Source organism: Sylvia atricapilla, chromosome 6 (assembly GCF_009819655.1).
Source record: "Sylvia atricapilla isolate bSylAtr1 chromosome 6, bSylAtr1.pri, whole genome shotgun sequence".
Taxonomy (NCBI): domain Eukaryota; kingdom Metazoa; phylum Chordata; class Aves; order Passeriformes; family Sylviidae; genus Sylvia; species Sylvia atricapilla.
Window position 1 is genome coordinate 53,593,809 of NC_089145.1, and position 72,089 is coordinate 53,665,897.

Below are 72,089 nucleotides of genomic sequence, written 5' to 3' on the forward strand. Positions count from 1 at the left end.
AAATTTTAACTCTAATTGCATTACAGCTTTATTAATTTCCCAATGTTTCCGGCATGGTTTTATTGGCATACTTTTGCAAGTCATTAATTGTGCATTCTGCCACTCTACTTTTAATGACATTGTAATTTATTCCAAGACTGCTAGAGAAATGAACTGTATAGTTTTCATTAAATGGCTTGAAAAAAAGTAATAAACACACAAATAAATACTTGCTAATAAACAGATTATTTACAAATATTTCAAAACACTGGAAATATCTCTTGAGACAACAACAAAAGAAAAAGGCAAAATACAAGCGGAAGTTTGAAGTCCAAAATTATTTTATGGGCAAAATAAAACATCATAAATCTTTTCAGAGCTTTCCATCAAATTATTTTTCTCTTACTTTAAGACAATAGTACCAATGGAAACCTGAAATTCTATTTGTTTTGAACTATTTGTTCATAGTACTTCTTGGCCTTATAAATACAAACAAACCCTTGAAAATCTTTCATGAATACCTCTAGGTGTTATTCCTTTCTCATAGCATCTGAAATATAAAAGATCAGTGATAGTAATCACTGATAGTAGTTTTCAGTGGTGCATGGAATAAGCCAGGAAAACATAATAAAGTTTGTCTCAAGACCCAGTAAGAACAAAAAAAAAAAAAAAAAAAAAGCTAAAAATACTCAAAAGAAACCTTTCAGGCTTCAATGAAGGCAAACTGAGGAGTTGGACTGGGAGAAACACATTGAACTGAACAAATACAGTCAAGCATCTTCACGCCACCATTTAACTGTAATGGAAAGGGTAGGACAAAATTAAAGAACTTGAAATGTTTAAGGGATTTAAAGTGAAAGTTTACCTACCTAAGACTTTCAGCTTGAATACTGTGTTATTAATTATTTTATTTAGCTATACTCCCTCCTTCTCTTTTTTCCTTCCTTCCATCCTTCCTTTATTCTTTTCTTCTTTTCTCTGATATGGCATTGATCTGGAATAGATCCTCTTGTTTCAAAGTGTCTCTTCACAATATCAGTCTGAATAAAAACAAACTCGACAGCACCATAGCCATTCTGGGGGCTAAGCAAATTCAGCATAAGAAAAGTGACTATACATGTCAGCAAATTTCCCAGAGTCAGTGTAGCAAAGTAATTTTGTGATTATTGCCTTCTCTGGATCCATTTAGCCCCCAGAAGGTCTTCAAACACCTTTAGAGAAAACAAAATGCAAGTCCCAGGCTTTTAAATGAGAGAGGCATTTTTGATCAGTGGAGAAAGAAAGTATGGTGAGATCTAATAAATCCATGACATCTATTTTGTCTTGATTAGACAGTTCTTTTGTAATCTCCCTATATATTTAAAACAAAAAAACCAACCAAACAAAGAAAAAAAAAAAAAAAAAACCATGTCCTTGAAGTCTACAATTTGCATAAAGCTCTAGAATCATGGAATCTTCCAAATATCTAGATTCTGTTTGAATTTGGCATTGGATTGTACTGGTCTGTAGGCTCGCTATTGTTACACATTTACATGTTTATGTTAATATTGCGTGTTCTTTCTATAACTATTGTTTTCACAGGCACAACCTGATACAGAAATTTTTGGCTCTACCAAGATTTTAGAAACATAGAATTATTTATGTTGGAAAAGACCTCCAAGCTCATTGTGTCCAAACATAAACATAACACAGCCAAGTTAACCACTCAACCATGTGTCTAAGCACCACATCTACATCTTTCAAATGACTGCATGGATGGTGACTCAATCACTTCCCTGGGCAGCATGTTACAATGCCTGACCACCCTTTCAGTGAAGAAATTTCTCCTAATAGTCAATCTAAACCACCCTTGGTGCAACTTGAGCCATTTTCCTGTTTTCCTGTGTATCATTACTTAGAAAAAGAGATTGGCCAGCCACTTTCAGGCAGATATAGAGAATGATAAGGTTTCCCCTGAGACTCCTTTTCTCTAGACTAAACACCCCCAGATCCCTCAGCTGCTCCTCATAAGATTTGTGCTCCAGACCCTTGGCCAGCTTTGTTCCCCTTCTCTGGATGTGCTCCAGAGCCTCAGTGTCCTTGTAGTGAGGGGCCCAGAAGTGGACACAGGATTCAAAGTGAGGCCTCACCCATGCCCAGTTCAGGGGGACAGTCCCTTCCCTAGTCCTGCTGTGTTGCTGATACAAGCCAGGATGCCTGCTGTCCACCTGGGTACACTGTGGACCAGCACCCCTTTTTTTAAAAAGGGATGTATTTCAAAGGAGACTTAGTAGTATGATTCTGGCCTGGAACTTCTTAGGTGACATAATTTCGGCACCATAATGATTTCTCACAAAAATAATTGTCACTGTCTTCAGATAAAAAGTTGGAAGGACTTTTATTTCTTCTGAAGTCTAATATGCTGTGTATTAAATCCATCAGCTTATATGAGCATTTCTATCATTTCTGCCTTCACCTTCATTCCCATTTTAGTGCCTGAGATTTTTTTACAAATGTCCTTCCAAAATCCTGAAGTCTAGCAAAAGTAACATATTATAAAGGGTTTTTTTTTAATACAACACACAATATCATATTATGCCTTTATTTTGTTTACTTCAGGCTTTTTCTTATAGTGTCTGAATTGCTTTCAAGACACTTGATAATGTATTTGAATAAACTTTATTGTCCCTCTTTATTATTTTGTGATCCATCACAAAAACATTAGATTTTTGCTTACTAAGCACCTGTTGAGCAGTAGTCTCTTCTGTCACTTGCATGACTTCTTCACACATCAAAACTTCAAAATCCCTGAATTCTTTCCTGTCAGGCTACATCTCATAATTCCCTTAATACTGTTCTCTTATTTCCATTTCCCTTAAACTTTTTGTCTGTCTTTTTCTTTTGCTTATTGTGACATTGATTCACTTTTCTTTATCTATTATCACCGGTATTATCAACACCATTGCTGTTGTAATATATTCATTTTAACTATTGACTCTTTCTTTGTTTGTTTTTTACATCTCTTTTCATAATCTGCAAAATCCTGCAACTCACTTTGGACGGCACCTACTTCTCACTGGAATGCATTTTATAAGTGCTTGCAAAAGAATGCATTATAAATAAAATGCAACATTATTTATATTCTTTTTCCTAATTTTGTGCAGGCACCAGCTGCTGTTCTTGTGAATAGAGTTATTAGGAAGCTAGAAGTGTCAGAAGACAAAACAGCAAGAAATTTCAATAGGAAGATATTTTTAAATCATCTAAAAGGCCAAGGCACAAAAAAAAACTCAACCAAAAAAACCCACCCAAAATCAAAAACTGAAATAGATTTCTAGCTATTGGAAATAATAGACATTCAAGTCCCTATCTAAATTTTTAGAATTTTGGGGAAGAATTAATTACTCAAAGGAAGCCTGTATTTGATGACTTGTCTAATAACACGCTAAAATAATTTCTAAAGGGGTTATTTTTTACCTCCTATCATTAATTCAGTTGCAGCTGTCTCCCTCCTTTGTAATATTCAAGCTCTAATGCTTTTCCTCTAAATTCTATGTTTATAGGGATGACTTTTGTTTTCAGGAGTATTGTCTCATTTGTGAGAAGAAAAGAGAATATATCCAAGAATCTTCTGTTCATGCATAGCACATCAATCTTTCCTTGTTTTATGGTTCCTACTTGTGCTTCCAGAAAGTAAACCATTACCAGACATTTCCGAATTAAAATATCACTTATGTTTTAAATCATTGCCAAAATGTCTTTCAATCATCAAGTTTTGTCTTCATAAAAGGCTTTCAGGTTTACTGAAAAATTAAAATTTTACAGTATTCATTGAAGTGCTTTGAGAAAGACAATATCCTGAAGGTATAAACCCAATTACATAGTTTCCATGAAATTAGCATAGTTAAAGTTATTTTGCTTCCTGAGGACATAGTTTTTAACATTTCAGAAAAAGAAAAAACATGATACAGTAAAATTTACAATAAAGTAAGAGGAAGGCCAATTTCAGATATTTCTATTCTAGGAAATATCATAGCTGTAGCTAAAATCTGTAATAATTTAAACAGGATCAGATAGAATTATTGATTGTTCCAAATATGAATTTAACTGCTTTTTCATAAGTAGTTTTTACTTCCTTAGAACAAATTGATCTGTGCATTAGCTAGAAAGTAGAACATGATAGTGCATTTTTCCAATGGAATATTTTCTAGGAATTAGGAAAAACAAAACACTAGGACAAATCTATCATAAGAGATCAAAAAAACTGTTCTGATCTAAATAAACGCTCATTAAGGTCTCCAAAATTCAAACATATATCCAGACTAATGTAATTCTCTTTCATATGGTTTTTTCATTCATATCTGGAAGGCCAGTAATTGGAATACTATTGGAAAGCAAGTGATGGAAAAGACTTAGAAAGGAAAAAATTTCAGAAAACAATACCAAGCTAAACTTATATCTGATGAATTTTTGATAAGTGTCAAAAATCAGCTTCTCTTTCAAAGTATAGGAAAGAATGCATTATGTGGAAAATTAATAACTATTCTTTCAGGTAACTAGAGAACAGTGTGATCCCATTTGAACACCCATAGACTAAACATAGGCTAAACAACCCAAATTAATTTGATTTCTCCTCATAAGACAAGTTTTCTACAATGCTCACAGACTTTCCTGCCCTTCTCTGGACGTAAGAATACATGAAAGTTTTTACAGAAATGCAAAATAAACCCCGAAGATTCAGCTGGATGATAAGAACTTAATATCTTTTGAAGAAAAATAAATACAAGAGCTGAAAACAAGTCATATACTTCATTTATATTTTAGACATAGAAAAAGATAATAGCTTAATATAAACTTCATATACGTGCAATGCAAATTCCAGTATCTAGTCTAGCCTATCTTGTTTTCTAATAAATTTAATGGGTGAATTAGGTTTTTCAGGATTAATTTGATAAATGTTTTCTGAAGTATTTTTTTTAAGATGAAACACATTATGGCTAGATCCAATTATAGCTCCTGTGGTAGCTGATTATGATTATTGTATGAGACAGTACACCTGACCATTGTCCAAATAGCTTTAGGAATGGATCATTACCATAGTAATCTTTGTGTAGGAATATCTCCATTCTTCGCAATAAATCTGTAAAATCTATTATATGCACATATGTTAAGTATATCAGTTCAAAATTAGACTACAGATATTTTCTGAGGATGTATGGAGAGGATGGTATCAGTCACCAAGCTTTTGGAAAAAAGGTGTAGAAATTCTCTGTGTAAAGAACAATTTTTGTTTCTTATATGTCTTCAACAAAAACTTCAGATTTGGACCTGAAATACATCTAAATGCAGAGTTTTTGCAAAGTCTGATTTTGGGTTAATTTTATGAGTTTTACAGGTTAACACAAACTAACTATTCATGCACTAAAATGGATAATTTCTGATTTATTTTTCTGTAAAAGGGAAAAAAAAGCAAGAAAAATCATGACTTGTTTAGAATCTCTGAAAAACTCAAGAGGAATGAAAGGAATTTTGTGAGGGTTTTTTTTCCAGAAGTTAAACTTGAGGCAGAACAGATAATGTTTCATTTTTTTCCTAAAAAATTGTGACATTTTAATAATTATGATAACATGCTGATCATGACTCATTGTAAGGGTTTTCTTTGTGTGCTAGAGCTCTTTCTTTCCTCACAGTTTATAAGGCCATTAATCAGCTCTTGAGCCGCTGCTTTTAAGTTCAGTCCATTTTAGAATAATACATCATGTAATTTAAAAGAACATGATGGATACAGGTATGTAAATGAGTAGCCTGGACATTGTACATTAGGATAGAAATTATTGCCTCCAGGAGGCAATTTTAAACAAAAATGTGATCAAATCTAGACATCATAGGAAAGGAGAAAAATCCTCAACTTTTCTATATGGTATTTAAACTCCAGATCTACAGATCAACCAATTGATCCAAGACCAGCACACAACCATAGAGTACATCAAATTTACTCTTTTTTTCATAAACATATCTGTTCTATTTCTATTAAGTATTATCTTCATTTTTTAAAGTGCTTAGTAATTTTTTAGGGGAAAACATTCTGCAATAAAATTTGGACCCCTGTTGAATCATAGGGTGGATACAACTCATTTATGATGCAAAGGTTCTCAAACAAATTTGATGACCTACTTAAATGTAAACTTTAATGGCAATGTTTAAATCAAACTCTATCTCAAAATACCTGCAGAAGCAGCAGGAAATCAAGTGCAATGTTTTATAACAGATAATAGAAAAATACAGAAGTTTATAATTTAGGAAGCCGGGGGAGAAACTCCTTTGTTACTCCTTTGCCCTACTCTAAAGAACACTATCCTCTCCTTCATGCAGACTTATCTAGATCCACATTTAAGCTGTCTTCCCTGTTAGAAGACGGTTTCAAAATCACATTTTTCTTATAGCTAAAAATTTTCAAATAATTTTTCACTCTGAAATGATTTTTATGTGATTTAGTTGCCTTCGCTATACATGTACACAAAATAAGCAGGTAGTTTAGTCACTATATTCTTTGGGGCAATAAAAAGTCAGACACATCTGCCTACTCCAAAATCCTTGAAAGTCTTTTCACAGTTGTATTTTTGATGCTGAAGGAGAGGCATGCAGAACAAATTTTCAAGGTAACATGCATGTTTCAACTGCGTGGTATTTTCATAACCATCTCATATGCTTTGTTTCACTGGCAGCCAGACGCTAAGATAACAAGCTATCCCTTTTTCTGTGAGAATATTAAGGATAATAATGTGTCCTTTTTGTAGGAATAGATGACTCCTGCTGCAGCAAATGTTGCCAAAATAGCAGACAATACATAGAGATTATTATTAATTTTGCCATATGATTGTCATATTCAGAAAAAAATCCTCAGAGGTACTTTATTACCTTTCTGTAGTTCACTTGGATGAGTACTTCACTAATCATGCATCACAAATTATTATTGGCAGTGTGATGCCCAATTTTGCAAAGTTAATTTATGCAATATTATATTTGCATTTGTAGTGCTGTTCTGGTTCTCTCTTTTCTCTCAAAGAATGATCTTTTGAAATTAAGATTTAGTAACACCAAAACACCTTGCTCATCATGAAATAATTTTCCAAATTATTTAGTGGCAATTACTGTCTTTATAATGGGTTTTCTTCAAAATGGACAGGCGAAACACATTTCAAAGTATGAGCGTGAGTCTCAGAACATATTAATATATATATTTCTCTGAAAGTTCTGCATTTTAAACTCCATGAGTATCACTAGAGTAACAAATCAATCAGCTGATAACTTGACCAGTTAAAATTATCTTCCTTAGAGAAAAGGTGTCTAAAAGTTCAATCAACTGAATGTATGTTTTGTTAGATTGAAGATTAGTAACTCAAGGAAAGTATGGCAGGTTTTACATCCTGCTATTTGCTTTGGATTAATGTCAGGAACTGTTGGTAGTAAGATGTACAGCTATTCTGTGGTAGATACAGCTTTGTAACATCACTGTCAAATTAACATTACAGATCTTCTGAGCCACCAATTCTTAGGGACAAATATCAGTCAATAAGCAAAGAGTTAGTTGGAATTGGGAGTGTTTGGAGTTTAAATTTCATCCTGAAAGTTAGGTTGTAGATTATCAAAAACCATACAGACCAAAAAAAAGCAGTTATTTTTGTTGGGGGTTTTGCTGCAGCTCTGCTTTTCCAGAGGCATACTGGTTTGTCATCCCCAAGTTTTTCTCAACATAGCGGAAAGAAGAAAAGTGGGGATCACCCCAGCCACTCTCAGGTATGGACTCAGATTTCAGAGACAACATATGCTCAAGAGGGCGAATCAAATCAGACAACTTCCTTGGAGTCAAGGAAAAAGAACAGAAATAAAAGTTAAATACTCCCCTTGAGGGCATAGAAGAACAATGTGCTCTGAGGGCTGGTGAAAAGAACGAAAACAATAAATGTTTTAACTCTGAGGGGAGTTTAGATTTAATAGATTTGAAACACTGAAATCTTGTGACACTCTAAAAGTGAAATATGACAAAAGTTTTCTCACTGGGCATACACTTCTCAAAGGTCACCTGAAGGTGAGCTCTTGACACTCAATCGTCTGCTTTTTTTGTCATGCAGTAGGGGGAACAAAGAAAATAAAATTTTTCAGTGATGCAGAAGGTAAACTACTTAGTAATCAAAGTATGCTAAAATGTTCACTGAGAGAATGCTGAAAAAAAGGAAAATGTACATGAGTGAGACGTCTTCATAACCCTTGATTCTGAAAAAATACTCCAAAAATAGTATCTTTGAAAGGGGGAAAGGACAGCAAAAATGGGTTCTGATTCATTGCAACAGGAGAGATCTCTGCCCACTACTTGGTTTGTAGTAGTAGAACTAGCTCCATATATTGGGAACATCTAAAGCACATATAAATTCAGTGTAAGAAAAGATTGATCCAGACACACAGAAAGGACAGACAAGTCTTTTTTCTGTCAATCCCATGGTGATATCACTCCCTAGACTGCAACTGCTCAAAAATAAATGAAGTGAAATGTGTCCCTGAAGTTTTACTGGCAATATTAAAATAAAATAAAATAAAATAAAATAAAATAAAATAAAATAAAATAAAATAAAATAATGAAATAGCAAGTTGCTGTAGCTTAAATACAATTATGTAATATAATTATAATAACATATAAAATCTATTATAATTATTTGATAATTACATATAAGTGTGTATAATATATGTAATATTGCAATATATACACAATATGCATGCAAAATATATAAATACATATTATTTACATATAGTTATATGTATTTTATAATATATATAGAATGATGTGTTGTATTATTACCAAAATTATGTTACAAAATATTTTTTTGTAACAAAATGAATATGTCATATGAACCTAAAAATATATTTAAAGAGCTTATATCTTGTTTAGAAAAACAGAAGTATACAATGGAATGCATGTTCCAGTAAAGTGGGTGAGGTTAAAGTATTGCACTAGCAAAAATTTCCAGTGGGCCTAGAAATAATCTAGGAAAAACAAACTACAAAACTTCTTCAGGATACTGTGAAGTAAGGTTAGTGATCCCTGCTAGGCTTACTCAGCTTTAATTTCCACAGAAATGCCACATGCTGCACTTTGGAACACAAGCATTCTTCCCTGAATTAACTGGTTTCTTTGCCCTTCATTTATATTGGCTTAGACTAGTGTGGTTCTTGATAAATTAGAGGTCTGTGCAATCACCAACCATATGAACTTCTTCACCCAGAGGGTGGTTGGGCCCTGGAACAGTTCCCCAGGGAAGTGGCCACAGCACCAAACCTGACAGAGCTCAGGAAGCATTTGGACAATACTGTCAGGAACATGGTGAGATTCTTGAGACTGGTCTTTGCAGAGCCAGGAGTTGGACTCAATGATCCTTTTGAGTCCCTTCCAACTCAGGATATTCTGTGATTCTATAAATATATGACTCCTTTAAAGCTTAATTTTCACTTCAAAGAAGAACAGCTGAAAGAGTCCCCTGTTACAAATATCAGAGTTAATAAAACTGCCTGCCTTATAAATGAATTGTCAGTTTCAAAAAGACCTTTATTATTGTGTGCATTTTGACAGGAACTGACTGCTACCTTGTTCTCACTTCAGTTTCTGATAGTTATAAAAGGAATTTAAATGAAACATGATTGTGGGTACTGTGATAAATATTTATGTTTTAAGTGTATGGATTTGGTTGATTAGTTTTATTTGATTTGGGGTTTTTAATGTTCAAACTGGCTGCTAATATCACTGTTGATTTTTTCTTTTTTGATATGTTATTGGGCACTAGAGTTACTAGTGTCTTGTTACTCTTGATCCACAGCAATAAACCTGAACCTAACAGCAATCAAGAGCAGCCAGAGGAAAAAAAATGGTTCATATTTCAAGCAAATGTAATTGCTGCTAACAGTTGGAAACCAGAAGATACATATATTTCCAAACATTAATTAAAATTAAACAAATTCAAAGATTTCCTTATATTTTGAGGCCATAAGTTTTTTATGGTCTTAAAAAGAATAAATGAAGCAAGTTTTCTATGAATAGTTGCATAAATACTCTTGAAAATCCTTTTTAGTTCATGGGTTTTAATTAGAGCTGTAGTTAACAGAGTACATGGGAACATTTTGCACTAGTATTCTGTTAGATAAGTGGTTTGTTCCAAGTAATAGTTAAAATATTTTAAATCTGAATCCCAAAGAAGATGATTCTCACTTTAAAGTGATTTTTTTTTTTTTTAATTCATTGCCATTGCTTTCTCCACTATGAGAGCCCTTTCTTTTGTCAGGGCTACAAGTGCGGAACTATAGTGAAAATGCAGAAAAGAGGTTGTGCAGCAGCATTTGTGAAGTCTATTTGGTGATTTTAGCACAGTCTTTGTAATGACATACTTACACTGATTGATACAATAGTCTGTGCAAATTTTATCCCTGTATACAAGGTCAGCCATTTGCACTGCAATTAGGGCAACACCAAGAGCTGACCAGAGAGTATGAGACAACCAGAGCTGGCTGACTGTGTGTGCCTGCAAGAGAACTTTTCCAGTATGAGTCAACAACTACTCAAGCAATTTTCTGTCTGCATGTAGTGGTACATCATCCTCCTCCTCAGGCCTGCTCTACTATCTCAGGAGCTCCTGATAAGCCTCAACCAAACCAGCAGAGCAGTGAAGAGCCCCTTCAGGAAGGAAGGAACCATATGAGAGGTTTGTCTCAAAGACTGGTTCTCTGCAACGTCACACACTGCAGGTGCAACTACACAGCTCATATACTGAGCAGCTGTCTTCCCTAGGAAGAGGAAGAAACAGAAAAAAAAAAAAAAAACAAAAAAAAAAAACCAAAAAACTTAATAAAGCCTAATATGATCAGAAATTAAAATTAGAAGTATTTATTAAATACTAAGTTGTAGACAAAATTCCATATACATGAAAGACTCTATTTTAATTGAGCCTTGTTAGATGCAATTGTTCATAAAAATAGATAGATGTTTAAGAGATTCAACTCCTGGCCACATCAAGGGTTTATGGAGCCACCAGATGCTCACAGGATGGTCTCAGTTCATGAGTAACTTCATGAACTCTTTGGGGGTCCGTTTTCTCCAAGGTATTAGAAATTACTATGGAGAGGAACATGGATTGCTATTTTTAACTTGTGGTGGGCTTTGCAAACTAAATACACACACACATACAAAAAAAAGTTTCCATATTTCTTACTATTTTCTTTCTGCTTCTTCCTGACCTTAAGTTTACATATTCATGCCTTAGCTTTTTTCTTTTCTTTCTTTTTTTTCTTTTTCTTCTTTTTTTTCCCCCACTAGCAAATTCATTTATCACTCAGTGCACTGGACCATCATAGAAGTATACAGAATTGTAATGTAAAAAATAACTGGTTAACACTGGACTTCTTACTAACTATAGCAAGCAGCAGAATAATATCAGCAGTTATTTTGTACCATAGTCTTATCAGTGCAAATATATATGGAATATAATATAGAATATTTCTCTCATAATACTAAAGAAAATACTGAAATATTTCATAATATTCACCATTATAGTATTTCATAATACTTTATAATATTTAAATAAATTAAGTAAAAATGAAAGAGAATAAGGATACCAGTATTTAAAAAGTAATACCAATTTCTTTATTAGTGACTTAATTGCTTACAGTAATGACAGATACTCATTTGAAAAAATCAACTCATAGATTATTTTCATACCATGAATGAATATTCAAAAGTGCAATCAGAACACTGCTTGTGTGCCTCTAAATATAATAATGCTTCCCACAGAGGTGGGAATACAATCTTTCAAAATATGCTTGAGGTTTGATTTTTTGCAAATAATACATAAATGGCCTCTCAGTATAGTTCCAACTGAAGGGCCAATTAGCTGCATTTTAGAGATGCTTTCAAGATATTTTAATTTTTGCTAACTTTGTCAAATGTTCTTTTAGCAAAACAGCCTGATTGCAGTTCCAACTAAGGTTGATATAGACGTTCAAGATATTTTTGACAGACATTTTTAAGGCAGAAATCTTCCATATTAATACATTTTTCTTGATGATTTATCACTATAACTAATCACAGATTAATAAGATTAGCCATATACAGATGAACACAAGCATTACTGGTGAGAGGTTTCATTTGGAATCTTATGTACAGCAATCAAAGAAGTGTCTGTTACACAACTAAAAATCTTTAACACGGACAACTGCTTTGATACCCCTCACGATTCCTGGATACCAACACAAGCTTTACTATCTGCAGCCTGTGAATCTCTCTGATTTTCTGTGCCTGATACTGCTCATCCCTTTCTTTCTCCCTTCACAGAGAAGATCTATAAGGATACAACCATCATTAGATACCCTATAATAGGAGTGTACTTTCTTCCTCAGGTCATGTCCAGCAAGAGAAGAATGTTTTTACTGTAAGTCAAGGAAAATCCCAAACTTTCACCTTTTGTCATTCAGCATGAGGAAAAGAAAGAATAATAAATTAAAATATTCATGCTTCAAATATTTATCACAGGGGATAGGAAAGGACTAGGAGTACTTTAAGCAGATTTCTTGAAGCATCATTCTTTAAGCACATAGTCCCTCATATTTCCAGAAATGTGGTAAAGAACCTTGTGCAACCTAAACTTGCCCTGACACAACTTCAGGCTGCTCCCTTGGGTCCTGTCACTGTCACCACAGAGCAGAGATCAGTGTTTGCCCCTTCTCTTCCCCTCACAGAAAATCGTAACTGCAGTGAGCTCTCCCCTAAACCTGCTCTTCTCCAGGCTGAAGAGACCAAGTGACCTCGTGCAGATTCTTCTCAATGCACATCACCATCTTTGTGGCCCTTTTTTGGACACTCTCCAATAGGCTGATGTTTTTTATATTGTGTTGCTCAAAACTACATGCAGTACTTGAGGTGAGGCAGCACGAGTGTGGAGTAGAGTAAGACAATCTCCTCCTTCAACCAGCTAACAATGACATCAGGACATGGTTGGCTGCCAGAGCACACTGTTGACTCGCATTCAGCATTCTTCAGTCTGTAAATACATTCAGGATAACCCCACTCCAGGTACAAAATCTGCCACTTGTCTTTGATAATTGCCAAGACCTTTCATTTTCTTGATATTAGGCTTAGACATTCTGGCAGGCTAGATCATGAACTGTTCAGGTCTTTGCTCTAATGTGGCACTGTTATTCTTGTGAACTATGACAAAATATTCAAGATTCCAACCAGGTCAAAATATTTTTGTTCTGTTTCTCAGGAAGTACTGTAATAGATTTCAATTGTTGTATATAAAATTCCCTATTCGTTTGTGCTGCTTTCTTCCACTTAAATTGAAGTGATTTTGTCTACAGCTTTTATCCTCTTTTTTTTTTAATCAGTTTTTTAAATCAGCTTTTTCTCAGTTAATCCAATACAGCTAAATTATTGATGACTTTATCTTTCTGATTCATCCTCTGAAATAGAGCAGAGAACAGTAGTGTCCAAGTAAATTAATGTGGTCAGGTTAATTTTGAAAGGTTGCAGAGATCTCCCCTTGTCTATTTCAAGAATTAAGACAAAACACTGATTTACATTAAGTGACTGGAGAAAATGCAGAAGAGGCATACAGAAAAGGAAAAACTGGAACATATTGACAAGTTGTACAGTCAGTGCTCAACTGAAAAGTTATTCTCAGACACCTGAAATTCCCACATAAGTTTTATTAAATTATCGCTTCACTTATATTTTTAGATCATTAGGGTTGCAACACACAGTCCCACACCTAAGACACTTTGCCTCCAGTAGTAATGTTGGGTTTTTTAAATTTAACATCTGCTTTTCTTAAGGACTTTCCTCATTTGAAAACTAGACTGACTCAGGATTTCTGTAGGCAGATTATAGAGTACACTTGCCTTCATGACTGTGAACATCCAGGTAATGGCCACATATTTATTTTGTTTAGATGGGACTATTTTCTTTATATATGTCATTTTTAGAAAGGTTAAAAATGGTTCTCTGAAAACAGAGGCAGAACATCTAGCCAGGTAAGTTAGTTGGTGGATGGTATAAAGGATTATAAATCTTCAAGGATCTTCCATCTTGGACTTCTCAGTCTAAGGCCATGGCAGCAAAACAGGGTAAATCTGTAAATCTAAAATATAAATCCCCCCCTGTAGATCTAAAGTGGGGAAAATGTGAAGAGGAAAATTGTCTTTTGAAGTAGTAGAGTTTCCTAAAGCTAAATCCAGAAGAAACCATGTTAATGATTCCAGCAGAATTATAGTTCTGCTGTTATATAGAAATGGGGGGAAGGTGTTTATTTAGCTTTAAATGAGAGTATCAGAAAGATATTAAGAAACAAATTTATACATTTCAAGTTGTTGAGAAAATAAGATATATTTTCATTTTGTGATTTGCCTTTCTCTCTATCATAGAATGTAGTCTATTTTTGAAGGAATGAAGAACAAGGAGGATGTCTTCTAGTTTATGCTGTAAAATTAAAATTTTCTCCATAAGGAATGAAGGAAGCCCTTGGTGGCCTTGGGACGAAAATTCCCAATGAGCCTGGATGAGAAACCCTAGGAGCAATAGAACTCCAAGTTTTCTTGATACATCAATTAGAAATGTAATGTCTAAAATATCATGGTGACTAGGGGAAGTTGCTTGTGTGAAGTAACAATAAGTGTTACATGTTTGGTTCAGACCTAAACACTTCAAAATATTTTATGAATGTAAACTTCTGCTAAAACTGCCTCATGTTATCCGCTGTGCTTCAGAGTAAGAGTTCACCATTTCTGGGTTACGTGGTAACAAGCAACATCCCACTGTTTGAACACTCTTCAAACATGAATGGATGCAATAATGGTGGTTTTATTTCTTCTTCATTGTGTGGTTTATCAACAAGACCCAAGTAGCAGAGGCAAGGTGATGGAGTAGATGAATCTTGACACTCTCCATGTTCACAGAAATAATTTTCAGTAGAGATTTTTTTGTAAGGATTACTTACTGCTTCAATCTAATGTGTGCCAGATGGCATAAACATACCCATACATATTTATTGTTTAAAAAAAAAAAGATATTGGTAGTTTTTAACAGTAATGAGGCTCTTTCAACAATGGACTCCCTGAAGTGTTGAACTGGAATCTCAAAAAATAAATGATGTGTTATTTTATTGGAAAATTTGGATTTAATTATCAATATAGAGATTTGTTTATCAGGAATATTGTAAAGCTTTTAGATACCTAAACTTCTCTCAGTTAATTTTGATTCTCTCAGAAAGAGTTGCTTAAATAGTTTGTGCCTATTCACACAAAGGAGCAGCCAGTGATAATTGCAATTAAGCCTGTTCTGGTAACATGCAGATACTTATGGCAAAGCTCGTGTAAAAACAAAGCTGAAAATGAAAATAATTAATTGCATAGGGCTCGAATTCTTCTCTTTGTGCCAAATAGCTACTAAAACTCCTGGATGCAGTTCTTAGTTATCTGCAAGCTGTTCTGGTGGTTTCCAAATGTTTGTGATTCCCAGATAGGTTGCTAATGTGCAAAATAATAAAGTCCAGTGAAATTGTTACTTTTTTAACATGCCAAGTTTGAAATAACCCAGAACCCTTTTTGCTCAATATGCTACACCTCCATTCTCAAACCTACAAGCAGTATGACTACGTAAATATATTTTCCCCTACTTTTTTTTTTTTTTTTTTTCACTTCAAGGGTTTTTTTAGTTTTCAAAAATATTCATGTTAACTCTCCAGTCTCTGTATTTCAGTACCTCAAACAACCATAATTTGGTGTATCTTTTCAGTTCTCAGTTTTGTAAGTATTGTTCTGTTCTTTCTATGTGGACTTGTACAAAACTTTAGTCACAGTCTACTTTATATGTGCAGCTAGTGGTTTGCATGACAGTCAAGAAAACTAAGCCAGTAAAAGTAGAATTAAAAAAACTTTAGCAATGCACTACTATCTTAGAATTTTATTGGAATCAGTTTATATCCATGCTTCTATTTTTTTAAATGAACTTCAGAATGATTCTGAAATCTTAAAATAAAACTTCCATAAACTTTATGTATTGTATGGTGCTTTTTTCTGCCTGCAACAGTTCCTGTAAAAGAGTAAATATTTTAATGATTGAATAATTGGAAGATAAGTATTAATGAAAGCTTGCTTGGCATCAAAACTGTATTGTTAGTACATTCTTAAGTTTACCCACAAATCTCTGCAAGACATTCAAGTTCTGAACCATGGAACTATTTATATTTTCGTGTTGCACCATCACCAATTTGATGGTGTTTATCAGAAACAATCATATATGGAAAAACCTAAATAATTTTCTAAATATGAAGATGTGGCTGTTTCCAATGAACAAATTATTTTCATTTGACCAAATTTTTCATTGCTTTATCAATTTACTGCAGCATTCATTGTGAATTATAGACTAGTTTTCTCAGATTCTGTGCTAAATTGGGCAAAATTTTGGCTTAAATTAATCTCTCTAGTCAAATTATTATGTGTCTCCAGACCCATTTCATGTGGCAAACTAAGCAAAAGAAAAATAATTACAAAAGAATACTCTGATGCTCTGGTCTTTCTTTGCAGCTGTGTTATATTACACTAAAAAAAGACTTTAGATAATGATTGCCAAATAAAATGTCTGCTATTTATGATAACCTAGCATAATTAACAATTGTAGTTAAAACCTTACATGGTAAAATGCAGAAAAGAGTTTCAATAACAGGTATAAATCCAAATGACCAAGACTCTTAAAGATCATCCTCAGTCAGGGTTGCTTTTTATTTTTGGAACAGAAGATAAATCTCTGGGTCTGTTTCATGAATGCACCAAATCAGTTCTTCTACTGGAAAAAAAACTCATTTAAAAAAAAATGGAATTACTGAAAATGCCATAAATTATTCAAACTTTCATCTAAAACTTAATCTAGTCACAAACCAATTAGTTCAAACAGTCAATGAGAAACAAAATCCCTTATTTTATCACTTTAAGGATTACAAAGTTCCAGATAAACCAGCCAGTTATCATTAAAATATCAGCCAAAACATGTAACAGCTGGAGCTCATTTCACACTAACATTACTCAAGCATTTTGCTTAAAGCAGTTTCCTAACCTCCCTAATAACAGAGGTATGGGCAGATAACAACTTAGGTCATGACTTAGGTGTTTATATCTTTCCAGTGATTACAGAGGAAAGCAAATAGGCAAAGTAACTCTGACAAGGTGTTTAAATTTTGATGGTTAATGCTAGGTAAGATGAATCTTTTTTTTAATTTTCTATGTTTTTTCCCCCAGATATTTCTTTCTAATAAACTTATTATGTTAGATCTGACTTTGTACTTCCTATGAACTTGAGGCATTGGTACAGTGATATGCTGTCTTCTGCCTGCCTTCAGCAAAATATAAATAATTTCACAAAACAGTCTAGAATAAGATGTTGGAGTAGCTATTCCCAGTGGAGTTATATCAGTTTCAAATTTCAAAAGGCTTTTTTAGTGTTAAACTCATTAAGAAACATATTAGCCATCCCAGAGCAAGCCAAGCAGCATGATAAAAAAGGCTTCTCAAATCCAAATTAGCTAATGCCTGAATTAAGAGTTATAGAGCACTCTCAGCATGGTACTAATTAGTGCTGCCTAAATCACCCACATACATCTATTGTAATTTTAACTGATGCTACACTAGCAAGAATTACAGTTCCTTCAAAGCTACTTGAATGGTGTCTATTCTGCATTTTGCAGTACAGAAATGCCCACAGGCACACATATTAGAGTCTGGATTGAGCCTATGAGAGGGGTGAGTTCAGAAGCTTTCTACTGAACTAAGCAAACTCTTTCCTCAGTTTCTATCCTGAAAGGCTGTGCAGCCTTGCTATGCTGTTCTGTTCTGTCACTTGGAGATCTTTCTGCTTGGAAAACACTGTTTACGTTTAATCCCTTCCAGAGCTTTTCCCAGACTGAGGTACTGCAACACTTCAGATGCCCTCAGGGATCTCCAACTCTAATTATTTACATGAGTGAGATTTTAAGACCCTAAGAAAGATTTTACATTTCTAAGGAAAGTGTATTGTAAATGTTTTAAATGCAGTGCTGAGAGGAATTTAAAAGAATTCCTACCAAGTGAGACTTGTCTCAGTCAAACTAAAGTGGAAAAAGCTGAAATTTTAACTATAACTCTGGGACCTCCTGCTTTTTCCTATTTTTGACTGGATCTTTAATTTTACTTGCATCTTGTAATTTAGTATTTTATTTAGGCTCCAAGACATGAAAAGCATTTAGACATGAAATCTCATCACCATATCCAATAAAATGCTATTAAATTCTGAATATTTCAAATACCAAATAGTTTAAGAGACATATGTGCTTTTAAATATTTAAATGTGAATAGGCAAAAAAATATATTTTTGAAGTTTAAGGCAAACTGTCATACAACTGAATTATTTTCCATGTCTAACTCTTAATCTATCTGTTCTTTTTTTACAGAATATTTCATTTTGGCTATTTTATAGATATAAACATATAGTTCTAAAATTTGTTTGAAAAATTACTTTGTTTATCAAGCTTCTTTGGAGTGGGATAACCTGGGGGTAAACCACTTGCAATTCGACTAAAGTATATTTTAAAAGAGAATTCTAAATAAAATCTGAACAAGTTGCATCAACTGTAAAATTAGTAAAATCACTTAGGTCATAGGAATAATGACTACATGTGTGAATTCAACTTAACCAAGTGTACTTGTTCTAATTCAAAGTTAGTTGTAAAGAAAAATGGAGTACCTCAGTGGAAAAAAAAAAAGTAAAAATCTGATCCTAATATGCAAGTAACAAAATACTCAGACTAGGTTTTAAAATTTTTAAAAATATTGAGAAAAAAAATAAAGCTGATCAAATACTTTTCTAAATAAAAAATTGTCACGGTCCAGCACCAAAACATTTTTCTAAGTACCTGTATTCCAGACCTATCTTCCCAGATCTGAACCTGAACTAATCTGCAAAAAACCCCACAAACAAACCCCCAACCAGACAATGAACCAGAACCCCATAACTCATACACATACAAAAACAAAAACAAAGAAGGACCAAAAAACCAACAAAATATGAGGCAAAGCAAAGCACCCTTTTCAAGGCCATGTAAATATACCTTTGATGTCAACTGTCTTGATAAAATTGCTCATTCTAGGTCTGCAGACAAAATATGTACCTCAGAGTCATTGAGATAAGTATCTTAGATATCAAAAGTGAAGAACAGATGTTTGAGAACAGGAAATCCCCACTTACATTGAAGCAGTGAATGAATGTATAAAAATACTGTTAGCATTTTTTGAAGTCCATAAAAGGTTACAGCGCTCCCTCTGTAATGTCACTCTGGGAATTTCATAGATAAATGGGGGAGAACAACTTGGTGATTAAATCAGTGCCAAGAGGGCTAACAACAGGAGTAGCTCTGTTGTAGTGTGCTGTGTAAGAAATACACAGGTACTTCAGTTTACTCATCTTAAAGTGACATGCATTATTAATTCTTATTCTCTGCACAGTTTATAAAGGTGATTTAACAATCTTGCCCTGCTATGCATCATAATTTTTACTTTACCAAATCGCTGAATTAAATATAACAGGGACAAAACAATTAATTTTTATGTAAGTTCTCATTGTGTCTACCAAATACTATTCCAGAAAGTTTCACTGTATCTGACCAGACTGGGATTCCCTGCAATGGATAGTCACACAAAAACTTTCTAAGGTTACCATTCTCTTTCCACCTATTCTTACTGTAATTTTTCTTTGTTAATTTGTTAGAGGTTGTATTTTTAAAAGTACATTTTCATTTCCTTCCTTTAGGAAAGGAAGAATTTTTCCACACTAAAACAGGGAAAGAAAAGATATTTTCCTTCATGGCTATTTTTTTCCTTAAGTAACAAGAGAAAGAAGATTTAGTTAGTAGAGGGTAATGTCAGCACCTTATCAGTGGAGATGATATTCCCAGAGGTATCAAAGCTGGGGATGGGTAGCACAGACTGAAGAGACTCATTCCTTTGTGTGATTGCATGGCACTGATAAAAGAGAGCCATTAACCAATCACAAATATTACATGCCAGCTGTTGTTACTCACAGATTATAGGATTTCAATGCCTCTGAATCTGTATTTTCAGTAAATTTTAGTCACTTCATGATTTCTGCATAAAGATATTTACTTCTATTCCATTTCTCTTTCTATTGTGTGGAAACTACATATAGTGGATTGGAGGATCTCAGGTTTGGTTCTCTTTGCTCACCCGAGATCCAGGTGGTGGTTCGAGAGAGATTTTTGCCCTTCTGAAGGCCTTGAGCCATACATGAGAATGAAATGGAGTCTTCAAAGTCTTGGTTTTTCTTGGTTTCTCGTGTTGTTTATTAATTCTTATCTCACAATATTCTCTGTGCCTGGCCGAGCTATTCTGCTGCTCGGACTCAGGATGAATCCCCTCTTGATGGCAGGTTGCAGCCTTTTTATACAGATAGTTACGTGTGTTTTATTTACAATTATGTGCCAATGCCTCTCACCTGTACTAACAGGGTCATCTCTACTCTGACCCAATCCCCTTAAACTACTTTGTGCCATTGTCACAGCAGACAATGGATGCTGGGGAGAAGAAGAAGCCAGGGTACTGCCCTAAATCCTCCATCTTGTCCCCCTTGTACCTATATTCTAAAAACCCAAAACTACAAAATTTTCCACCCAGTGACACACTACACTACTGTTTTCACACCTTTGTGACTTGTAATTCTTCTCTCAGTGCTAAAAGTTTTTTCCATGGGCTGAAGTCAGACTGTGTCTCCCTGGGCTCTGTGCCAGGCCATCCCCCTGGACTGGCTCCACACCCCCCTGGCCAGGATTCAAACCCTCCTGCTCGAGCCCCAGTCCTCTCTACCAAGGTCTGTGACCTTCCAAGGCATCCAGGGGAATGCCCTGGACTCCAACAGGTGGACAATAGGCAGTTTTAGTACTGCCTCAGATAATACACCTCTGAGTGATGTAGTGAAACAGCAGCCATGTGAGGCATCTCAACCAACATCATGGCCACATCCACCACCCTGCAAGGTTTTCTAATTGTCCTTCTCATAGTCTTGAGTGAACCGTTTAGATTCTATAAGGACAATAGTATAATGATGGTTTCTATTCAGCGCTCTTTAAAAACCAAGCTAGCAAAATTTCAATGCAACAAAAATGTATTTGTTTTTTTATTGAAGAAAAATCATTTAATGCCTTTAAGTGTGATGTTAATTCTCCAGGTATGGCTCAATAAAATGACATTTCCATAAAGATAAGTATACAGCTTGTTCTGATAAAAGACTTTAGATAACAGGCTCCTCAACTGTACAATCTTACTGGTATCCAGGCAAGCCCATCCTTTCAGTCAATGAACTAGTCAGGATTTTGTAAGGCAGATGAAGTTTTGCAGACTGTCGGTAAAACTCTTCTCAAGCAAGTGTAAACAGTTTCTCATTCCTTGTTTTCTCTTCCAAGCAAGTTACACTTTGAGCAGCAGTAGAAGGAATTCCAAGTTTATTTTAGGCTTTAGAAAATGAAGTAAGGAAAAGTGGGTTTCATTTTATTTTATTTTTGTTATCTCAAAGTGAGATACCTATTCTGACTATGATAATATAATCTCACTCTCCAGTCAGTGCTAGCTGATAAATTTTTCCCTGGGCTTACCTGTGCTATCCTGGAAAAGAGACTATGAAATCCCTACACCTTCCACTTATGAAGTCATGCCAAAATTTTAGTTCTATCAGCTTGAAGAATAAATTTGTACTTGTATTTGAACTTTATTAATCTTTTATTATATTTCAGTAATCTTTGGTGCTTATTTATATTCTTGAATAAGAAATAATACCTTCTTTAGGCAGTATTTTTTAAAAAAACATGGTGTACATAAATATAGTTTAGCCACTGACAATAATTTCCCAAAATGCTACACTCCCTTCATGCACAGTAAAATAGGTGTTAAATTTCATGTACTTCATTAAAAATTAACAGGAGTGTAACTTTGTTCCTTTCTTCTGAAAACTGTTTTCAACATAATGCAGATTCTTTTACTTATAATCTCTTTCAGAGCAGGCACTTCAGTAGACATGCAAAACACTCCATTCCAGAGGGGCAGATGTCCTGCTCGCCTCAAACCTTCCTTATGAAAACAACACTGAATGATAGCTACACGTTTTCATTAGTGGGTCAAACCACATTAATGAGGTCTCTGCATTTAACCCAGAAATAGCAGCACTGGGAAGAGAATCAATTTGACTAGAGCAAGTCAGTTCAGTGATAGAACAAGAAAACATGTTTTCCCTGAATCTTATTTCAAGTTTCTAAACTAGGCTGTTTCCAAACTGATAGTTTAGGAAAAAGACCATGTAGAATATTCACAAATACCATTTGATTTTCTGTCTTACTTATAAATATTTCTTTAAAGAATAGTGGAGGTTTTTTTGGTTTTGTTTTCGTGGTTTTTTTGTTTTGTTTTGTTTTGTTTTGTTTTGTTTTGTCTGAAATAATCATATGCAAACAGAGATACGAAGTCAGTGAGGAGAGAAAAATATTTGCAATTTCTGCAAGGACATATCCTGAACAGTTCCCTGAATGGGACTTTTTTGAAACCTTTGCCTCTTGACTTAGGAATTGCTGTTATGTCATAGAAAATATTGAGGAAGAGGCTACAGGAGATGTAAGAAGATTTTTAAGTAATTATCTTATGTATATAGACTGTTTTTTCTGTAACTCTAAGAACTTTTTGGGGTTCTTTCCTCATAAAGAATGTGTACTTCCCAACGTGTTTGAGCTTGTTGTTTGGTGGGGGGTTGTTTGGTTATTTGGGTTTTTTATTTTTTTTATTTTTTATTTTTTATTAATAAAGAATGATCTGTAGATGTTTTGATCACCCTTCAGATTTGTTTCATACCTAAAGATTTATATCCTCATTCTCCCCAGTCTATACTGGTATTATACTTCAGTATTTCTGTTCACTGAATGTTCAGAACACAGAATTAGTATTTGGATGAAATTCAAAAGGATGGTCTTACAGAGCCTTTTGCAAAGCTTTTCCCACAATTTGTGGCCACAATCATGGAGAAAAGGCTGGATATATAGAAATGCCAAGCACAAAAAAAAAAAAAAAAAAAAAAAAAAAAAAAAAAAAAAAATTTGCTGTCTTTAATTGCAATGTGATGTAAACACAACAGAAGCTGAAAAAACTTTCCAAGTTTCTGTTAAACTGGTATGTCCTGATGTTGTGTGGTTAACCATAGAGATCCAAACTATCTTTTAGAAAAATTTATTTCACAAAGGGTTTCCTAACCACTCTGTACACAAAGTAACAAAAATAAACTTTGGCTTCTGCTTCTTTATTAACATTTTAACCTTGAATTGAAGTTTAAACAATGTACTTGCAATACTTCAGCATTTCAGCAGCAGAAGTTGGAATGGCTGTAACCGAGTCAATGGAAGATTTTATTTCATATGCATCAATTCTAAATACTGTGTTGAAAGGTATTTTTTCATACAGTCCCCTTTCTTAGAAGTCTTTTTCTGTATATTTAATCAAAGGATGGAGGTGGTGCTTTCCCAGATCTTACAAAAGATTTACCAAAAGTTCTCCAACTTCACATCTCCTGGGAACTCCCAGACTTCCCAAATATCTTTAAGTAATTATCAGTCCCTGTTACTTTTGTCATTACAAGGCTTTTAAGTTTAAATGTTTCTATTATTGACTTTATTTATATGTTCCTAATCTTTTTTAAAAATTAAGCATCTGAGAACTGTGGTCTGTATAGGTAGTTTCTTAGAAAAACAAAGCACAGTTTGAAATAAAGAGAAATTTCCTAACCTGATGACTTTTCTTGGAAAATCTTTGAAATATAGTGCAACAGAGATGCTGCTGCTTCTCAAAGAATCCCATTAATCTTCTATAATTAGAAGTGTTGGGAAGCTAAATGCAGTTGTCATTTTCATCTGTTTCTATAACAATTCTTTTCACCTCAAAGTGCTTCACAAGCTGAGCCCACTTCCCTCATCAAAGAATAAGGATCATCCAGTTTAAAAAAATCGACTGCTATTTTAAACAAATAGAAACACCAGAGATACTTGAAGATAAAACTTGAAACAACTTTTTTTTTAAAAAAGTACAGAAGAAATTTCTGCAATACTTTTGCAACAGGAAAAGGATATTCCTTTGTAAATGATAAAGATACAAAAATTTATGCTAAGTATCAGTACCTTTCAATCATTTCCTATAAACTAGAAAACAGTGATAGGTATGTCTTCTCTGCCATTTATTGTTTAATTGGTATGATAACAAAGCTGTTCTATTTCTAGATGAGCTGTATTATTCTTTTATATGGATTAACATATAATGCTGCAAAATGACCACCAAAGAGAAAAAAAAAATCTGAGCTAAGAGTTCTTTATGTTTCATGGATTTTCAACTCCTACTGTATGAGGAGAGAGAATTGCTCTGATTCAAATTCTAGTTATCAAAGAGGAGATAGTGTGCTAGAATGGTAATATGCCTTCTTCACTACAGTTGCCACATTAAGACAAAAAACCCATTAAACCCAAGCTTTCAGGATAGTATTTGCACTGTAGTAGGTCAGCAAGAGGCAGTGTCTTTTAAATGAACTTTTGCTCCAAAGCAGTTGGATTTACAATATTTATTAGGGAGAGGATTACTGCAGTACTGCATAGGATTTAGTTGTAAACATTCATATAGGTTTTCAACCCAATTGCTTTTTTGTGATATCTAAGAGAAAAAATTAGTTCCTGCATAGAAAAGACTATCTGGGGTTTTTTGTCTGGTTTTGGTTTTTTAAGTCTATTCTGCATATTTTGTACTTACAGAAAGTGCTGTCATCATTTCACAGCAGTTTCCATGGAAACTCTTGCATTTCTTTGTGTTTCTGTTTTAGTTTTTGATTTGATGCAGTAACAGCTGGTGGTCATCCTGCAAGTTAAACTAAATAAAGAGTTCATTGATTTTACTGCCCTCATAGTCTCTTTCTCTCTCAAACCTTGACCTTCTCTTCGTATACTGGCCATGAAGCACATCACACTAAAGGACATCTGTATATCCCCCTATGCATTCACTTATGCCATATGAGCAGGATACACCAAGGAACAGTAAATTATTGGTAAGCATGTGGAAATAAACTAAGCATTGAAAATGGCACTATGAGAAGGGTACCTAAGAAAAAGGTATGGACTTTGCATATGGCCAAGCATAAATAAATCAGTTTGGGTACAACATGAACTTCAACCAATTCTCAGACACAAGATTAATTCAAACACTATTATAAAACATTTTTTTCTGTTGCCATGGGCAAAACAGTCTTGATACCAGGAATTCACTTCCTTCAATTTATTTCCAACTAAGGTAAATTTGTAGTTGTGGTCTCAGGTATTGAAAAAGCAAAGAAAACAATCAGCTAGGAAAAACCCCTACCTTTTCTGCTTGTTTCTCAGGTTTTCTCCAGTCCACCACCTTCCTTCCCCCTTTTCTAGTCTGAATTTCCTTTGCCTTTGTGGCACAATACATGCAATCCTTCCCACACCTTTTGGAGAGGCAATGGCAATGCAGGAGGTTGAGGTCAGTGTCCAGCTGTTTCTTCCAGCTGCCCTTTGCATCTTACTCTTTTTCTCCACTGCTTTTCACTTCTTAATTACCTCCTGTGCTCCAGTGTGGAGCATTCATGGCCTGTGGTACACTTCAGGGTTACCCTGCCCTGGTAAGTGTCCCTCCAATGGGTCCCAGTCCCTCTGGGTTGTCACTACCCCAGAGCCTCCACAACCTGCCCCTCTGTAGGTGTGTTTCTGCCCTACTGGGGGTTCATCTCCAGGCCCAGTCCCTCAGGACTGTCTCTGACCCAGCATGGGTTCCCATGGGCAATGCCTCCTCTGCCAAACCCCAGCTGCTTCCAGCAGTGCATTTCTAGCACGTCTCCATCAATGTCCTCTTCCATTTCATTTCTGCAGACAGGCCTCTTCACATTTCTCCACGCATGTCCTGATTTTTATCTTCCTGTGTCTTCTCTCACATCTGCCATTGCTTCCCCCTTTATGTGGTCTCATGTGCATCCTGCACTGTCTGCCACCCTTTCACACACGTGTCCGAGCCAGTGCACTGTGCACTTCTCTGGCAGGTTGGTTTTGCTGTATCCAGTGGAACAATCTGTGTCACTGGAGTTCCCTTGCTTTCTAAATTAATTTATGGTAACCCTTTTGCCCCCTTTCAGATGCTCTCTTAGAAATAAGACAGTCAATTGCAAAACAGCTGAAGACCTTGGGATTTGGAAACCAGCAGAAGTCTGGGCATTTCTAAGTCATAACTATGCCAGACTAAATAAAACTCATAATGAATCAAACTTCTTTTTTTATACATATGGTCAATATTGGTTGCAGATGCCTTCTACAATCTCCTGTGACATCACTAAAATAACATCTTGCAGTATTTTTTGCTAAACCTAACCCTCATCTTCTCCCTTTCTCAACTCAGAGGTAGAACTAGAGTAGATAGAGCAGGCTGCAAAAATTAGGGATCCTTATTTTGAACAATTATGAATTAACTTATTTATGATTCAGACTTTTTTTCTGTTATTTCTGACATATTTGTGCACATGGATTGGCACAAAGTGTAATGTGTAAGGAAATGTCCATAATAACCTAGAAAAACTGACAAATAAACGCTGTTTGATGCCAAAATGCTGTTTTGGCAAGGGAGGATTTTGCACGACATCTCCCACGCTACAAAAGCAATGGAAACTTTCCTTTATGTAAAATTATATAAACTTTCATTTGATAATCCCCCACTGACTTTCTATCAATCACCCAAATAGTGGTTACAATAATGTCTTTTTTGTTCTCGGTCTAATTATGTTATTTTGAATCCCACTGCTAAATATTTTAGGCATAATTCAGGGTACCTTTTTATCTCTCTTCCCTCATCCCCTTCTTTCCTGCAGATTAACACCAAAGCAAAAAATCTGTGGGAACAAGAAGAGCTAGGCAATTTTATTAGGCATGTAATAACTTCTTTACAGGCATCACGACACTCAAGAGGGATGAACTCACGACCTTTTACTCTGCTTATTAAAGGAACACCTTTATTACTGGCTGTAATATCAGACAGTAAAGTAAGGATATAAATTCTATACACAGAGAGATAATATCAGGTCTTATATTCACAGAAGACTAGATTAGGCCGAGGGTGACATTAGTTACTGGAGTATGGTTTGAAAATCTTTTGCAGAAAAAAGAGTGTACTTTCACTCTCTCCCCTCTTGCATATAAGCTTTCCTTACAAATATGCCACAACAGGCAGAAATTACTGGTGGCTTTTCATTTCCACGCTCACAATAGATCATTTACTATGTCTCTGACTGCTTCAGGTAAATATATTAATAAAATTATAATAATATTCATTGTAACAGCTGCTTAATTATAGTCCACTAGCTTTTAAAAAGGTATGTGTATTGACTATGAGAATCAATCAGAAAAGATGCTTTCTTTCTCTCCAAATTTTAATTGGTTTCTCAAGTCTAGTAGGATTACATGGATAACATATACTATGAAAAGAAAATTTTAAAAGTAGGTATATAAACTGAAAAAAGCTGGAGTTTAATTTGTTGCTAATGATGCTCTATTCTTTTAAGAGAATCTTTCAAGGGGCAATTTTAAACCAGTTTTACCCTGTCGGAAACAACAATTTTATTCTATTTCCTGTACATAAAAACAGGCTGCACATATTCTAAGTAATAAGATAATTGTTGCCCTAAAAATGTATTTTTTAAATGATATTTATATTCAAACTGATGAGATAATTTTTAAATGAAAGAGTGATTGCTCTGCAGACATCTCTCTGATATTGTGGACTTCCTTGGATTATAAGGATGTAGAAGTACTTCTAGAAGTGGAGAGCCTTATAAAGGTAAGGTGTCTGTTCTGAATTCTCTACTTTGAAGTTTTACTTATAAAAACAGCAAATTTATGCCCCTATCCTGTACCAGTGGAGAGAGAAGCGACAACATATAGAGGTTTTAAAAAGTATTTCTTCATAATATTTAAATTAATATGTGTGGAAATGTTGCTTGTGTGGATATGCAGATGATTGCATGTTTTTTGGGTTTTTTGGGTACTTTTAATAATCAATTATGTCGGTATATCAGTATAAAAAAGTAAAAGCCTTAAACCTATTAGTGTCATTGCTTCTTTCCTTGGCAACTACAGCCATGAGAACTAAACCTCCTTCCACTCTGTCATAATTTTTCTTCAGGACTTTTTTTCTTCCATTTCAGTGATTTATTCTCCCCCAAAATATCCTAAATGGAATTTAAGAAAAAAAACAAAACATTGACTTATTGTTATGTGTGGTGAAAAGACTCTGCCACTCACAAAATATTGAGGATTCTGTACTATAGTTGTCAGTGAGGATTGTATTATTACAGTGTAGATAAAGTTTCTTAATTTCATCTTTTCTCCTTGTCCATGAGAATGGTTAAAAAAGAACTACTCATGTTAGAGATATAACAGTCTACCTGTGCAAATCACATAACAAAGGACTGGGAGTCCAAGAACTGACAGTGATTACATCTATCTTGTATCCCTCTCAAATAGATTTCCATGCTAATTTTCATAGTTACCAGATACTGTTTTAGATGCACAGATGCCCAAGTTTCCACATGTCTAGTAAGCAGTTAGCAGATACCCACAGATAGACTGGGGGTGAGGGCTTGATTCAACTGTGTCACAATGATCCTGCCCACTGGAGATGTGACAGAGGTTTTGTTTCTTTAATAGCTGCCTCTCTTCATCTTGATCTCACTCTAGTCTATGTGAATATTTCTTCAGATATCTATAATTTGCAGCTGTATAAACTACACATGGGAAGAGCAAGCTTTAGGAACACTGTGCTATACTCTTGCATGAATGCTGCCATTGTGCTTTGAAGATGTCACAGCCTGAGATTGATAGATGCTGTGTATTTATCTTTCTAATTAAAAAAAATACTCTTATATTGTAATAGCTGGTTTTACATCTGTTAAAGAGCACAGAAACAGAAAAAATAAAGGATTTATTCCTGTACCAAGGAAATGTTAAGAAAACAGTAAACAAGAGGCAAGAAAGAATTCTTAAATATATTAAATATTTAATGTGAATGTCTTATCAGCTATTTAGGTGTTTGTGAATCTCTCTGTTCATGCACTGAAATTATATCTTTCTGCTGAGCAGGTATGACATGTTTTTTTCTATCTTTTAATCAAGATCATTATCTTTTGATAAGAGACAATATTTAACACCTTGAAAACCTGATCAAAATCAGTTAGTCACATTTTGTAACAAATTTTAATATGTATCATAAATTGTAATGGGAGATCATTGTCTAAAGCTACGAAGAGATGTGCATAGGTTGAGAAGACAAAATGTTCTTTTTTCTCTCTGGAAAAGGCATCTCACTCTACTACTGTTTATTTTAAAATGCTTATTTCTACACTACTTTAAATTTAATGTAAGTATCTTTTGAATGCTGTAAGGTGATCCACAGGCATGAACTTTCAAATACTTTTGTAATCATTCTTGTTAAGTGATTTTACAAAGATTTAAAGATTTCAAACCAGGATTCGAATAATGCTTTCCTTTGTAGATGGGTCTGATTCAATAAACCTAGGTTATTTCAGATACACAATGACCTCTCTCTGGGCTTGCATAAATCTCTGTAGTTCAGCTGAAATCTGTACATCCACAATAGTGCAATCAGGGCTTTACAATGCATTAACTGAAATCCCTACTCCAAACTCTAGAGACCAGACAACAGTGCTAGAGAAAGTAGATACTTGGGAGGTAATAATGTGATGAGAGAAGTAACAGAGGCAGCCTGAAAATGTAGAACATCGGAAAGGATGTGAAAGACAAGCACAAGTAATTGTTTAATGTAGATCACAAATCTCTTTTGCAATGAAAGACAGGAGGCTGCGACCTCACAGCCCACAATACAAGAAAGAGAAGATGGGAATAAACAAAAATTCTGGGGGCATAAGAGTGAATTGTGGAGCATTAGGAAATTAGGTGAAATACAGTAAATAGTGGTATGCTTTTAATCAACCATAACCTCAAAGTGTTACCATGTGTTTGAAGTTTTTATTTTTTGCAGAAACAATGTGGAAATATCCTTAAGCCATCCTATAAATATTCACTAAGACAGCTTTTGACTCAGATATTGTCTTTTGAAGTTATATGAAAATGACAGGGTTTTGTTGCTTGAATTACCTTATTTCCTTTTTTATGCTCATATATTGTTTTTATTTCCAAGGTTTCTGTCTTCCCAGATTAAACAGAATTCCATATGGAAATCTGACCATGAGCTGGCTCCCTTTTTTTACCTTGGAGCTTTATGTTTTGGCCAAACTTTCCCTTTAAATCATGTGATAAGATTTAATTCCATATCTGCACCTTTTTGTATTCCCAAATCTAGTTATGTTCTATTGTTAATAAGACACTCATTTGCATAATTGATCCAATTACCTAAACAAATTCCATCAAACCAATATTATTATAATAGCTTTATTGGTGATAAACTATAGAATAAATCTAGCTGCAGGAATAATGCTCTGGCCTTTCCTGAAGGCATTTGTATATGCAATATCCATCACCTCAATTTTATTTTGTGGTCTTCCTGGCAGTATCCTCACCATATTCCTGTTTAGGGAACCCTCTTTACAGAAACATAAAGATTTTTTTTCCAAACATGTCAATTAAAGTATCATCTTTGCCTTGAAAGAAAATTGTGTAACTCCCCCAAACTTAAAACAGAAAACACTATCATGTTAATTTCAAGTATTTCATCTAAACCAAATCATTCAAAAATCTTCTTGGTACTGTAGAAAGACAGTCGAAAAACAATCCCTCCACTAAAGCACTAGAAATTCTCTCAGACATCCCCTGAAAGCATTTAGAGTAATTTTTTCAACATCTTATGTGGCAGAAACAAATTTTAGGGGAAAGTGTATTTACAGATTGAATATTGGGGTGATAAAAAGGCACTAAATTAATTTTTTAAGAGAAAAAGGAATGAAATTAAAATTTTAAGAGAAAAATAAAATCTGAAGCAACTCCCAGCAAAGCACCTAACCACTGTTCAGAGTCAGCATTTATTACAATTGCCAGAACACTTGAGTTCCTTGTTAGACAATCAAAACTTTGCCCTACACTTTCAATTTTTTTGTAACCATTTCCTCTAGATAGATAGAGAGATACTGGGATTCATTACTGGGGAGAGACAAATAGAATACATGAATTTCCAAATAATATTTTTCTCCAACTATTTACTATATTAGCCCTATATAATTTATAATCTGACACACTTTGCAAGTTTTATTCATCTTTTTAGAAAACTTTGTTGTGACTTTGTATTTCTTCAATACTCCAAAGGCACACAGCAAAAGCAAGAACCTTTGGTTTGTTTAATAGTACTTATCATTCCCCATAAGAGTGTAGATGAAGCACAGAACCCAATCTCTTGTAAGAAATATACATCTTAAACAAACTGTCAGTAGGAAGATCATACAATTTTTGTACTATTTGCAAAATTGAGAACAGCACCTTTTTTTTTTGTTTGTTTCTTCAAATTGTGTGCAGAAGATGTGTAACTACTTTAGACTTTACAGAACCTTCCCACAGAAAACAGAAGTGCCAGACTGAAAATGGGAATGCAGTGAAAATGTGAAAAGACAAGCTCATTGCAGTGAAGAAAGGAAAAAGACAGGGAGGTTCTTTTCATAGTCTAGGTGTTTCAATCTCTTTAGGGGTAAAATGTCTCAGTATCATCCATGATACATATGTCTGTTCAACTGTCGCTATCCACTCTTTGTGACAAACTGTAGGTGTCTCCATTTGCAGAATGTATGCAGCACACGCAGGCAATCCTACAGTCCAGGATGCTAAAATGCATCCATGTCTTACCATCAAACAGCTCCTACTCCCAGATGTCCAATTCCCCATTCTATCAGGGAATTAACTTTTAGTTTGTATCCGTGCTAAATCACCTTGTGTTTTAATGGTAAGGCTTGTAAAACAGCAAAGCTAATCCTAGTGTTTGAGAACTAAGGATACCCTTTTTAAGATCTTAATTTGTGCGGACTAATTGAGTTGAAAAATCCAGGAGGAACTGTGAAATTGGATTTTTTTTTATGAAGGGATATTTCTAGCTGCTTTCCTGGTTCTCATGCATTCCTGTTAGACTGTTTGGTTTTTCTCAATCCTTCTTTCATGACCATTGTTTCCTCTTCTACACATTCCTTTCACTTTGGTACCTAAAGGCATATGTGCAGGAAAATATATAGAAGCAACAGATTTCTTTCTTACGTGTGTTCTGGAATGATGGTATTTACAGAAGAAATGGTCTCTGAGGCCAATGCTTTGGCCATAATTTTTATAAAATATTGCTACTATTAATAATGTAAAGGTTCAAGTGCCCTGAGACTACCTTGTGGGTGTAAAGGTACTGATGATCTTTTTGGTGTTTTTTAAGGCCTCCAGTCTTTTTTTCTGGGTACACAGTACAGCGTCCTATTCAAAATAGCTACCTTGATATATCTCAAAATATTCCAAGGTACCAAGATGTATAGGAATCTTCTATGGTTTCATAGCTGAAATAAAAATTATGTAGAAAATAAGAAATACATGTGGGTATACAGGTTGTAAGAGAGTAGTGGATGCTTCTTTAAAAGTCAGCCCCTACAGTGGAAATGTTTTCTTGGATGGAAAATTGTTTGCATATTTCTAAATACTTGAACAAGCTTTTCCTCACACTTAAACTCTATTACAGCAATTTACTTGTGCAGTTTTTAGGGAGAGGAAGCAATAAAGACCTTGAAAGGTATTTACTAAATATTCCTCTGCAACAGGAATGACTTATGGCTGGCTCATACATCATTTCTCCGAGGCAGCTGTGTCAGTGGAAGACATTTCTGCCTCACCCACGGCCAGCTGCGTGTTGCTGCCTCCTGCCAGAGGTTGCCATGCCCTGAGATCTGCCAGGGCTCTGCTCTGCTCTGCTCCTCCCTACCCCACTGCAGTCAGAATAAGACAGCAGCAATTCACTGTTTAAGCTGCCCAGTGCAGCCCATATGGCAGGTTTTTACTTGAAAATGCTGAGCAATGCAACTCAAAGGAAACTATTTGCCTTCGACGGGCAGATGCATCAAGGAGCAAACCAGTTGTCATGGCCAAATGAAACTTGTTCACATAAGACCTCAGAGGCCCCTTTGAGCCTGATTTTCTACTCTCACGCAGTTCTCAGGTGCAAAAAAAACCCCCAGAAAATTATTTTATTGATATGTACAGTGCACAAAGAAATAGAAAAAAAAAATTTCTTAGCTTTATATTAAATGAATTATGTAATTTTTTACATTTTTATAGTTGAGAATAACCTGAAAATAAGGCAGTACGTTCTGAAATGATTGAAGATTTGTATAAATAATCATTATGAATGAAAAATCGTAATTTTTCAAATGTTTCTGTTGCAGGTAGTACACAAAGCAATGTGTACATGTATATGAAGAGCTGCTGTGTTTGCATGTCAGTCATCACAATTCTGTGAAATAATGTTTATCAGTACTTAAAAAAAGATGAAAATTAAAATCACAAAAAAATGTAAAAATATACGCAAATACTCAAGATATAGCTGAAAATTATGAAACAAATCCTTAGTGCTAGAAAAATTGACATTTCTTTTTAAGAAAGAGCCTTTTTTCCTCTTTTCATTTATATGTAGCATTCTGAACTATCCAGTTCTTATTTAGAAATTTAGGGAGCTCTTTTTAAGAGATAACACCAGATAAGCTAATGCAATAATTTTTGATTAATGTATTTAATTAATTAATATAAATGAAGCTATTACAGCAACTTGGAATGTTAAACTAAAAATTAATCTACATGTTTTTAAAATGATTGCAAAAAAACCTTTGTAAACACCTTGAGCAATGGGATTAGAACCCAATCCAATTCTGATAATTGGAGAAGTAAACAAAAATTAACCAGAAGAACTTCAATAGACAGAAATACAAAGAACTACACCCAGGAGAATCAGATTAATAAACAGAAAACAATACTTGGAGAGTCAGACAAAAGCATGTATATTGCCATGGAGAAGGGCCAAGCAGAGAACAGCAGTGTAATGGGAAAAGCATCTTTTGGTAATTTATTAGGAGAATAAAGAAGAATGAAATTGTCCTGTTCTAGTCAGTAGTGTGAAGACCTCTGTCAGAGTACTGCAGCCATGTGTGGCAGAGGCTCTTCTGAAATATTTCATCATGAACACAGAAAGTCATGTAGGGTTTGTAAAAAAAGTTCTTTCTTTCTTTCTGGATAGACTAACTTTTTTGGATTCCACTGTGCATGGAAAATAAGCAAATTAGTATCCTTGCTAATTAATTTCTTTATTTTTGCCATTAGGAACGCTTGGTACATTACAAGAATAAAACATGAAGAAAATCATGAAAACATTTTTTTTTTTTAGTTTTAGAGGCTGTTATGAAAAAAATCCCTGTACTCTCAAGTAGATAAGATTCTTTTTTTACTTTTTATTTTTTAGATAAAATTTAGTATACAAAAACCTTTTACCTAAAAGGGCAAAGAATGGAAATGAGCCAAGGAGAGAGTTCTTTATGGTTTCAACTGCATATTGATAAGTACCTACCTTAGGCAGTCCTAAGCCATCTTTGAACAGGAGGGAGGTTGGATATTCTTTTGAGTTTCTTCATAGTCCTCAGTTTGTACTTTTTTTTTCCTTTAACTTCATGAATCTGATACAAAGTTTAAGAGATTTAAACATCTTTCAGATTCCTGTAGAACCACAAAAATTACCAAAATTTTAATGAGTTTATATGACTATGACTTCAGAAATGCCCAAGGTTTATTTTATGTTATTACAAACAGAAATACTGTTTAGCTTCTGAAAGAAAAATTTTAAGTGAGGTTTTCAAGTGGAACTTTAGCAATTTTTGCCTTGAGAGATGCCCAGAAGAGCAAAGAAAATAGAATGAAAAGAAAGTGTAAGGAAACTTTCTACAAGTTCAAACAGAAAAGTCAGAGAATTCTAACATAGTTAAAATCTATGTGTGCTGTATAAACCCTTAAAAATTGGCATAAATTTAGAATATAAGCATCTCATAAATGAATTCAGAAAGAAAACCAAAGGAATGCCAAAATAATGTATGCATTTAGTGTAAGGCATAATAGATGTGCTATGTACTAGTGCTCTAGAACAATAACAAAAACTATAGTGACAAGGAACAACAAAAAAAATTGACCTCCCATGTTTATTATAAATAAGACTTTGACCCAAATGCAGTGAATTCAAGATGCATTCTGTTAAAATAATTCCTTACAAAGATTTTGCTGTGCTTATAGTGCACAGATACCCAGTGATTTGTCAGCAGAATAGTATAACTAGTAAAGGAAGTATTTTTCATCCAATATGTTTTTAAAAAACTGCATTGAGTTTTATGGCAGAAAAGTTACTAGAGTAGGCTTAAAAGTATGTGAGAGTAAAAAAGATTATGAGGGGTCTTTCAATGTTTTCTTTTTCTTCCTTTTCTCCAGTTACTACCCCACAACATGTAATGGACACAATTACTAGAGGTAATGTTTATTCCTGAAGTTATTAAGCCTCAATTATTGTTTGCATGGTTCTATCTAGGGCTTCAAAGAATTGCTTCAGAAAGGGCAGATTTTTCTTTTTCTACTAAAGTTCATTAACATGACCTGTATTTTGAGGAGGGGGTTGGTGCCTGTTATAGGAATTTATTTTTAAATTTTATTAGTAAGAATGAAGGCTCCAGTTACTGGGAAACTCCTTAGGTCTAATGGTATTTAATATTTAGAAGAGCAAGTATAAATCTGAAGTGATATCATTATTGTTATTTAAAATATTGCATATTATATTACTTCCTTTTTTTTTTTCTTTTTTTTTTCTGAGGCCATTAAGCTCTGAGTTCACCGGCTCTCATATTTCTCTTGACAGGTAGCAAGCAGATTGGCTAAGTAAATAGCTATCCACAGGTGTTTAATTAAGTTTTCCATCTCTAGTTTACTTCTAAAAAGACTGCTTTAGGTTTTTTTGGGAAAAAAGTTATTAAATTTCAAAGACTATAACTTTATATTTTCTGAATATAATAGTGCCTTCACAGAAAATTATTTTGACATTTGTCATCTTCTTCTTAGTCCTTGTAATTAATAAGAGTAAGATCATATACTTTCCTCAGGGGAAAAAAAAAAGAAAAAATTAGTGTCAGGGATTGTTTTAACTCCTTCAAATTAAAAGCAGAAATGTATTTTTGTTAGTTCTGAGATATATAGCTTAACATACCTAAAACACAGGAGTTATCTTTTTCAGAAAACCAGGTGTCAACTGCTTATACACATAAAATTTATTGTTCTCAGGTAAAATTATCTTTTGTGTCTTTTAAAGCTTTATATCACAGAATCATAGAATGGCCTGGGTTGGAAAGGACCTTAAAGGTCATCTGGTTCCAACCCCATTGCCATGTGCAGTGACAGTTCCCACTAGACCAGAGTCCCATCCAGAAGGGAGGCCATGAACACTTCCAGGGATGGGGCACTGACAACTTCTCTGGGCAACCTGTTCCTGTGCTACACCACACTCACCACAAATAATTTCTTTCTAATATTTAATCTAAACCTACTCTTTTTCAGTTTGAAACATTCACCCTTGTCCTGTCACCACATGCTCTGGTAAAATGTCTCTCTCCATCTACGATATTGCAGACTTTTCTTGTGTGTAGTTTTGGTCACCACAATATAAGAAAGCTGCAAAGGTATTAGAGAACGTCCAAGGGAAGGGAACAAAGATGGTGAGGGGCCTTGAGGTCCTCAGTGGCCTCACAAGTGGAAGAGGAGGGGCAGGCACTGATCTCTTCTCTCTGGCTGTCAGTGACATGACCCAAGAGAATGGCATGGACCTGAGCCAGGAAAGGTTTAGGCTGGATATTAGAAAGAGTTTTTTTGCCCAGAGGGTGGCTGAGCATTGGAACAGGATCCCCAGGTGTCACAGCACCAAGACTGAGAGAGCTCAAGTAACCTCTGGACAATGCTCTTGGGGATGGGGCAGCACAGGGCCAGGAGTTAGACCCAGTGATCCTTGTGGGGCTCTTCCAACGCAGCTTATTCTTTTTTGTACGCTTTCTTTGGGTACTGGAAGGCCACAATTAGGCCAGCCTTCTCTTTTCCAAGCTGAAAAAAGATTCAGCTTTCCTTGTAGCCTTTCTTCATAGGAAAGCTGCTCCATCTGTCTATAGAGACTACTAAACTGAGCTAGTTACTTAGTGTGAACGTACTTAATTTTTTATTTCAATCAGTAAGGACTTAATTTCAATCAATGCAACTGTGTAAGACTTATGCTATTTGAGAAGTTAATTCATTATTCTTTGATAACTAAAAATCCCAGATGAGATTTCTCAGAGGCTGGCAGAAGCTTATAAGGGATAATTACTTAATTTATTAATGAAAGTCATCAAACTTTTGGATAAATTGTGTGGCGTATGGCAGAACTACCACTGGAATGCAGATTCTAGATGAAAAATAGAAAAATTAACATAACCAGAGCAACTTATCACAAGCTGAAATAAGGGAAGAATCCTACAAGTATTTCACACTCTTTTAGAAATTGACTAGTGATATTTATTGACCTGTAAATACTGTTAGCTATGTCCAAATCAAAAAGTATCATCTGGCTTTCCTTGCCTGTTTGCTGTGACAGAAGTGTTTATTGCATCTTTCTGCACTGTTTCCTTCCTTCCTGTCCTCTGCTTCATCTCTTCCCTGTGGCCAAATATTACATTTTTCATGATAGGATCTCAAAATTTCAGCTGTACAGAAATATGTTTACCACTACCTAAAACTTTTGTACAGTCATAAGTTTTTACTTTTTATACCTGAAATTTTGATAAGTCATAAGATTAAGAATAAATTCAGTAGAAGATAGCATTGGCATCAGTATTGTAAGGTGGGTCAGATGAATACATTAACATATAAAAAGACTTATATCTTTGTTTAAACTATTAATATTATAATTGTAATTGCAATAAATAATAGACATATTTTAATATTAAAAATCTGTATTGAAAGATTTTATTTTTTTTTTTGTGGAATGATTTTATACTGATATCTATCTAGTGCACCTGAATCAGAAGTCTGAAATCTGTATAGAAGTATAAAAAAAATCAAGAAAAGATGTGCATGAAACTATAATCAAAACAAAAAGAATACAGATATCACTGACTAAGCCACTGAATCTAGTCATAGTTCACAGTTCCAGAGCTCACTCTTCTCACCTAAAGCCAACCACACCCTGGACTGTATCCAAAGCAGTGTGGCCAGCAGCTCAAGGGATGTGGTTCTGCCCCCTGGACTCTGCACTTCTGAGACCCACCTAGAGTGCTCAGAAGGATGAGGATCTGTTGGAGCAAGTCCAGAGAAAGGCCACAAAAATAACCTCTCCTTTAGAGGCAGGCAGAAAGATCTGGAGTTCTTCAGCCTGGAGAATAGGAGGCTCCAGGAGGATCTTGTACCCAAAGAGGGCAACAGGAAAGTTGAAGAAGAATTTTATGGTCTGACAGGTTAAGGAGGAAATGGCTTCAAAGCAAAAGAGGATAGTTTTAGATTAGATACTAGAAATAAATTTTTTAAGGTGATGGTGGTGAGGCACTGTAACAGATCCCAGAGAAGTTGTGGATGCCCCAATACCTCATCCCTGGAGCTGTTCAAGAGCAGGTTAGATAGGGCTCTGAACAACCTGGTCCATTGGAAAGTGTCCTTGCCCATGACAGGGGTATTGGAACTACATGGTTTTTTAAGTCCAATTCAAACCATTAAATGATTTTTCTGGTAATTTCTCCAAAAACTGTATTTCAGAAGGAACAAAGAAGGCTGGAGATATTTTAAGGGAGAGTAAAATCAGCATAAATAACACTCATAGCTAATAAAAGATCATAGGACATAAATCTCTGATTCCAACTATTATTTATACCATTTAACACAGCAGAGAGGATTTTCATTGTGTTATTCCCTGAAACAAAATGTTTTGCACCGTGCAACTAACAAATTTTATGTTATCTTTGTGATGTTCTTCATTGCATTTGTAATCAGTGTGAAAAAAAAATTACCCTCAATTTTTTATAGCAATTATCCTACTAAGTGAAATAAAATGACCCTAAAGTGAATTCAATTCAAAAAGAGTGTGAAGTATCTGTGTAGAGTATGTTTGTAATCTTTTGTTAGAGTCCCTAAAGATATAGAGACAGGAACTTGAGAGGATCCATCTCAGATCCTTAAAGGAAAAGTATAAGCAATGAATCGATGATATTCCAAAGCAGAGGAAGGCTGTTACACATTAGAACATTTCACAGCAATGCAAGATGATTAACAGCATGTTAGGTAATGATATAAGTGCCATAAATTAGTTTATATTGTATAATGTAAATACTCAGCACAACTGATGTCTGAACAAAGAAATCAAGACTGAAAATGAGAATTTGGAGTGAATCCAGTGTGCTTTCCAATTACTTGGTTCTGTTTTGTTTTGGTGAGTAAGTCCAGAAAAATTTATTGTGTGTATATATAAAATATATAATGCATAAATATATATATATTATATGTATATATCTTCTTTTTTCTAATCCAAGTCTTCCACGCACCTGAAACATTCCTATCCCTTTCTGCAGATAAATAAAATTTAGAATTATTTTACCATTTTTAAGTACAACACTTGAAAACAAATTTTAATTAAATTCCACCAGGTTTATCTTTATAATTTAAATTATTAAAAATAAAAATATAATATATATAAATGTTTTCTGTGAATGTATGTTCATAAGTAACCCTGAATGAAGTCAAAAGTCAGAAAATAATTCTTTAAAAAGTGTATGATTAAGCTACTAACCACACTGAAACCAAGGATTCTAACGAGGTTTATGTATCACATGGGATAACAAAAACAGAAAAACGGATAATGTAAAAAAAAAGAAAGAAATTCTACTCACATTTCTGTTCATAATTCAAATGCTATTTAATAGGTATTGGGAGGACATGTCTGTAATTGCTCAGTCTGAGGGGTTTGGAAGGGTTTTTTTCAGATGAGTAAGAGAGAGAACTGATAGAGACTCCAGCTAAATACATTTCTGGTGTGAAATACTTTTGTTACACTTCTCTTGAGATTTAATCTTATAAATTTACACCTCAAAGGGTGACAGGCTTATAAGCATTGACACTGTATATAAAAAAACAGTCTAGCAGACTTACAAATATGGTACCAATGTGCAACAGCAACAAATGTGCAACCAGGGAAAATTTCTGGTTATGACAGGGGCTGCTGAATTAATTTTTTAGGTGTCTATATTGAATTTCTTTGAAGTTTAGTAGCCTGCAAATTCCTGTGGCTTGAGGATGTTTTGCAGGAGTTTGACAGAAGGTCATAAGCATTTTCAATGTTGTTCACAAGAAGTGCTGGAAAGGAATGGCTTTTCTCTGAGCAATTCTCAGACACATCTGATTGAAGGGTCTGCAAGAAATCTGTGTTTCCCTGCCCAAGGTTTAAAGTTAAAACAAGGAAATTCCACATTTGAATAACATAATTAATGAAGGAAAGTTATTCTGCTGTGACAAAGCTCATACGAATCTACTATTTCCTTCACTGTAATGGTCCAATGTTTTAACTCTCGAAACATTCTGCCTCTAGAAATATAGAAATATGGAAATTCCAGTTCTTTCAAACCCTGAATCTAACCCTGGAACTGTGAATCTTACTTGTTACAAGACCACAAAACACCGATTATAAACAACAGAAGTAATTTCAGTAACTCCAATAGATATTAAAAAATAAAGGTTATAGCTATCTGCAAAAACAAAAGATGGCCTCAGGTACAGGTATTGTCACTTTCAAAATGACAGTGACTTTTTTTCTCAACTTGCTACAATTTTTTTTAAAAATACACTTTTCTTCATTGAAATATGTCACTTTAAGAAAAAAATGAACTATGCTGCTACTTCATATATTTTATTCTGCCCTCTATATACAAAGTAGCTTTATTTGTAAAGTTACATAAGAAAAAATATGAAAAATTAAAGCAATTTTATTCTCCTTAGCATAAATTTCAAGTCTATCTTTCAAACACAAAATAGTCACTGTTTGTTAAATTTCACCAGAGATGTAGGAATAGATTAAGAAAAGGTCATTCAATAAAAATATGACATTCATAATAATAGAACAAGAGAAATGAGATGTCAGGAAACAACCAACACTACGAGAACAACTCAAACACAGAAAAAAATATATATTCATGTGATGGAAGCCCAACCTGTATATGAGTACAGGGATTGAATAGGTCAGCAGTGACCAAAATTACTTAGAAAAATAGAAATCTGTCTGAACCAACCTGAACTCTGTCAACATAGCTATAATACTACTGCCAAAGTTGAATAAAGGAATAAAACACATTTGCAAACTGGTTAAAAAAACCCAGTAATTTCTGTTTTCAGCATCTTTACACTGGAGCTGCTACGAAGTCAAATTCAGTTCCCTTTGTCAAGAAACCCTCATCTGTCAATTCAGAGATTTGATATTGTCAGATGCTCTGCAGTTTCACTTAGGAAGAGAAGGAGCTTTTTCAATAAAATAAAGATTCCAAGAATGACTAGAGAAAGAAATAAAAATAACCTTAACATTCAGTTGGATGCAAATAAGACACCAAAAATTCAGAGTAATTCAAGAAATTCAAGAATATGTTTGTCACAAGCTCAGTTTGTCATTGTACACTTCCTGAAGTTTCAAAATCTTCTTATTTTTCATTATTTAAATCAAGGAATGCATTTATCTTTATTTCTCACTCTCTTTGACCTATTCCATAATGTTTTAGAGTATGTTAAGCAGGTGTTTTCTTTTTTCTTGCTCCTTCCCTGTTACTCTCTTTTTCAAGTCAGATAATTCAGTTATATTATATTAGTGCTTGTGGAGTTAAACTTTGCTCTTGTCCTTCTGATAGAATACAAACAAGTCTTTATCCATTTGTAGTCTTTTTTGCTTCTTAAAAAAGAGTACAAATGGATAAAGCTTAATTCTGAGACTATTACTTCCTGATAGCCTGTTGCAGTGTTATAAATGGAAATCTTTTGACTATGGCAGTGAAATTAAGAGAAGAAATTAATAAACCTTGGTGAGGTTTTTCAAAAGTGAAGACAAAATAAACAGCAGAATGCTCAGACCTGTGAAAAAAGAATTATTGATAAAAGTTCTTCAGAGGTTTCTTTGAAACAGTATTTGCATCTTTGAGAAGGTGACTGCTTGTAACAAAAACACTCCTCAGTTGTGATAAGCTGCATGGCCGGTGAAATCATCCCTTCTAAAGGAGTTTGCATAGCCTCTGTCATAGATTAGCTCCCTTAATTTTAAATCTCTCTTCCCCATAATCAGGAACTATCATGGCTTCAAATTTCCTTTTATATAGCTTTTACTTTCTTTTTTATTTTGATAAATACATTATGAAACACTATTAAAAAGGCAACAAAGCTAAGTACTGTCATATCTGGGGGGTAACTCATGTTTGTATCATTTACTCCCATGGAAAATCTGTTCGTTTCCTGGCTTTAGAAGACTTTTTTAATGAGTGTTTTATGATGTTTCTGTTTACACAGTATTTTTACAACTGTTGCAAATAGACACAAATATCATAAATTACAGGGAAAATCATCCCCAGCTTCCTTCAGGCTTAATATGAAGCAGTTACTGAAAGAGGAAATGTGTAAGTGCTGCTAAAGCCTGTTTGATGAATTCCACATGAAGACTCAAGCTGAGATCTCAAGTCATTATAAAAATATGAAATTCCATTCCCTATCTTCATATATTATTTTAAAAATAAACAAAATCCAACTATTATTATTATCATGTTCTCATTAATTAATCTGATCATAATTTTCTAGGGAGACTTTGATACCACCAAAATATTGTGATACATGGGGATTTTAAAAAAGCCTGCTGATTTCTTTGCTCCATAGTACCTGAATATTCTTACTTGGGAGTATGATAAGGCCATGAACAGTACTCCTGAAGAATGGAGAGGCCTAAACCTCACACAGGTAGAAACACATCTCATATTCACTAACTGCATTTAATAAATTTATGTCCAGATAAATGTTCAGGTAAAACTAGTGATTCGTCTATGACTGAAAATGCAACTACATAATAATTAGTAAATGTTGCTGAATTAGATTGTACTAGAGGAAATAGAAGATAATGAATCAAAGAGCATTGAAATGCTGATCTCAGATGAGTGCTGCCCAGAAACTGCTCAGAAAGCAAGACAAAAAGTCTTTACAGGAGAAGGACTCAATACTTCAAGTAGTTTCATTGCAGTTCCTTTGAAGCTATTAATCACTCTCTGTTCATACAAATGGCCTAACAAAGCATATTTTTGCAATATGTTTGTAGCGTGAGGTTTTTTTCAAAGCTCTGCTATTAGCACAATTTTCCTCCTTATGTTTGTCAATTACTTTTCCAATGTGATTGAAAAAACAGCTCTCTGGAAATACAAGCTTTTATTTCTAATATTCAAACTCTTGTTGCTGAACAAGAGTTTGTTCAAGCTCAGCTGAAAATCCCAGCTGTGATCCATTGAGCAATTCCAAATCAGGAAGTCCTTCCTATTCCTGTTATTTGATAAGGACAAAAGTCTTTAAAAATATAACTTTTTGTGGCATGATTTCTCTCCCAAAGATTTAATATCTATGAGTACTACAGTTGTAATACCTTCTGCCAAGTATAATTTGTCCCTAAAATATTCAGATTCAAGTAATCTTAAGTCCCAAAAACTCAACAGTTTTTACCACTTAAATCTGAATATCTTATGCACATGCTGTATCTTTAATAGCCACTAGAATCTGATCATTGTTGCTGTGGACAGGGAATAGACATGAAATTATAATCGTCTTGTCTCTTTAGTAATCTTACGCGTTTCCATATAATGAGCTCTACAACTGTTCTAAAAGAAGTGTCTGATCAGAGAGGTGAGATTGTCCATGGAAGAAAGGTCAGTTTAAGGAGTGGTGCAGAACAGGATGGGAAGTTAAAAGTCATTGACTAGCAGAGCCACAACTATATCAAAGAGCACTCATCATGCATTCCCATTCATCTCAGAGCAAGCAGCTTTAATGCATTTGTCAGTGCATCTCTTCTTCCCACCAGCTGCAGCCTTCCTTTCTTTGATCTCTATCCATGGAAAACTCAGTTTTACAAAATAAGTGCCCACATTCAATTCATCACTTTGACAGAAAATTCAGCCATAGACGCAGAAAATTCATGGAAAGTTGACTAACAACAAGCTTGCCAACAAATGAGGTGTATGCATACTTATTCATCAGTTGAAGACTTCTGTAAGTGAAGTAAGATGTAAAGTGTTATTCTCTGCTTATCGATGATGTATTTTTTAATTTTGAAGCATTTCCAGCATTTGACTCTATTTACTTATTGGTCCTCTACAAGTCTCTCAATTTCATTCTGCTAATATAAAGCCTCCCTTGATCCTCTATGATTAAGAAGCTGAATTAGGTATTTTCACAGTTTGCATTTAAAACATGTCTTCAGAACAAAACATGGTTAGCCTTAACATAAAAGATATGTTCCACCACTAGAAACTTTGATATACTGATCAAGAAAACACACTAATAATTCAAGAGAGTCACAAAAAACTGTTCATTCAATAGACGGCAGGCAGTGAATGCTAAAGAATGGAAAACGTTCATATTGACAAAGAGTTAAGATTTATTTTTTTTAAAAGCAGGTGCATATTGGGACAAGTGTATCCCTAGACTAAAAGTAATTAAATTTCCTTACGTGTTACATGAGATTCATGCGTTAACTATGAGTACAGAACTTTTCATTCAAGTTCTGAAGGCTTTAAAACCTTAAGCTTTATAACTAAATAACTTAAAAGAATATTGTGTTATTGATTCTTTCATACCATGCAAAATTTCCACAACATGGCATCTGTTGTAATGTAGCTATTTGGTGACTTATTGGCCTAGAAATCCTTATTTCAGATGAGTTTCATTTACTTCCTGTGACTGCTTGGTGCATTCCCTGGCTAGCTCAAGCACTGAGCTCACAGTAGGGTCCAGTAGGTTCCTGCCTCAGCAGCAGCATAAGAAATAAAGGAATGGAACTTTGGTAGGAGATTTCAGCCAGGTTTTATTAAATCCACATGACTTCCTTCCATCCAGGAGTCGGCCTGCCTAACCCCGAAACTAAATGACAACCCGTAGAACAAATCAAGAAACAAGAGGAGGAGGAGAACCAGGACCTTACTGATCAGTCTATCACCCCACTAGAACCTTCTGGACATGAGGGCGAGGCTGTGGAGTGATGGACAAGACACCCAATAGTGATTGATCACTGGGGTAGACCAAAAAGGGGTTTAACATGGGGGTGCAAGAAGAAATCATTGTGAAACAGTATAAAACAAACAGGTGCATATCGAAAACTGGTAAAACCACAAAACACACCACAAAACAACTTCCCCCTTACAATTATATAGCAGTTTTCAATTTCTGTAAATGGTCTGAAATTTAATTGTCAGCAGACTGAACAGTCTTCTCTTTTAAACTTCTTATCCATGCCTGACAGTTGCTCATAAGACACTGTATGACAGACTTGTATATTTAAAACCTATAACATATATTGGCATCACAGAAAGTAGACTGGGAAATCCAGGACAAAATTTGAATGCCTTTATTTAGAAATGAGCCAAAGAGATACTTAAGAAGTCATTCAAAGAAAAACTGAAATATCCAAACACTTCTCACTCATTTTGGTCAGAAATTAATAATTTAAAAAAAGAAAATAGAAGTAAAAAGAAAGAAATTAAAATAAAAAGCAAAACCAAAGTAGGAGCCAATAACAAAATAAGCAAAACTTCACTCACTCACATAACAAGAAAACAAGAAATAAAAACATCCATTTAACTAGTTTCTTTTAGCATAAGAGAACTCCATTAAATGTTGTATAGTTCACATAGGCTATTTCTAGCAGGATTCTTGAAACATGACTACTGTAAATAATATAACAGATTTTCTTTCCTGCAGTATATTCAGTATATTCACACCAGTTTGTTTTCCTTCTGAACATGAAATATTTCTGAAATATTCCTTGCACTGCAGAAGTCATTAATACTTCAACATACATTAAGGTCCATTACTCACATTCCTGACTATTTGCACAAGATAAACCAGTATCTGATTCTAAATCATATTGAAAAGCCAAGAAAAGAAACAAGTAACTAAATGCTCTATACGTCAGTGAAGTAAAGTCTGCACGTTAATTTGTTTATGGAAAACAAGGCTTTGCCTAGAGGCAAATTTCAGTTTGCGTCTTTTTTCAGTGCACAGTTATGTTTTTTGCTTTATCACTGTATGAATTACCATTATAAACTACTGTATATTTGATGCTTGCCTATGGCTATCCAGAGATCTCTGCTAATGGAAGGCTGAACAGCATTAGGACTTCATTAGAAATGGCATGTTTTATTTAGGGACTACGTTGGTAACTTAGTACCATATTTCCTTTTCCAATTTACTTACCCTAATTGTCAAAACATTTCCTTCTTTTGCAAAAGTGCAGCTGTTACAAAAGCCTACAGATGAAGCAGAACAGGCCCTACTAATAATCCCACTCTTGCATTGTTGACTCATTGATAGCTTTTGCAACTTTTTGTTCTGGAGTTATTTCTTTGGTCTCAAAAGTTTCAGCTATCAGCTGTAAGATTGTACAACTTTTGAATAGAAAAGGCATTCTGAAACAAGCAGAAATCATTAGATCTCTTAATTTTAACAACTGAGGACATTCAAAGGACAAAGACAGAAGTAAGTCTTCGGAAAACATAACTTCTTATGTGACCTGCTTGAGATTGTATTATGTAACTTAAGAAAAGAATACATTTTCTGGAATTCAAAGTGTTCTTCTCAAGTTATTTATTTGTTTGTTGGAGTTTTATGTTCATTTGTTTGGGGGGCTTTTTGAGTCATAAATCCTTTGAGCTGAGTTCAGAGACCCTATATGAACTCCCATCTGACACAGTTAAGATTAAATATTTATTCTTCAACAGACACTATAATTGAAGTTTGTATTGGCCTGAATGCTTTACCTTGCAGTCATTGGAGGCAACTTCATTCCTTTTGAAAACTGACTTTAGCTGACTTTAGTTTAAATGATTTTTAATCTGACAGCCTATGAGAGTTAGGACAAAATAAGTTTTTAAATTTGGATGCTTGCTGGCAAAAGTTTGAAAATCCACCAACTGCCCGCAGTTTTACTCATGTATTAACATTGGGTTTGATACAGAGTGACTTCTTAAGGAAAAATTAATACTAAATACATTTTTGCCTGAACAGTGAAAAGATAAACTTAATAAAACTATGAACTCTTTGGCACAAGATACACTTTTATATGGATTGAGATCAATGGCAAGATATGGAGGAACATCAGGAAGCATTCCTTATTAAACACAATTAAGTACTTAAAAATTGCTAAAACTTCCTCTTGTTTGCATGATTTAAAGATGGATTATACAAATCTCTAGGAAGCATACTCTTTGAAACAATCCAGTCTATGATAAAAGAAAAAAAAAAGGCAGGATCATATAATTTCATAGTTATAAGATATTAAAACATCACATAATTTTGCTAGAAATGAAGATAAAAAGCAAAAAAATCCACAGACAAAACCCAACCATTCATGCCGGGAAAACTTCACATTAGATATTAGCTGCACATTCAAAGAATCACAATGTTTTGCACTACAGATAAAGTAAACGTAACAAATGGAAATAAAAATTACAGAACGGTGCTTATCTTTTGTTAAAAAATCTCATTTTCATTTCTGCTTCCCAACTACCACCAGTGGGAAACTTCAGTATGCAGTGGAAGTCCATCATTCTCAGATTATTTTCAGCCCAAAATTATCCTGTGCTGGTATAAGCTGCTGTAGCATGCTTTAAAAATCAATAGATGCCAGCAAAAATTTGCTGCACATTAAGTTAATGACCTAGTTGTGTAAGCTTTACAGTATATATGACAGAGTTCTATCAAAGACAAAACTGAACTTTTGCTGCAAATATAAAGACAAGAGTCATTCACCTCCATAAAGCAAGGACACAATCAATTGGCAGAGGGTATAGATTTCTTTCCTCATCACAAATTATGCAATAATGATAATGTATTATCTTTATCACTATGTTGGTTTTAATCCACCACAAAAATAATGATCCTGAATAAAGAGATTGGTGTACAACCTGAGACCACATAAAAATATGGAGTAGCTCAACCAGCTATTTGCTTTGTATTCAACTACTTTCACAAAAATCAGAGAAATAATAAGCTAGTTGGTATGGGATTTTACAGAAAAGAATATTATAGGTGCAAGTACAGATAGGGTTTTCCTCCAGTTTATGAATGAAGAACAAAGCCAATGTGGAATGTCACCTATATTTATATACTTTTCTAAATGCATAAAGCATATGTGCTTACAATATTAATTTATGGATATGAGAATTGCACCATGTGCAGCTGAAACACCCTACAACATGATGGCTTTAAAGAGAAATGCCTTGTTCTAATACCTTGTTCTAGGTTGATGTTGGGGTCAGCTTTGCTGACGGAGCTTTTGAGGAGATAATGTGCTAGATAAATATGTCATGCGCCAATAGGCTAGTATCTTCACAGAGCCTATACAATGTATTTGAGATTAAAATAAAAGGAAATATTGCTGTCAGAAAGGTAGGGACCTTTCAAACCAAGCTACCTATATAGAGATACAGGCTGCCTCAAGGGAAAAACAGCATGGGCTTGGACAGGAGAACATGAGAAACATACACCAAACCATCACAAGCATCAGCAACCCAGGAGCAAGGCACCTGCTGAGTGACACTAAGATTTTTATAATGTGTGAGCACAGAGTCTACCGCACCTGAAAGGGCAAAAATCCCAGTTTCCATATTCTTTCCTCCTTACTATTATCTTTGACTACAGCCGTCTCAGGGTTAAAAGGACTGACCACCTGAAAAGTGATTAAATTTTAGAACACTCCAAGAATGGGCAAAAATTGAATTGAATGTATAAAACAAAAAAGGAAACATCAGAATAATAAATATTGCAAAATGAGGAAAGTATCCAACTGTAGAGTAACTATCCTATTTCCTGAGTTGTTTTCAGTTACATTGTTATCTGAAAACTCAGTCCAAGTGCTCAGAAATTTTAGTTTTCTTTCTTGTTAGAAAATACATGTTTATTATTTTTAAGGTGTATCATTTTCAGCTACTCTTTGCCACACAAAAGTCCAAAATAAATATTTAATAAAAGCTGAAAAATTCAGTGATGATTCTTCTCTGCTGTTCAGCTTCACTGTTTCATTATTATACAAGAGATTTGGGATTGTTTTGCTAGCTGAATAAGATAAAAAAGAATCTAAAGAATTTCCAAAATGAAGAATAAAAAATATTTGATATAGTGCTATTATAAAACTTTTATTCTTCAAAGGATGTACAGAATAATTTCTACAAGCAATTTCAATTTTAAACATTTTCTCAAGTATCTCAGGAGAGTAAGTAAATTTTAAGTTGTGCTGCTCAGTTACAGAGTATACTCTTTTTTTCCCCCTAATAGAATGCAAATAGTCAAGACTCCATTTTTTCCTTTGAGCTACTTCACATTTCTTTGCAAATTGCTTCCAGCAGTTTTTCTCCAATAGCTATTACTGTTGGGTATTGTCTTTACTTTTTGGTGTGTAATTTTATTGACAAAAGTATTGGCAGTTATGAAAGTAGGAAAGATATGTGCACTAAAAGGTCAAACTAAATGAATAAATGTGCTTGCTGAGTAATGAGTAGGATTATTTTCTTCGTTTAGGTATCTCTTTCTTTTTTTAGTTTGTCATTAAGATAACCAATATAAAGCCCCTGGAAGCTTTGCTTAGAGAAGAATAGCTCACTGCGAAAAATAAAAAAGGATTTTGTAAAAAATTTATATGCATTTGTGCACATAAGAATAAAAGAAATGCAATGCTGAGTTTCATGAAGTGATTTGCTTTGAAACTGCAAGTCAAACAATAAATGCACAGATGTTTGAAGGTTTACTTCTGAGACAACTTGAAAGATAAATGATTTATATATTTTCATTTTATAACCCCCTTTATATGATGGGAACAGAGTGAGGTGAAGTGTTCTGTAAGTAATAAGTTATGAGATGTTGAAACATATGCTGAAAAGCTCAGTATCTTGAATTATTCCAAACTCAGTTTTTCTGGCTTATTCTTTACAGCTGGGCTCAAATAACTTCTGTTTAATATATTTTGCATTATCAAATATTATTATTAAACCCTTAAGAAGATATTCAGAAACAAAATCTTTTACAACTTCTCTACAAAGACAAAAACAAAGCCGCATGAACTTTCTTAGCTCTATTTCAAGGAAACCTGGTGACATAAAGAAATATTAAGTGCTAGTAAAAGCAAGAACTGGTTAAGAAGGTTTTTCACAGAAATACGGAGAATTTCACACACATCCAAAATCTTCAGAACTTTAAAATCTCCCCATGAACAGACTTTATATTACACATGATGCCAAGCCAGATGATTGCAATGTCAAAAGAGCTTCCAGTAGCATTAGACCATTTTCATTTTTTGATAGACCAATAAGTTGGTGTAAGATGACAATCTTGTGTTATTACTTTGATATAAAAACAAGAATAAATTATATAACCTGTTTCATTAGAGCAGCTGTTTCTGTCTTTTATTACTATACACTAACTTTTTCTTTCCATTTTTCTTTCCTTTCTTTTACCATTAATTTCTCCTTTTTTCTCTGCAAACCCAACTTACACCCTGCTTCAGTAATGGTCATTTATCTGTGGAAGCAAAGAATAAGCCCTTGAATTTATTTTTTTTATATATATTTGACATTTCATGTTAATGCTACAAGTATATCTTTCATAAATTCATGGAAACAAAAATTCTTCCTTTTTTCCAAATGATTAATACATGTATGTTTTCCCCAATTATAAGCACAATAAACATAGAGCAGGACAAGCCTTCTGCTAAATATCCAGTAGGATAATTCCAAGACCAGTCACATCCAGTAAATACTTAAAATTCTATACATAGGGAACTCTTTCAGCTCACTGCAACAGCAAGAATTTCCAGAGAAGGATGTGGTGCCCATCAAAGCAGAAGAAAACACCATAAACCCACAAAAAACCTGACTTAGAGGAATTTTGCAATGTGTTTGATGTCCTACCTAGAAATTATATTGTATTTTGAAAGTTTACCAGCAAATTACAGTCTTTCAACTGAAACCAACCATATCAATTCTTCCCAAGCCTATTGTTCTCCAAGGAGAAAAAAGATTAGTTCTTACATGAGTGGAAAGCTTTCATGAATAAGAGAAGCAAAGTGTGACTGAGATGTTTTCTGTTTTGATAAAATGCAATATCCATTCACAGGTTTCACTCCACAATCTGAAGAGATATGGTCCTCTACAAGGATTTCTTCAGTTAGAAGGAAAGTAAAATTAGTGTATTGTTTCAGGAGTATGAAACACTGCTGGTTCACAGAGATCTGTCCATAAGATTCCTAAGATGACCCATCTGGTGGATGCTGGAAAGGCTGTGGATGTTGTGTTTGGACTTCAGCGAGGCTTTTAACACTGTCTCCCACAGTATTCTCCTGGATAAGCCGTATTCTCCTGGCAGCCCACGGCTTGGACAGGAGCACTCTTTGCTGGGTTAGGAACTGGCTGGATGGCCAGGCCCAGAGAGTGGTGGTGAATGGTGCTGCGTCCAGCTGGGGACAGTCACCAGTGGTGTCCCTCAGGGTCTGTGCTGGGGCCAGTTCTGTTCAATATTTTTATTGCTGACATGGATGAGGGGATTGAGTCCACAATCAGTGAATTTGCAGCTGGGACACCAAGCTGGGAGCGTGTGTCAATCTGTTGGAGGGTAAGAGGGTGGGCTGGTGAAGGGCTTTGACCACAAGCCCTATGAAGAACAGCTGAGGGATCTGGGGTTGTTTAGCGTGGAAAAAAGGAAGCTCAGATGTAACCTTATCATTCTCTACAATCCCCTGAAAGTGGCTCTAGCCAGGTGGGGCTTAGTTTCTTCTCCCAGGCAACAGAATGAGAGGACACAGTCTAAAGCTGCATCAAGGGGAAGTTTAGGTTAGATGTCAGAAAAAAAATTCTTCACTGGAAGAATGATTGGGCACTGGAATTGTCTGCACAAGGAGGTGGTGGAGTCACTGTCCCTAAATGCATTTGAAAAAAGGCTGGATGTGGCATGCAGTGCCATGGTTTAGTTGATGAGGAGGTGTTAGGTTAGGTCATAGATTGGACCTGATGGTCTCCAAGGGTCTTTTCCAACTGGGATCAGTCTGTGATTCTGTGATAAGTGTCACCAAGTGGGGCATATTAATTCTATGGGGAAGGTGCTAAAATAGGATAAAGGTAGGAACAAATGGTAGTGGGTGATGTTGGAAGCACAAAGAGACCATTGAATCTTGAATTCGATATCATGAGGAAAGGAATTCAGTGAAGAAAATAAAAAGGAATAGAGTGATAGTCTCAGTGCAATCAACAAGGAAGATAATTTGACTACAGCATTCCTTTAGGTTCTTGAAGAAAAGTGAATATAAGATAAAAGAAGTGACTCTGTGGGATGAATATTCTGGAGCTTCTTAGGGAGAATGAACAACAGATATCAATATGGCTTTGACAAACTGGTCAAGAAAAGTGCAAAAAATGGGCAGAGAAATTCTTTGCTCTAGACTGAAATAACCATAAGAAAATTGCTACTAACTATTTCTAACACGTAAAAGTGTTTTTTGAATCAGGTTCTAAGTGACAGTTATAAATGCACAAAGCTAAAAATAAAAATCTCTACAAAAGAAAGAGTAATTTAATGATGCATTTGAACAGAAAGTCTCAAGATTATGAGTTATTATATTCCTCTTAGAGATGAAATAGCAGAACTGGATTCATGGCAATTTCTATTGCTAATTCTTCAGCTAGTCATAACATTTAAGCAAAAAGGGAGAAGAGAGCATTGGTGGACTCAATGTATAAATTGTAATATGACAGTGACAAAAGCATAACATTCTTGTTCCTAAGTTCATTTGTCATATTTATCTTTTAAAAAAAGAGAGCAAAACCTCCTCAGCAATTGCCAAAATATGACACTCTGATACCTCTCAGTTTGAAACATAAAATGTGAATTTAACTAAGTTTGGGGAAGGTTTTGTTCAAAAAGTGATTTGGAGATAAAGAGATAAGGTAGATCCTTCGCCTCAAAGAACATCTTAAACACGAGGGGTAGTTTGAAGGACAAAGAAAAGCTTTAATGTGGACTGCTGAAAGAAGAACAAAAAGGTCAACACTTGAAAAGAAAAGAGAGCATGTAGGACAAAACACATGGATATAAGCCCATTTTACTAATCCACATGACCAGGGACAGACTGGGGAGAACTCAGTCATCTTCAGATTGCATAGGATGTAGATAAGATGTCCATGTTTTTTAGAATTCCTGAACAAAGTGAGGTATGAAAAGTGCCACAGAAAAAAAATATAATTACTCTGAAGAGCAATCAGGCACATCAAGCTTTTGGTCCAATTCTGTCAATGTGATTTTTAGAAGTGATTTTATTTTTGAGTGGCTCAAGAAGGACTATTTCTTCTTTTCCTAAGAACAGGAGAATATTTGTTTTTAGAAAAGACAATTAGATTAAATGAAATAAGACTCCATTATGAAAGTAAATGTTATTATTACCAGTAAAATCTTGCTTCCACAGAAGACTAACAATCATGGGTTGCTCCTAAAACTAATAATTTTTATTCTGAATTGCCCTAATGACAAATGAAAAACTCTTCATCTCATACTCCTGCTGATAATTTCCAATCTAAGGGTCTCTCATTTCCCTGAAATTTACATATTATTGTCAAGATTCATCAGTCCCAGGTGATTAAATGCCTCTTTCTGCAGAAGAGTAATCTGTTTTCAGTAGGACCGAAGACATTTGATTATGATTCACCAAATAAAAGTCTCAATTAAACCCAGGCAGCTATCAAATTTTAGTCTAATATCTATATATATCATTAAGCTACAATTTTAAATGAGCTTAACTTTTTATATTTTTCCAGCAGAAGAGTTAAAAGATAAATTTTGGCATTAGCTTTGCCTATTTCTTTCTTTACACAAACAGATTTGAGGAAAAAAATCCTTGTGTGAAAGATGAACATGAAATGAAAGTTTGGACACAAGAAAAATATTCAGAGAGATGGAGACATGGCAAAGGAAAATCAAAGTGTGATATCTGCAAAGTTCTAAAAATAAGTGTATGGAGAAAGAGAGCTAACAAACTGCCCCAAAACAGAGTGCAAACCATTCAAACTTGTTGCTGACTCTTATGTAAATCGTTCCACTGTGACCACACAGACTGCTTTAAGAAAGTAATTTCCTGCTGCCACAGAAACTTGATTAAAGAGACCGAAACACAAATAAAGAGCAATGCCTTGTGGTCCTCCCCTAAGGAGAAGCCTGCAGGGAAAGGAAGCTTAAAAACTGTGGAGCAGGTTGGTGCTAAACAGACTTCATTCTGGAATTTGCTAAGAGTGTGTTGACCAGTCCACCACAGAGTTCCATAATTTCAATGTCTCTATGTAGTCTAGATGATTTAATTCTATGTCAAGTTTTATTTAAAAAAAAAATCTATTTTCTTACTCAGGAGCTACAAATGTATGACAGATAAGACTCATATCATGCATTGCAGAGCATCTTAAATTTTATTATTATTATTATCTGAAACTATCATTTGAACAGAAAAAGGAGTAGGATTTTTCAGAATAAAGAATTACTGAGTCATTTATGGAAATGTCTCCATTTTGATTAGAGTAAAAATGAAGAAAAAAGTCCTTTTTCTTTGAAGAAGCCATCTCCCTCTACACAATAATCACATAGTGCTCAATGGACATTAAAATTTACAACAATAACTTCCCATTTCAAGCTACAAACTCTAATCACATAATTTCTCAGGTGATAAATCTAGAAACTAGATTCCGAACCACTACCAATCTACAGGCGTGTTTCTGTTGACTGGAATTTGAGACAGGTAGAACCAGGGCAAATTTAAGAAAGAGGAAGGGAAGATTTAACTCAGAGAAAGTCAGCAGAACATCTTTCCGCTAAGAAACACGTTCTTGTAGGTCAACTCTCTCCCCCAAGGTATGACAGAACCATCCTAATTTTACAAAAACCTGCATGAGATATATATATATATACACACATATATAAGCTCCAGCTATTTATGTAAAATGTAAATATGTACAGTATATGCACAACCTAAATTAACAGAGCTTATATCTTACCAAACACATACTCTGATATCTATTAGAGGGAAAACAGAGCATGGGCATAAGCAATCCCAGAGGTTCCTGGAGTATGTTGATAACTTCCTTCTCCAAATCACAGAGGATCCAGAGAGGATCTGGACCTTGTTCTCAGCAACAAGGAGGGGCTAGTGGGGAATGTGAAAATCAAGGGTAACCTGGGTTGTAGTGACCATGAAATCATGGAATTTGAGATACTTGAGGCAATGAGAAGGGTCCACAGCAAACTCACTTCCTTAGACTTCAAAGGTCAAGTTTTGGCCTTTGGAATCTCCCCCAAGAAAGCTGGCTGATATTCAAAGAACCCAAGCTCAGAAACTTGGAGCATTCCAACAAAGCAGAAGTCAGAAAAAATGCCAGGAGCCTTCACAGGAAAGTTTGATGACAATGCTAAATTGGGAGGACCTGTTGACACCCTTTAAGGCAGAGGGGCCCTGAAGAGACACTTTTAAAATTAGAGGGCTGGGAAAACTCAAGTCTTACGAAGTTTAACAAGGGCAAGTTCTGGATTCTGCACCTGGAATAGGACAACCCTGGGGAGCAAAATGGTTGAGAGCAGAGCTGTAAAAAGGGACCTGGGGGCCCTGGTCAGTGGAAAATATATGGTACAGCTGCCACACTAGAGGGAAGAGGTGCCATCCAGAGGGACCTTGACAGGTTTGAGAAGTGGGACCATGCAGACCTCACAAAGTTCAACTAGTGCAAGGTCCTGCAACTGGGTTGGGGAAATCCCAAGCACAAATACAGCATGGGCAGAGAATGGATTGAGAGCAGACTGAGAAGATGAGATTGGGGCGTTGGCTGATGAGAAACTGAACATGATCTGGCAATGCGCATTCACAGCCCAGAAGGCCAAACATATCCTGGGCTGCTTTAAAAACAGCATGACCAGCAGGTCAAAGGAGGTGATCCTTCCTCTCCATTCTTTTGTGACCCAGAGCTGCATTCTGCTCTGGGCCCCCCAGCATAAGAAGGACACTGAGCTGTTGGGCTGTGTCCAGAGGAGAGACAAGATGATCAGAGACCTGGAGCTCTGCTAATGAAGACAGGCTGAAAAGGATGGATTTGTTGAGCCCAGAGAAGAGAAGACTCCATGGAGACTTTAAAGTCTTCCAGTACCTAAACAGGAGAGCTGGAGAGGGATTTTCACAAGGACATTTAGTGATAGGACAAGAGATAAAGGCTTCAAACTGAAAGGGGGTAAATTGAGTTTGGATATGAAATAGAAAGTCTTTACTATAAGGTACTGGAATGAGATTCCCAGAGAAGTTGTGGATGTCCCATCCCCACGAGTGTTCAAGAGCAGGTTTAATAGAGCTCTGAGCTCTGGTGTAATGGAAGATGTCCCTACCTGTTGCAGGGGGGTTGGAATTATATGGTCGTCAAGGTCCTTTCCAACCCAAGCCATTCCATGATTCAATGATTTTATCATAGAATCACGGAGTCATTAAGGCTGGAAAATACTGCCAAGATCATTCAGTCCACCCTTTGACAAAACACCACCTTGTCTACTAAACCAGAGCACTAAGTGCCATGTACAGTGGTCTCTCAAACACTTCTAGGGAAGGTGACTCCATAATCTCTGCAGGTACCCCATTCCAATGTGTTCAGTGAATAAATTTTTCCTGATGTTCGAACTAAATCTCCCCTGGTGCAAGTTGAGGCCATTTCTTCTTGCTGGATTGCTGATTGCCTGAAAAAAGACCCTGACCCCCATCTGGCTGGCCAACTTCCAGGTGATTGTAGAGAGTGATAAGGTCCCTCCTGAGCCACCTTTTCTCCAGGCTGAACAACTCCAGCTCCTTCAGCCACTCTTCCTAAGATATACAGTCCAGACCCTTCACAAGCTTGGTTGACAAATTTTAAAGAATATGGAACAATCCATGAATTTGAGTGTGTGATTCTTTTCAGTAAAATTTCAATTGGCTGCGCTGTGTTAGTGCCAAATTTTTCTTATGAGTGACATCAAAAGCACATCAGGAATAAAGGGTAAGAGAAGATCGTATTTTGCAAATATATCTGAAACTATTTTTTTTTTTACTTTGGACCAAGTTAAATCTTTAATAACAAGTATGATCCCATTAAAATACCAAACACTGTACCTTAGAATTTTCTGTTTTGATCAGAGATAAATTCATAATTTCTTACTGACTACTTCACAGTCTCTTGTAATCTAAAATATCAACAAAAGTAACAAAAGTCACTTTACTGTACAGAAACAGTGATCCAAAGATGTCAAATGCACCAGAAAAAATCCTGGTACTCAACAACAGAGCTAAAATTTTCATGTAGCACCCAGGTATTACTGATCATAAGTTGAAAACCAAATCATCCTAATTAATCCCTTCCAATTGAAACCTTTCCATTCTATGACTTAGAATATGTTATTATAAAAGCACATTTTACATTATTGTAATATCATGCTCATCACTTTTTTGTGACTTATGTTAGAACAAAAATTCCTCAGAAGTTCTTTGATATGATCAAATTAACTGATAACTAATTTTTGGTGTTATTTGATATTGCAAAGTTCCACCAAAAAATGCTGCAGTGTATTTTTACCCCCTGATAAATTATTTCCAGTTTATGGTGTGATTTGCCAATGAAAACAGTGATGTTTTTTGTTTCATTGTTTGGTTGTGGGTTTAAGTCTTTCTTGGAAGTTATAAGAAACACTGAGATGAAACCAAATATAATAAATTTTCTCACAGGTATCAAGAAGCATACCTAATTCTGTTTCAAAGAACAGGAGAGAAACCTGTTTATAAGAAATCAGTAGTAAATGTACTCAGCAACCTTCGTTTTGGTGAAAGAGAGACAAACTCTCTCAATGTCTTCCAGTATAACTTTCTATCACTTCACACATTCAAATTGTTGCAAAGACATCACAAAAATGGTGCTGAAAAAAAAAGAAAATAAATGTGAGGGACGGTTCCCCTTGCTTTATTTAATTGTTTTTATACATGTCTAAAGCAGCAATTACCATGTTAGGTAAGCACTGACCTTTACAGGTCTTTCTTTTTTTTTCCCCCCACAAATTTCTTCAGATGGTGTCTGCATTTTACTAAATATTTGAAGATTACTTTGTTTTCTAAAAGATAAGAAGACATACTTCAAGTTGTGCCAGCAGACGTGTAGGTTTGAAATCAGGAAGAATTTCTTCACTGAAAAGATTGTCAAGAATTGCAACAGGCTGCCCAAGGAAGTGGTGCAATCACCTTCCCTGAAAATGTTCCAGAAGAGAGAGGACGTAGCATTTATTGCTCTGGTTTAGGTGTTGATCAGCCAAAGTTTGGACTCAATGATCTTGGAGATCTTTTACAACCTTAATGATTCTATGATTTAGGAACCTAATTGCATAAGTCTGAAAATTTTTTTCCATTAAATTTCCTGTACAGGGGAAATGGATGCCTTGTACAAGTTCTATGGCTTACCTGGTTCTAAATATCAAAATGATAGCTTTTGATTATATGTATAACATGAAATGCAACATAAAGAAGTAGTGAAGATAAACGTTTATTTTTAAGTTTTTTCAGATGTAAAAGTGATGTAATCATGCAATATTTATAGAAAAATATAAAGAAGGCAAAGTAATATTTTCCTCTAAGTGTAAATAATACTTAAAATATTTTTAATTTGGTGATTCATATAGTTTTGCTCTAATTTCACAGGATGATTTGTATCAGTTTATAAACTGCATAATAAAATTTTAGTATGGTTATATACAAATTACTGGAATGTAAATCTTTGGAGAAATAAACAGCCAACACATTTGGCTTGATCTTAAAATTGATAAAGTCTTTTTGAGCACACAAGCCTGAGGAAGTTGTTTTTAAAAATGTCTCATCATGGAAAGTGGCCTATACTTAAAAATATCACAGTAATTTTAAAAAAATCAAGGAATTTGTGTTTTCCTTTTAAAATATTGATTTTAAAATTATTTGTTGTCATTATCTATCTCATGTCCCAGCTTGAATGTACATCATAGTAATGCTTACAGAAATCAATAAAGTCTTTTTCAAATACATAGCAAAACATTTTTTCATTATGTTTTATCCTAAAGGCTTTAATCTGGAAATAATGGAATGGCTCACAGTCTGAACCAAGGTCCCAGTGTCCACGCAGTATGTACAATCACATCTTTGCCATGATTACCTTAACTGATTGCTACAAGAGATGGAGATCACAGCTCTAGAAGACTTTACACATTCACAGCCTGCATTGAAGGAAAATCATACAAAAATCATGAGATCTGTTTTGTGTTATCTGCAGAGTTTCCTAAACAATTAGTAAACAAGTCACACAAAACTAAGTTTGGCTAGATCAGAATAGCCTTACCTGCTATCCCAATGAAGTGCAGCTGACTAAAACTAGGGAACTCGTCAGGAATTGATGAGGCAATTAAACAGAGCAATTGCTCTATTAAAAAAAAAAAAAATGCATCAGATGCCCTGTTGGAGAAGTTACCCAATACTTTGAATATAGATAGAGAAACACAGTTTTTCTTTCAGGAGAAACTGAATTGAAGTAGGCCAGAACTCCATGTTTAATGCAAAGACAGTGTTTGAATTTCAGTTTAGACTTAGCAACAGAATTTGTACAAAGGTTTCTCACAATGGTTAGAGGAACTGCCTGGGCATCTGGAGTTGATCTTTCTTTACTTGCAAATCCCAGGATTTAGTGAGAGGAAAAAACAGTAGTAAGTAGCAACTTACATAACATGCTCAGGTATCATATTGTCCAAAGCTATCCTGGAATTAAGAAAGATCAACTCAGAAAATTTGTTTTTAGCCTAGTCATAGAAGCTAGTCCTAAAGTTTTACAGTTTGAGTAGTACACATTACAAATATAATGCTAGGTTGAATATGTTATGGCACACTAGTACAGCACTTAAAAAGTGAGTCTAAAAGGACTAAATCTGGCTACAACAAAGGAGATGCAAATATCAATTTAGACTCATTGTTGCAGTTGCATTTCAAGCCAAGCAAAACACAAGCAGAGGATGGAGTGTGTTTGTGAGTGGGGTGTACTTGACATATAACAGGAATCACGTCTGGCTAGTGGAGAGCTTGTTTGCTAAAGTCATTATCACTTCTTTCTCTTATTCCTGTATCTAAACTTTCTGCCATTCTTCCTCTTAAACCTGAAACACATGCCTTAATACAGAATGTTCTTTTCTCTTTCAAATCTCTCCTATCAAATGCAATTAAATAGATTGCACATATTTTAGGGATAAAAAGCAGTGGAAAATTAGTCTCAGACACGTAAAAATCATATATCAACTTTCTGCACTCACGCCTCCTATAAGTTTTTATAATACTATGAAGTGTTACCCACAGAAATAACAATATGGCCCCTGCCAGAGATTTTAAGAGTGAAAGCAATGAGGTGGAAACAAAATGAAAAATGCTAACCCACATTTTCTCTAAGTGTCTGTACCTCAGGTTAAATGCATTTCATATGTACAAAAGTAATTTTTTTTATTTCCTAACCTGGATATTTTTTAGAGAGAGATTTTAAGTCCATTTATTGTCTTTCCATCAAAAGCCCCTTTTGGTTTTAAAATCTTCAATTAAAAATTTGTTGGTGTTGCAGAAAACATTGCTTAAGAATTGAAGGACAATCAGCAGGCAAAGAAAGCCTCCTTTTGCAGATGGGTGGTTCAAATCCACATGTAAATTGCTCTTCTAGCTCTATGTCTCCATACAGGTCAGAATAATCCAGAGCACTACACATTCAGCTTCCTCCATCATGTATTGCCACATTTTGAAAACTGGTTGAAATGCCCTAGTGGGAGGAAACTTTTCAGAAAACTTCCATAGAAATCCAGCCTAGCAGATAGCAAAACCACAAAATACCTGATTGGGGGTAGTTACACCATATTTTATATCTGACTGCTTTGTAGTATGAGTTATTTCTGTTGTAGAACTGTGTTAACAGGTAATTAATTTTGTTGAAAAATGTCAAGTCAGCTCTCATATTAAAGGATATGTAAATATACTTCTCCAGAAACCTTGAATGTAAATGACTTTTGCCTTATTAGTTACAATAATGAGATTGTATCTTTTGTCTGGAACTGCTACCAAATCTGAAGCACTGTGTTTTCAGAAGATTAATATCCTCTAAGTTAAAAGAATAAAAGAGCACCAAGTCCCCCCATTAGTCCTAGTGTTTGGATAAAAAGCAGGGGAAATACAGGACCAAATCGACAACAAGTAATAAAACTAATATGCTGAGGAGTTTTTAGGAATATTGCTAATTCAATGATGCAGTATAAAATTTGACCCAGTGTTACTTACCTCCATTTGCAATGAAATAATTATTACACAGCTAGTTCTCTGTCATCTGAAATTCACTCAGCAAATGGCTTTTGGTCAATGATCTCAGTGAGCCCTAGAGAACAAAAAAAATCTAAATGGTTTAATACCTGTTCTTGATCTGCCAGTTGCTGTCAATGTTAAGAAACCGAACACTCTTTATTCAAATGCATGGAATAGGACAAATGTGACAGTGTTTTCTGAGAAGTATCATTAGTGCCTCTTTTAGGTCCCTATTTTGTTCTGTTAAGGTTGTGAGTGGCTGATCCAAAATGGAAGTCTGGCTTTACTATAGATAGAGAAAAACTCTGGCATTTAGATCCACAAGATAGGAAGGTTCCAAACATAAGCTGAAATCAATGAGATTGAAGTGTTAAATATTTCTTGTCTGCAGTCCAGATTTTCACATGCTTTTGTTCCCTAAATTATTAATAAACATGTCAACAGATTTATAAATAATAGCATTGTTAAAATGAGACAAAATAAACATATTTAATACTAGAGTTATTTTTACAGAAGAAAAGTTAGAGATTTAGAAGGGTATTTCTTCTGCAGGGAAAAAAAATTAGAGTGTAGTGAGATGGGGGTCAGCCTTTTCTCCCAGGTATCTAATGACTGGATGAGAGGAAATGGCATCAAGCTCTACCAGAGAAGGTTCAAGTTGGACACCAGGAAGAATGTCTTCATGGAAGGGACTATTAAGCATTGGAATAGGCTGCCCAGGGCAGTGGGGAGGAATTCAAGCATAGGAGAGGCAAAAACAGCAAAAAAGGAGAAGAATGGAGAGCATAGGAACACAGACTTTTTCCTTTTTTTTTTTTTTTTTTACAGGACCCCAATATCTTTCAGCAGTATGTTCTGACATCTGACTTGGAAGGGAAGAGGAGTCTGATCAAGGTAAGAAAAAGTGATGGGAAAACAATGCAACTTGAAAGGCTAACCAACACACAATTCATTCATCTGTTGTTGATTTCAAAGAGTACAGTATTATGCTAACTTTTCTAACATGTTTTAACATAGTAAGGACATTGATAAAACCAGAAACTCCCAGTAAATATTTTGAACACAACCAGTTCTATTACAATCACATTCCATCAATTTGCCAAAGCTACCCTTCTGATCCCATATTAGTGGCCAAGCTCAATACATCTTAAATTTCCTTTATGTAACCATGTAATTAGGAATTCTATTTCATCTGTGTCTTTGTCATTATATTTAAACTGCTGAATCCATAATATGCCATTCTTATCCTTTATATGAATTTAAAGAATTTCAAAGACAGATTGACTCTAATTTAATTTAATTTGTTTGGAGCTCCTCATGGTAGTGTGGAATGCACAAAAGACCTTGATTCTTTGTAAGCACTGTTCAGCAATAATGAAAACATACCCCAGGTCAGCAATAGTTTTCAGCACAAATATAAAACATAGCCCATACTATGGACCAGGAAGAAAATTAACTCTATCTCAGAGAAAACCAGCACACAGTTTGTTTAAAGTGTGAAACACATTATCCACCAGACTGTTTACAGTGGTTTTTCAGTTGTAAAGAGGATTTTTTTCTCTACTGTAAAAAGGCTACACTTCGAAGCAGAAGCACTTAAGCCTTAGTGGGTCTATTGAGTGCTACAGAATACACTTTCTGTTCCTGATTACAGCATGTTTTAGAAGTACTCTAATAGATAGTGAGGTTACTTTGGGCATTGCTGTCAGCTTGTATCACAGAGTGCATCTACCACAGGCAGCACAGGAAAACTGCGTAGGGGAAAACAGAGCAGGTGGTGTGTCAGTAACACATTACCATGCTCACTTCTGGGGCCAGGGATGACTGAGGAATTTTAAAAAGGATATTTAGTCTTTTGGAGCAATAAGAGGAAGATTGGAAATTTGTATCATACAAAATTCTTCCTGACTGGAAATGTAGAATGAACTGTGCCATGCCTATACATTTTGTTTTATGGATGTTCCATTAGGCGAAAAAAAGAGATCCATCAAACTCCAAGCTTCACAGTTGTCTGATATTGCAGAGAGAATCATACAAAAATATTCTTGTATTTACCGTGTTGAAATTTTATGGAAGGTATATAAAGTAGAGGATCTGGATCCAACTCAGTGGCAAAAGATCCTGCTGATTTTTGCCTTATTTAGATTAAGTCATAAATAGGACTGTATATAGGAGGAAGAAACCCCAGAGACACATGGAAAGAGAGAAGGGGTAAGGATTTGACAGTTCTAGAGCCATTCTTTCAAAATATTAACACAAAACTATTTAGGAGCATATAATCCTAATGTTTGCTCAATCTGGACATTCTACTAATTCTTTAGGTCAAATAGAAAAGTAATGTCCACACACATAGTGCATTCCTTAACATCATCATTTTCCAGGTTGTTCTTGAGGTAGTCAGATCCAAATAAAACTAATAACCAAATCCAGAAGAACAGCAGAACAATAAGAACTCAGTCATGTCACTAGAGCAAATCACTCTTGGATTTTCAGTATTGGATACTGCAGATATTCCACTGATAAAAAGAAAAACGTATGACTTGGAGTTAATGTAAAAGCATTTTCATAGATAAACCAAGTTACCTTTATGCAGTATTTAGTGACCCAAAGACATCTAAAATAAGGAATAACTGCCTGATTTTCCTCTTGAATAATACTGACAGAAATCACAGAATCACATGAGTTGGAAGGGACTGTGCACGTGGGGAAAAAGTGTATTGCTCTGCCATGCTGCCCTGTGTATTCAGCCAGCTGTCCTGCCCTCCTCTGCAGTCCCCTTGTCACTGTTTCTCAAGGACACTACAGGCTTGGGGCTTTCCCCATGCCAGAGTGAGGATGAAGTGTGGCAGAGGGAAGTGGCCACCTCAGAACTTCCCTCATGTCTCTGAGATGAGCAGATCCTTCTCCTCCTGCATAGGCTAAGCCCCATCAGTCCCCAGGTGGAGAGACTGTGTAGGGGGTTATGAGACAAACTAATGGCTGCTCCCTGGTCCCAAACTATCAAACAGCACAATTCTGCCTATAGGGTGCACCTGTGGGCAATAGCACTATATTAAAATCTCATAAATGTGTCCACTGTGTGAGCAACCTGGTCAGGATATTTACAGCCACCTTTAGTATTTTTATGAAGAGGTGAAAAAACAGTCACTGTTAACAGCATGTGACTTGATATTTTACCGGATTAAAAAAACCTATTTATTGTTTGCTTTGGTTTTGTTTTAGAAGAGTAAAATAACAAGCTCATGGAATGAAAAGTGAGAACTTAATGTAAACTCAGTCATGGTTTCTCCTCAGAATAGCTCTGCCAGTATGTCCTTATGCATGTCATACTGCAAGCTAAATCATAACAGCTCCTGGTTAGAATATTTTTGTCTGTGTAAAGGATTTATATGCTTCTGTCATCAATCATTACATATTAAAAGTCACTATATCATATTAATTTACTCAGAAAATTCTCTCAAATAAACATATCTTGTGTGTAATAAAACCTTAAATAAATGTATCTGATTTTAAATAAAAATGCAGAAAAAATGTAACTACCAGAAATACTTGTAATACAGAGAGTTTCCATATATGAAAAATTACTGATTAATTCTTATTCAACTTGTCGAGTTATCTTATTTTGACAGTGAGATCTCGCTGTGGCATTCAACATATCACCACTCACTTTGCAGTGAAATAAAGTATCTACTCAACACTAGAGTGCTTGGCTGTTATTCAACCGTGTTTGCTCTTAATGCTTTTAAAATCCATTAGCTCTCATGGACCATTTTCAGATTGACAATATTGTACAGAATGAACAGTTACCATTAGGTTAACTGGAAGACCAAATAAACAAGTTAGTTGTGAAAACCTGAGAGTTTATATGTATTGATTAGGAAATGCCTGCTACAAAATAAATGTAAAACCACATTAAAAGTGTAGGAATACCAATAAATTTCCAGGGCTGAAAAAATAAACATTTGTATCAGGGTTCCTCAGAATCACTTTTTCTGTTTTCACAGAGAGCTGAGGGAGTAGATTGATGCCTGGTTTAATTGATTTTGTATTAACATTAGCTGAAGATGACATGAGGGGGTAATGATAATGTGTATGATTTATTATAGCTATATACACTAGTACACCAACCAAACAATTATTACTGGCTGTATCAGCTCTCTGCATTGAAGCTGATCTCATGTTTGATATACAAGAATTTATTTATCCTGCATAACCTCAACCAAACAGATTATTCTTTATTATTTAAACAAGATGTGCATGTTTTAATAGAAACTACATCATAGTAAATAGTGATCTTGCAAATCACTTCTAAAATATTAGTTTCCCTGTTTTGGGAGATGGGTAGAAAATTTTCTCAAATCTTAGTAAAGTAAATACAAATATGTTTTGACTTCAGAAAAAATAAGTAATAACCCTTTTTTCTCAGAAGCCTTTTATATTCAATGAAATTTTAAAGATGCTACAACAATAACCTTCCAAACCCTTCTAATTCCTTAAGTAGAGCTTAAAGGCACATTTCAAAGTTACTTGGATTTTTAATAGATCTGACTCCAAAATAAAGCCAGGTGCTGTACAGGCTGACCTCATGGGCACTCAAACACAGAGAGGCTCCTTGGCTTACCAAAATCTCTGTAACAACTTTGAACAAAGGCATAATCTTTTGGGGAGCTCTGTATTGGAATCATGTCTTCATTTTCTTGACATGAGCTCTAACTTTTAAGGGTCATCCTAAGAAAAAATATGATAAACATATATGCTAAGAAAAACTTCATTTAAGATACCATTTCCATGGAATGATGAAAGAAAAGCTGTCAGATTTACCATGGTGAAAGACCTAAGTTTACTATTTGCTGGTGCTGTGGCACACCATGGCTGCCCTGTTTCAACCTTGTTTCTTAACTGTAATTGTTAGGAAATCAGAAACTCCAGCAGTATAAATTGATTTATAATTCTAGATCCAAAATTAAAGCTTTTTCAGCAACATAAGAATTGATTTTTTTATATCGTTCTCTCTGAAAGAATGGAGCGTCTTGGGCAACAAGACTGAAGAAAAGCTTGGTGATGTGGTATTGGTATACATCATAAGAAGAGATGTATACATACTAATAAGGCAGGAGAGAACATGAAAAGAAACTGCCAAAGGAGGAAATGACCGCAGATCAACCCTAGAATGGCTAGGGCCAACCTGCACACATAAAACCCAGGTGTCACTGCTCTTGCTTTAGTGGGAGAACAGCCTGTTCCTGCTGCTCCTGACAGTGCCTTGCTGCTGCCACTGCTGTGTACCAAACTTCCAGACAGAGTACTTCTACTCAGTAGCTGAAATTAGAAGTATTTAGGTCTGCTCTCTCTATGATTAGCATAATCAAATTTTTCATAGTTGTGGTGGCAGCCCTCTTGTTAGAGAGTAGAAATGAGCACAGACATCTTGCTTATCACAGCACACAAAGGGTCCTGGTTTACCTCTCTTTACAGCTCAGCCATCCTGACTCCAGCCATTCACTGCCTCTGGCTGCAGCAAGCTCCTACTGGAGGTTTCCCTCACAGCCTCTGACTGTTGCTTATTTCCTGTTGAACTGTGACTGCAGGTATTGGTTTGCAGACTCTGAATAGAGGTTTTACCCAGCTAGACTGTGACTGCAGGTTCCAACAACAGGCTCTAACTGCAGACCCAGAGTGACCTCACAGTAGTGATTATTTCTCCCCAGGATTCTTCTTCTTCATGATTCTCTCCTCCTCAAGGTTCCTCCTCCTTCATGATCCTCCTCACCAGCTAACCCACCCTTTTTTATCACATTTATCTTTAGCTGTGACTCATCAGGGGCAAGGCTGTATTGGTTAATTAACAACAACTGGTACTTATCAGGGGTAAGGTCACCTGTATTCCCTCCTCCTACACAGTGAGCGTGGATATTGCTACATATGCTAATGCTATGCATTAAAGTAACAAGCTGCCAATACTTAATGCTAAGAAAAATGAAATTGGACTAAAAGTGCTATGGAAGAACAAGTGAGAAATTAACAAAACATCCACATTGAGTCAAAGGGTTGTTAATGGAAAGTGGAGCTTTAATAATTTGCTCCATATTGTAAAAATTATTTAACATCTATTTCTGAAAAATTAATTTGTCCTAGATGGGAGAATATTTCCCAATACTAACACTGGACCTGCTGGATGATCAAGATAAGAGAGTGATCTCTTACACTGACAGCTGTCTTGAATGACACACGTTTGAGTAGTGAAGTCCTAAAATGTTACCTTATAGCAGAAAGCAGGTAACTTAGCTCTGTCTCTGGACAGTTCAGGAGGCTTTGTTGATAGAAAAACGCAGTTAACATATAGTTAACTTAGGCTGCACTTATTTAACTCTACTTCTAATAAAATTGACAAAGGTCACCCTTAGTATGCAGGTATCAAGAGAGAAGATCTGTTTCATTCTTCTACTGCTTTAATGGAACTCGGATCTGCTGAACAGGAACAAAAGTGAATGCTCACTTTGTTTGAATGTGCTCTTCTTAAGGCAAATTTGACATTACACTATATTTATGAATTGTGAAAATATTCCTATTACATCCTACATAGCTAAGCATAAACAAAGTTTACTGCAAAGCTGCATACTAAGGAAGAAATTTGGAAAATTACAGAAAAAATGGCCAACTAAGTGTAGAGAATCAGTCATATAATCCCAAACTTTAGCTTTCTATCCATCATAAGACACTTGCCTTGATGTAAGTATATTGCTAACTGGCTCTTTCTTGCAATAACTGGGACAAATCTCCTGTAAATAAAGTCCTTGTTTATATGAAGCTGCTTTCATAGCATTTTTTTGTCATTGATAAGTTTTTCCGAGTCACCTTTTTTTACCTTAACTTTCAGCCTTTTCACTGAGCATCTGTTAGCTAAAATGAAGCCTATAATAAACATTTATGTCCCTCTTTATGCTGATTGTTGTTTACACCTATGTGGCAAGTCTGTAGGAATATACTGAATATTTATGTAGCAAGAAATTGCACCTCCAGACTATTAAACACTGAGTGGAGCAGCTGGGATTCTCTAAATGCATTCAGGCCACTAGCAGTATCCATTATTTATCTACATTACTAGCTGCACTTGCAAAGATTGCTCACTCTTTCTCCTCTAACACCTGATGACAGCAGAATGGGAGCACATCCCTTTTAACTGCACTGACATCCCAATTTGTTTGGAATTGTATTCTGGTCTGCACGCTCATTACAATGAAGTAGCAATGTGAGAAAGTTGGAAGCCACTACCTGCTTTTTAAGAGAAAGAAGATATTATGGGGACTGCTGGCTTCCCCCCTACTGTCCTCCACTGCCTTAAGATGTCACCTGGAGTGCTGCGTCCAGATCTCAGCCCTCAAACATAGGAAGAATATGGAACCTGCTGGAGTGAGTCCACAGGAGGGGCATGAAGAAGACCAAAGGGCTGGAGCACCTCCCTTTTGAGGAAAGGTTGAGTGAGTTGGGATTGTACAGACAGAAGAGAAGAAGGCTTTCGGGAGACCTTAGAGACATACCTAAGGAGGGTTACAAGAGAATTGAAGACAGACATTTTACAAAGGTATGGAGTGATGGGACAATGAGCAATGGCTTTAAACTGAAAGAGGGTAGGTTTGGGTTGGATATTAGGAAGAAGTTCTTTACTGTGAGGGTGGTGAGACACTGGAACAAGTTTCCTAGAGAAGTTGTGGATGTCCCATCCCTTGAAGTGTTCAGGGCCACACTGGACGGAACTTAGAAGAACCTAATCCAGCAGAAGGTGCCCCTGTCCATGACATGACTGGAAATAGACGATCTTTAAAGTCCCTTCCAACCCAAATGATTCTATGATTCTATGATTCTATGACTATTAAGCAAAATTCTGATCTGCTGCAGTAGGTCCATGCCAGCTGTATCACTTGAGTAAAGTCAAAAGAACAGAATGAATCAAAGTGTACAATCAACAGAAGACTGTTCTCTGCAAATATCTCTAGAACTTTAAAATTTCTTTTTTTTTTTTTTTTTTTTTTTGCATATCCTAGTCAAATTTCAATTTGCATTTGTTTTATTGCAAAGCTTATCCAGAAGGAATTTCAAGGTGTTATCCAGTCTATTCCTTTTCCTCGGTTTTTCGTGTACCACCATTCACAGATATACATTTAAAAAAAGTATTAATTGAAATATTATAGTCCACTCTTTTTCATGCTCAGAAGTGGACTCTAGAACCTTAATAGCTAAATCACTTCTTTATCATGTAAAATTCATTTACAGTACTTTGATTTCCTATATATATTTGGGTTTTCACTTGTTTCTTTCATTGCATCTATTATCTAGTCATACAAAAAATACATGAATGTTAGATGATGTCCCATTTTCCTAGTGAGACTTGTTAATGAAATTACTTTCATTATACAGTGATTCCTCACCTCTAATTTATTTATGGAATTCTAAGAAATGTACTTGCCCAAGTTAAATTCAAACTTTATTGGTGTTTCTGTTCAGCTTAACTAGTGATTCAGTGTATTCAGTATCTGCTTTCTGCTCTTTGCTGATTTTTGCTTCCTGCATGATTCTTATGAAAGCTCAATATAAAACTATCTGTCTTTCCTCCATGACAGTGCAAAATGCTGTATTTTATTGCTTTTGTTGTGTGTGTTTAGTTGCTTATGATATGTTGTTTATGGTATGGTATGGTATGGTATGGTATGGTATGGTATGGTATGGTATGGTATGGTATGGTATGGTATGTATTTATTTTAGTCTGATCATATCAGATAAGGACTGGATTCTTATGATAACATATTCTGGGAAGACATTTCAAGGAGGCTTGTAAAGTTCAGCTTAAATACCATCTTATTAGCAAGAATTTAACAATTTGCAATACTAGCAGACATAATTCATTTTTGTGAGTCAGTGTAATCAGCAAAGAAATAAAAGGAATAACTTTCCTAATGCACCTCTTCAAGAACTTCTTTAAAGTCTTAGAATGGCAAACTACAATAATAAGTAATGACTATTTGTGGAAACCTAGTTTCCATGAATTCAGTAGAAGAAAACTCTTCCACATTTTGATTAACTTGGGACTTTGACAGATGTCCAGCTTTTGAATTCTTTTGAAACCATGTCTCAAAGCTAGACAGCATATCACAAGATCACACTGACAGAGGAAATATTTGTATTATAAAAATAGTGGAGCTCACTATTTTAACAGAAAATAATTAGCTATAAAGGGCTAGTACTTCCTTAACATAACTCTTCAGATTTCAGGATAGCACTCACAAAGAGAGTATTTATGTGTCCAAACTTTCTTATAGGTATATCAATATCTAATTCTGGTAAACACTGACTGTATTTTTTCAACCAACAGTGATCTTATGAATTCTTAACTGAATAAGCCCAAATAAAAACTCTAAAGGGTTCAGAAAAAAAAAACACACAAGAAAGTGCTAATATCCTTTAGGCATAAGAAGTGTTGTAGTGCCCTGTACTTTGGGGAAAATTCATTACATAATCAGAATGAAATATTTTAATGACATGGATTTTTTTTTTTTTTAATGTAAAAGTCTTTTGATTTTATCCTCTTCATCAACCTGGATGGTCTAAGAGTAGCAAATAAGTAATTTAAATGTAATTCCAGCAGTATTTAGAGCCTGAGTTTTCTTATCAGTATAGATGAATATAAGACTACAAGATCCAGAATTAGCAATACCATGACGTAGCACTTTGAGTGCAAAGAAAGCATGTAAGAAAAAAGAACTGCTGAGCAAAATGTGTGCAGGTGCATGAATATAAAGTGATGGACTTCTTTTTCAGAAGGTGTGAAATATCTCATTGTTCATTTTTCATCAGCACTGAGCTATTTGTATTGATCTTGAAGACTGTCTGCTGTGTTCTTAGAACTTTCAATATTGCAAATGATTAAGGGAAATCACTGATGTTACAAACAGAACAATACCTCCTCCAAGCAGATGCAATGTCAGCTTCCTCTATTTCTCTTTGTGGTTTTGGATAATGTATCTCCAGTCTTCTCCTGGAAATATTGCAATAGATGTTAGGTCATCACAAACAAGTAAGCAAGAATGTCCAGGACACAATGTCTTATATTGTTTTCTAATAAAATAAATGCATTATGTCACAGATAAACTCCTCTAAATTGCAATATGCACTGCATTCAGTAAAGATTTGTGGATATATATTTCTAGAATCTCTGTCAGAACAATGAGAGTATCAGGGAACCATAAACTTACAAGTGTGTATCTTTTCCAGATTAAAAGAGC